We start from the raw sequence: 72,089 nt of genomic DNA, 5'->3' as shown, positions 1-72,089 counted from the left end.
GTTTACAGCAGGGGCTTATTCTAGGTATCCCACTGCTTTCTATATACCACGAACTGCAGGGATTTATGTATATCCCGCTTACAGTTCCACTTAACACTTGCAGCTCTCTGGCGCCCCCCTTACTCTCAGGTCAGATTAGGTACTGCACCCTGGGTAATTAGTCGCCAGAAAGGCTGCCTGCTATGTACTGGCTATTGGGCACGCTGCAGCGACGCGATAACTACTCCCACTCAGGCAGGAACAATAATTATCAAACCCGCAGTTGCTTCAGCATAATCCAACAGTCAGCGCACTTTCGCTGCCACCAGCTTCGATTAAACGGGTCCGAAGCTAACCCAACACAACAGTAACAGTAGCGTATTTTCCCTTCAGAAGACAGGGTAAGTTTAGAGCATGGATGAACGAACTAATATATAATAGTATATTCCATTGAAATTAATTAGGCAGTGCTTTACCAAAAATATTTTATAAAGAAGTTACAAATGAGACAATTGCAAATATGTACATGGGTAATTATAACATAAAGGGAATAAAAGAGAAAAGATAACACTCACATGTTAAAAGCATTGCAGGCAATCAGGCTAGGGCAGTTTCCATATATCCCAGTCCATGGGATGCTGCTGGCTTCAGGAGAGGACAAGAAGTCAGGAAGAAATCTAGCAGACCCACAGCTGGGGATGTGTGCAGCCAGTTATACTTTCCAGGCTGTGACATCACAGAAAGGCTGGCTTATCCAGACCCTCCTCTCTCTACATTCTGCCTAAACTTTAAACTATTTCCTCTGATTTCTATAACTTCACTACAAAACATGTCAGAGTCCTAACATACTCATAATTCATCTCGGATTAACATGAGCATTCTAATGAGATCAAATATGTCCTATCTGGGATACATATTTACAGAGAAAACCCTACTTCTTTACCAGACGGAGTTAGAAACCCGAGATTCATGGGATGTGTAGATACACCGAGTGAGACTACGAATATATATTTTCATGTTCCTAGCTTAAATCGTTTGCCTAATATCTAACAAAAACTAAACAAAGAACCTTTCCTGAATCTTGGAGCCACTTTTCCAGTTTGAACTAGAGAATGTGGGAGGGGTGAGGGACTTTCCTCTGAGCCTGGAATTTACGACCCCAGAGCAATAAAACCCCCTTCTAGCATACAGTCCGTAGCCCAGAGAGAACCAAGTAGAGTCAGCTAGTGAAGGGGGGGTTTAGCCCACCTCATGAGCTGACGAGCAACTAAACTTATATGATATTTCATACCATATCGTGACAGGTACCGTCACACAGTGACATTTTGATCGCTACGACGGCACGATTCATGACGTTCCAGCAATATAGTTACGATCTCGCAGTGTCTGACACGCTCCTGCGATCAGGGACCCCGCTGAGAATCGTACGTCGTAGCAGATCGTTTGAAACTTTCTTTCGTCGTCTAGTGTCCCGCTGTGGCGGCATGATCGCATGGTGTAACAAAGGTGTGCACGATATTGTATACGATATGAGCATAGTAACCAACGGCTTCTACATCGCACATACGTCATGAAATTATCGCTCCAGCGTTGTACATTGCAAAGTGTCACAGCAGTCTACGACGCTGGAGCGATATTGTTACGATGCTGGAGCGTCACGGATCGTGCCGTCGTAGCGATCAAAATGCCACTGTGTGATGGTACCCTTACTGTGTGATTGGTGAGAAATTGAGTTCTTTCCAAGAGAGAGCAGTGGGACTGTGGACAATTCGAGGGGTGGAGGCGGGGCTGGGGTGGAGCCTGGGCGGAGTCTCATGGGGACCCCGAAAATTTTGCCAGTGTGGGGCCCCGAAATTCCTAGTGGCAGCCCTGGTTGCAATACCACAATATGAATGCACTTTGACTGCTTCTTCCAAGGGCACTGGCGTTGCACCAGTGCACTTCCAGACTAATTCGCATATGTATCCAATTCTAGATTTCTCATGATGGGTGCATCAGATCTCCCCAAAAAGTATATCTTTTTTTGGGGGGACAAGTGCCTACACTACTATGCAACTCTGTCCATCCATCCGTTTTTTCCCTGGAAATAAGACCCATCCACCCATCATGATTCCCCGAAAATAGTACTGTACCTTTCTTGAAATTAAGCCCTAGCATGATTTTGCAGTATTTTTGGAATATGCTTGAGTCATGGCCGGCATTAGGAAGAGTCAAACTGGGCAATTGCCAGAGCCCCTACTTTCTTAGGGTTAAGACTCCTTAAGGACTTTTGGTGACTTTGTAACGAGGCTCGGGACTGTAGCCGTTGGCTGGGTACCCCTCTCTTATGCCTCAGCATGATACATGAATGTGGGGGTCCTGGCTGGGTGTGAGGACTTGTGCTATGGGTGTGCTGCGTCCTTGCAGGCCGAATGATGCCGCTTACTTTGGCTGGCCAGGACCAGATGTTTGACAGTTCAATGAGGGAGACCACCAGTCAATAATAAACCTAATTGGTAAACAAAAAGTTGCTGGGGATTATATACAGCAGATAGAGGTTACACATATTTATGACCGTTTCCTTCATAACATGAAGAATTTTCCACACACAGTTCTAATTCTTTCCTCTTTACTCGCTCATTCTCTATTTCACCATTCCTATCAGCTTCACCACATCCCAGCTTACTACTACACTCCAGTTAGCAAGAGTCCTATTTTCATCCTGCGGTTCTGTGTCTTCTTTCCCCTCTAGGAAACTATGTTGCCAGTATGGACAGTACTTAAAGGGAACCTGTCAGCAAGATTGTGCTGTGTCAATATATGCAATTATACTTCAATATATAAATTATATTCATTATGTAAAATAAGGGGCAGGTCACTGAGGGATCAGTGACCTGTCAGAAGCCATACTGGTGAATACCTAAGCAATCACCAAGCCAAAGGTCGTTAAGCAGTCTTAACCTCGGAATAGAAGTGCTGAGACCCCCAAAAGAGTGAGGGCCCTGAGAAATTGTCCATTTTTCTCTCCCTTACCCCTAGCAACAGCCCTGCATACCATCCTGTCTCCTCTTAAGTTCCTCTAGACTCCTACAGGCAATAAACCTTTCGTGACAACAAGGTCACATGACTGTGAAGTTCTAAGGAGATGGACATATTGCCCTTTTCCCTTGTGAAGAACAAGTGTAATGTTGAGTTAAAGTTTAGGATTAACCCAGAGTGGGATGGGCTAAACTGAAGGGACAGATACAGTTTACTGTCAGTATTTCAAATAGGGCCAAGTGAGAGTAGAAAGCAAACCTGAGGTCTGGTCAGTGAGTAGTGCCGCATGTCGTGGGTGTCCCTAATGCAAGAGGAGACCATGACAGAGGATAGTGACATCCTAGTGGAAAGAAGCAGGCAAGTTACTGAGAGAGTGATCGATCGGAGATGGGTCCTGAGAGAGGATGTCTAGCAGTACGGCCCAGAGTTTACAACTCTTAGCTTAGGTATTCACCAGTATGACTCATTGACCTTTTCCGACATCTGCGCACTGCAGTACTTTGCTCTGCCTTCAACAGGGCAGAGAAGTACGCCTGCGCAGGAGCGCGATGCCAGGGAACCTGTGTGTATGATGCAGGGTCACGTCATCCACAAGAAGCAAGCAGGAGGGCGGCGATCATAATAAGATGGGAGGCGCCAGACCAAGACCAGCGACACCCATTGGACCGCACCTCCCCGCAGGTGTGTATAATAAGTTATTTTTCTTCTCCTACAGGTCGGGTTGGGGGCTCAAATACAGCATTATAGATATATTTTTTTTTCCTACTGTTTAACAGACCTGCTGTACATATGAGTAAATGTGAGCTTATTTATATATGTATGAGTGTGTATCTTTACATGCTTGGAGGTGAGCGAATACGTGTGTACTTGAATATCAGGATATATAATTATAAGACATTTCTGTATGTGTGTGTGTAAACACGTTGGTTTCATGATATGCAAACAGATCTTCCCAAAGAATTAAAGAAAAAAACATAACCCCTTGAGGTCAAATTACTTTCTGTGTTCTTGTTGCTAGAAGAACTTAATGACTTATTATGCTATATTTATGAACTATGCCTGACTCATTTTTAACATTAGACACACCCATGGTCCCATCATAAAGACAGTAACTTTCCCATCATCAGCGTGGCAGTGCTTTATCCCAGCTATAACAGAAGATCCAGAATCAAAAGAAACCAGATTCATACAGATAAAAAACAAAACTTCTGGAGACAACTAATAATAATGGTCAGGTGTTATTCAGCACAATGCAGTTTAGTTCATGTTCATGCACCATGTTATATATTGTTTAGGTTACTCACTAAAAATATATAATTACTAGATGGAGGCCCGATGCTATGGCATCGGGAGGGCAGTAATGTCACGATGGGGGTAGGCATGCGGCGCTGTTGTTGCCTAATGACAACCCATGATAATCTAATGACTTTTGCATCAGGGGACTCATGTGCTTGACGCCTACACTTATATGTATTGTTTTTGTCCCAGCGATGCTGTTGCTTTTCAAGAGTCTCACTTGCCCTTTGTTGTCTTCAATGTTGTGCCTTTGCCGCTTTCCTTTCATTGTCACTGGCGTACTTTTTATCCATTGTGATGGAAATATATATATCATATAGATCTCACTTGCATAGCTACTCTGCTCTCAAATGTGCCGGCCACAGCAACAGTGTTCACAGTGATCAACCTGGCCAATGCTTTCTTCAGTGTTCCCCTTCACCCGGATGACCAGTTCCTGTTCGCCTTCACGCACCAGGGGCCACAGTACACATGGACAGTGATGCCTCAGGGAACCCAGAACAGCCATTCACAATTCACCAAATCAATGTCCACCATCCTCGCCGACTGGATCACAGAACATTCAGAAGTCACCCTTCTACAATTCTTGGACGATCTTCTCCTTTGTGCAGTAGACCTTGATACATGTACAGCCCATTCCATGTCTCTCCTACTCTGCCTGGCGAAGCAGCACTGCAAGGTCTCAAAAAAACAAAGTCCAGTGGTGTCTGAAGTGAGTTGCGTTCCTTGGACACTGTAAAGCTCACCAGACGAAACACCTAACAGATGACTGGAAGACCACAGTGGAAAAGATGGCTCCCCCAACAACTCCAAAGATGCTACAGGCCTTCCTTGGTCTAGTTTTATATTGTAGGACCTGGATCCCGGATGCCTCAGTCTTAATGTAGCCTCTGTACGATTGCTTCAGTGCAACCCTGTTCCTCCTGTCGGATGCAGCCTTCAACTCGTTCAAGAAGTTGAAAGACTCTGTAGTCTCAGCGCCAGCACTAAGCCTACCTGACTACAAGAAGCCATTCCATCTCTACCTGATGGAAAAAGAAGGTCATGCTACTTGACCGCGTATAGCCCATATGGAACATTTCCCCCCCCCACCCCCAGACCAGATTCTGCCACCCCGTCTTATGCTAAATATGCAAAAAGAGCATGACACATTAAATTCTTTGGAAATTTTTGGCCACAGCGGCCAGTTTATTAACAAACAACAATTAAAACATTATAATCATACAGAATTATCTGAAAACTTGAGGGGGAGGGTTCTTGGAGCTAAAAGATCTGGCATCATATATATATAGGCAAAAACCAACACTTTTTACCCTCAGCCGTAACCACCAGCTCGAGGGCACCATGTAACCCTTTTTCAGGGCAGACCAAAAACCCGAAAGCTCCCGAGGACAATCCCCGTCCAGAGCGCGTAACCACAAGCCAGATCCACCCCCATCCAATTGACCTTCCTCCAATAAACATCACCAACTCCAAGAACCCCGCCCCCCGCCACACTTGCCACTGTGACAATGAGAACTCTTAAATTAAAAACAACAACCTCACCCTCTAAATAATCGTATTAAATACCCTAAACAACAGCCCTAATCGATGCCCCTGAAAACAAAGGGAGGGTGGGTGGGCTTTCTCTCCTGACTTCCTCCTCGTGACTGCACTTCTTCCCGCACTTTTTCCCCCCTAGCCAGTGATACCCAGCCCCCCAGCTCCTCCCCCCCCTTTTCCCACAGCCAATCCCCTTCACTAAATTCAAAATATAATATGGGAAAAAACCCTCCCATGGCAACGCAGTCATGGGGGGCTTTCATCTAGCTCTGCCCATTCCAGCCCCCCCCTTGACCGCGTATAGCCCATATGGAACATTTTTTCCCCCCCCAACCCCCAGACCAGATTCTGCCACCCCGTCTTATGCTAAATATGCAAAAAGAGCATGACACATTAAATTCTTTGGAAATTTTTGGCCACAGCGGCCAGTTTATTAACAAACAACAATTTAAACATTATAATCATACAGAATTATCTGAAAACTTGAGGGGGAGGGTTCTTGGAGCTAAAAGATCTGGCATCATATATATATATAGGCAAAAACCAACACTTTTTACCCTCAGCCGTAATCACCAGCTCGAGGGCACCATGTAACCCTTTTTCAGGGCAGACCAAAAACCCGAAAGCTCCCGAGGACAATCCCCGTCCAGAGCACATAACCACAAGCCAGATCCACCCCCATCCAATTGACCTTCCTCCAATAAACATCACCAACTCCAAGAACCCCGCCCCCCCGCCAACCACGAACAGCCCTGACCACCTCAGGCTCGTGAGTGCCCCACCACCGACAACGCCCTTTCCACACCCTCCTGTATGGCAAGCGCCCACAAGTCAATACCGATATCGTTTAAGTGCACGCCATCCTCTCTCCAGAAGTTTCCGCCCCCGGCCTCCAACTCAAAGTGCCTCACTGCAATTCCACCATTCCTGGATACAAACTTCCCCACAGCCCTATTAAGTTTGATCCTGGCCCTATTAATGCCTGTCAAGGACCGAGCCAACCTCCACTGCTTCCTGGGCACAACGTCGGACCATACCGTCAGAACTCCCGGATAAGAGACCCACAATCTCAAAAAATCGAAGCGGATGTCCCTGATCAATTCCCTAACCGGCTTTGTACCCAAATCGTTCCCCCCCATGTGCACCAGCAAGATATCTGGAGCTCTATCCAGATGCACCGCCCGGGAAAATTCGGGCAACACCCTGTTCCATAACATACCCCGGAACCCCAACCATCGAATCACTACCGTGTCGCGGCGAAAACTCAATTGTCTTCCGTCCGGCCTAGCGTCAGCCCGCGCCGCACCCCAATACACGAACGAATGTCCGAAAATCCATGTCAATAACGGGGGCCGACCTGAAAAACAGAACAATAATTAAATGAACCAGAAGGCTACATAGTCCCCAAACTAATGCCGTATATAAGTCAAATAACGATTAGAACTCCATCGCCCGATTCGTTTAATCACATCAGTCCCTAAAGCCAAACCATCCGCAACCGTGGCAGCCCCAATTCTAAAAGAATGAGACCCGTAGGACCCAGGATCCAGTCCCAACTCGACCAAAACCTTTTTCAAAACCGCCGAAAATTGAAAACACGACAAGAAAGTCCCGTCTTGGTGGCAAAGTAACGGGCCCGACCTCACCGACCACAAACCCCAGTACTCCTCCAAACATCGCTGCGGACACATCAAACATCCATTTACCCTCCCTAATACCACCCGCTTACCCTTTCCGAACATGTCAGTCTTCGACCGCCGAATCAAAAAGGAAATACCTCCTACCCAAAAATCAACATCCTCTGCCGACAAACCTCCCGCCTTAGCTTTGTTAGGGGACACCAGCTCGCCCAATCTCAAAGCCCCAAAAAACGCCCAAGAATATGCCAACCTAAACAAGGCAGCTTCAAACTGAGAACCACAAATTCTCCCAACTGCGTCTCCTAACCTAACTAACAAACTAAAAGAAATGGGTCTACGCTTGTCAACACTGACGTTCCCGCTCCGAAAACCCCTGAGGGCCTGAACTACGAGAAAATTCTTGGTAACATCGACCGACCCCTGCAGCTTGAAGCCAAAGGACAAGCCCGCCATAAATTTGTTCACTTTCGATACAGACCAATTCCACTCAGCTGCTTTGCCCACCAAAAACAATACCGCCATTGTCCTATCGCTGTCAGATTCAGCCACTCCCCATTGGCCAGACCAGCTCTCCCAGGTTTCCCAAGCCGATTTGTAAGCAAGCCACGTCGACCTCGAGACCGAGGATTGAATCAACCGTCCTCCTCGTCCGCAACAATTTTCCACAAACGTGAAGGGCATACCACTCCTGAGGCGTCCGCATCTGGGGCCAACTCCCGGAAACGTTCCAGCTGTGAACGAGACAAAGCATCTGCTATAGAATTTTGTACACCCGGTACATGTACTGCAGAAATGTATGCATTTAACTCCAAGCAGCGCAACACCAGTTCCCTAACCAGCCTAATCACCGGGGGAGAGGAAGAGGTTAAACTATTGATAATAGCGACCACACTTAAATTATCACAATGAAACCTGACCTTCTGATTTTGAAAAACATCACCCCAAATCACAACCGACACCACAATTGGGAACAGTTCTAAGAGTGAAAGATTCTTAGTTACACGCTGCTTTCGCCATCCTTCTGGCCACAAATCCGCACTCCATCGACCTCCACAATGCGCGCCGTATCCAACCGAACCGGCCGCATCCGTGAAAATTTCACAGTCAAAATCGTCCACGGCTTCCAACTGAATCAAGGAGCGACCATTATAATTCGACAAAAAACGCTGCCAAACCACCAAATCTTCTCTATGCTCCTTGGTTAAACGAACAAAATGATGTGCCGCCCTAACACCGGCCGTTGCCAACGACAACCTACGGCAAAAAATTTGACCAATGGGCATGATCCGGCACGCAAAATTCAAACGCCCCAAAAGGGACTGCAATTCTTTCAAAGTCACCTTACGCAAACGACCAATTCTGTGTACCTCTTGTACCAGCAACAAAAGTTTGTCCTCAGGTAACCTACACTCCATCTTCTCTGAATCGATAAGGATGCCCAAAAAACTCAGAACCTTACAGGGTCCCTCAGTCTTCTCCTTTGCCAACAGTACGCCAAACAACCCAGCCATCCACTCCATAGTAGCCAACAAATTCCTGCATACGGCGGAATCAGGGGGACCAATAAACAAAAAATCATCCAAATAGTTAATGGCGGAAGGAACATCGGAAACATCCCTAATCACCCATTCCAGAAACGTGCTAAACATCTCAAACAGTGAACAAGAAATCAAACATCCCATAGGCAAACATCTGTCCAGATAAAAACCACCTTTCCAACAACAACCCAACAAAGGAATGCTATCCGGGTGCACCGGGAGCAACCGAAAAGCCGATTCAATATCTGTCTTGGCCAGTAAAGACCCTTCGCCATACCGCCGTACCCATTGCACTGCCGTATCGAACGAGGTGTACACCACTGAACATAGCTCCCCATCTATGCCATCATTAACTGACCTCCCCTTTGGGTACGACAAATGTTGGATCAACCGAAACTTGTTCGGCTCCTTCTTGGGCACCACCCCCAAAGGTGAAACGACCATGCCTTCAATGGGCAATGAACTAAATGGCCCGGCCATCCTACCCAGTTCTACCTCTTTCGCCAACTTACTGCTGACTACCTCAGCATGTAAATCCGCTGACCTCACATTCTTGGTAGTAAAGGGAACCGCATGAGATGGGGCCGGAATCAGAAAACCCTCAGAAAAACCTCGTAAAAGAATTCCCGCCTTTTCTTGATCAGGGTATCTATTTAGATAAGGGGCCATCCCTTGAAGCCTCACCGGTGTCTCCCCCTTGAGTACCACCCATTCCTGGCTTACCCTTGGCTTTTTTGAAACATTTTGACGCTCCGTGGGAGCTCCCGTTGCAATGGGAACAAACGTGCTTAAATTTGCAGGAGTTCCCGTACTTACATTGGCCATCATTGAATTGCCAACAAGTACCAGACTTCTCTTTCCCGCCCTGGGCTCCCTGGCCTCCGCTGGCATGTCCTGATTGCTGAGTGCTGGCGCCCCCGCCACCCTGAAAGGACTGCCCATATCTCACCGGAGCCATGACTTTCAACCAAAGCCCGATATCCTTTTGGTCCCATTTGATTTCGGGCCTAACTGCCTTCCTCTGACGGAACTGCTCGTCATAACGGAGCCACGCCTGACCCCCATAAGTACGATATGCCTCACCTATCGAGTCAAAGTAACAAAACAGGCCCGAACAGTTATCCGGAAATATCTCACCTATGATGCTAGCCAGTATCGCAAAAGCCTGCTGCCAATTAACGAAGGTTTGCGGAATCACCCGCCACCTTCTCTTCTCCTCCTCCTCTTTTTTACTGTCCTCCTTCTTACTCTTGTCCAAATTAAATTTTTCCAAAGGGAGTAGGGAGAAAATCTCCACATACTCATCTTTCCAAATCCTCTCCTTCACCTCCTTCTTTAAATGCGCCCCCAGCGGGCCCTCAAAGCAAATGTACACCTCCCCCTTAGCCCTGTCGTCCAACTTTACTGTATCCCCCTTATCCTTCTCAGTCTGCACCGACACCGATACGCCGGCAGACGATGCCTGTGCTGACCCCCCAGAACTAGTTGCGTCACTTGCCAACTGTGATCCTGCCCTCACACCCTGTAACCAGGCTCCCAGGGGGGACCCCCCATCCCCCTCCGCAACTCCCCCTTCCAGACTTTTCAAAAAATGTGACACCCCGGCCAAAATATCACTAATTCCCGACATCCCAGAGCCCCCTAACCCCGCCATAGCACTATTATCGGATGCCGTACCCCCGATACCCCCAACCCCCCTTAAACTACCACTTGACTGAGACAAAGTAGACGTGGACGTACAGCCTCTTGCTGTGCCGCTGTTGTCCCCAGCCTGTGAGTCCTGAGGCTGCCTGACCTGCAGCCTGCTCTGCTGGCCTCTCCGTGTGTCGGGCGCCCGTCCTCCTATAGCTCCGTGGGCGCCTACATCCTCCGCAACTGTTCCGCTCCCCCTTGCAGCCGTCGCAGCTGCCTGGCGCCTCTGCTCCGCTGCTGACCGAGCCGTGTGCACCAGCGCCACGCCGCTCTGCTCTCTCCCAGGCTGCCCTGAACCCCGGCGCGCAGGCGCAGACCGCCCTTCCGGTGCGGCCTGCAGTACAGGAGAAGCGTGCCCAGCCGCCGTGCTCCTGGTCTCCATAGTGCGGCGCCGCGCTGTGCCGGCAGGTCGGGGGCCAGGATTCCTGCCGGAGGCGGCGCCGGGCGAAGCAGCCGCACCAGAGCAGCGGGCCTCCGCAGGGTCCCGAGTGGGGCTCCGCGGCCTCCTCCTGCCGCGCGTACCAATCTCCGGCGACAGGCGCTCCGGGGGCCTGGTCCTCCTCGTCCTGCTGCCACGTGGCTCCGCGGTCCCCAGCAAGGAGGCCAGCTGCTCCTGCAGCCATCCGTCCCTGCGCGATCTCGCCATCTCCCGAAGCCGGTCCATCATGCCTTCCACTGAGTCCATCTTCTCCAGGTAAACGAATTGCAGTGAATCTCTCCTTAGGAGGGGGTCTTTCTCTGCTGACTTCCTCCTCGTGACTGCACTTATTCCAGCACTTTTTCCCCCCTAGCCAGTGATACCCAGCCCCCCAGCTCCTCCCCCCCCTTTTCCCACAGCCAATCCCCTTCACTAAATTCAAAATATAATATGGGAAAAAACCCTCCCATGGCAACGCAGTCATGGGGGGCTTTCATCTAGCTCTGCCCATTCCAGCCCCCCCCTGGAGTCCTGACACAAATTCATGAGGGAAACAGAGACCGTTAGGCTACTTCTCAGCTCACCTGGATCCAGTTGCAAGGGGAGCCTCCTCCTGCATGAGGGCAGTATTTGCAGCACACGCCCTCCTGGATAAGACTGCTGACATCATTCTCGGACATCCATTGGAGATCCTGGCTTCCCATGACATCTGTTATGACCTGGTGGTAAGGACAATAATGGACCTGGTGGTTAAGAGCACACGGAATGACCTGATAGTTACTAATAATATAGGACGAGCTCTGAGACGTGGGAACTCTGCTGACCGCAATCCCTAATCCTATCACACACGCTAGAAATAGCCGTGGATTGCTCCAAACGCTCCCTATGCAACTCGACACAGCCTAAGAAACTAGCTAGCCCTAGAGATAGAAAAATAAAGCCTACCTTGCCTCAGAGAAATTCCCCAAAGGAAAAGGCAGCCCCCCACATATAATGACTGTGAGTAAAGATGAAAATTACAAACACAGAGATGAAATAGATTTAGCAAAGTGAGGCCCGACTTACTGAACAGACAGAGGATAGGAAAGGTAACTTTGCGGTCAGCACAAAAAACTGCAAAAAGACCACGCAGAGGGCGCAAAAAGACCCTCCGCACTGACTCACGGTGCGGAGGCGCTCCCTCTGCGTCCCAGAGCTTCCAGCAAGCAAGACAAAAATCAAAATAGCAAGCTGGACAGAAAAATAGCAAACCAGAGAAAAACAAGCAGGAACTTAGCTTCTGCTGGGAAGACAGGTCACAAGAACGATCCAGGAGAGAACTAGACCAATACTGGAACATTGACAGGTGGCATGGAGCAATGATCCAAGTGGAGTCAAATAGAGCAGCCAGCTAACGAATTAACATCGCCACCTGTGGAAGGAAACTCAGAAGCCGCAGCTCCACTCACAACCACCAGAGGAAGCCCATGGACAGAACCAGCCGAAGTACCATTCATGACCACAGGAGGGAGCTTGCCAACAGAATTCACAACAGACATCCCAGCAATTCTTAATCAAACCCAGCCGAAACATCTCTCCACTGCCAGACATCTTCGCCGCCAGTGGTCTCTGCTGTTCCCCAAGAATGTCACCATCTCCACATGCACGGTTCTCAATGTGCCCACTCTACTCCCACTCCCAAGGGAGGATTCGGATATGGACCCTTCAGAACAAAATCTGCATGATACCTTTCACAAGGATCTGGATTTGCTCCGGCATGACGACCATGATTGTTTCAGCATCATACAACAGGAAACAGCAGGATTACCCAATGTGGTGGATGAGCCACTGACCAACCCAGAGTTGCTCCTCTACGTAGGTGGCTTCAGGTTTGCAGATGATGAAGGAACTTCATCACGGCAAGCGGGACAACCGTGAAGCATCATGGAGCCATCAGAACCTTGCTGGGTGCACTCCAACTACCGAAGGTGGTGGCAATATTAAAAGTCAAAGCACATGGAAAACTGAACACAGTAGAGGCATGGGGCAATAACATGGCGGACATGGCAGCCAAAGAAGCAGTCAACAGAAGACAATATGGAGAGGTGGGAGTGGTCGTAGAGCCGGACAGCTACTCTATGACGACTGAGGACAAGAAACCAGACAAAATAACGTCCTGGGATCTGATCAAGAAGTTGCAGGAGCAGGCCCCAAAGGAGGAGAAGGAGAACTGGATGCGGAAGGGAGGGTATACGCAATGGACTCCAAACCCTGTCTACCTCGAAGCATGTACCCTATGGTGGTTCAATGGGCACATGGGCCCACACACAGATTGAAGACACAGATGAATGATCTGATCGGTGTTAATTGGTTCGCTTCTGGGATTTCTACCCTAACAGCCAATTTCTTTAGCAGCTGTTTGACCTACGGCAAATGCAACCCTGGATGAGTGGAGAAAGTTTCCACACATCATCTTGCCAGACCACTGTACCCCTTCCAGAGAATCCAGATAGATCACATCCAGATGCCACCAAGTGGAGGATTTCAATACACCCTCGTAGTCTTAGATGTGTTCTCAGGATGGCCAGAAGCTTTCCCAGTGAAAAACCAGTCAGCAAAGACTACTGCAAAGAAGCTACTTTCAGAAATAGTGTGCAGATATAGGGTTCCAAAAGTGATAGAGAATGATCAGGGACCCGCATTCACAGCAAATCTGTCATGAGAGATCTGGTCAGCAGTAGGGTCAGATTTAGGCCTACACACTCCCTACCATCCCAAAAGTAGCGGGAAAATGGAAAGACTAAACGGGACACTTAAGAACAGAATGTTGAAAGTTGCCCAAGAGATAAACAAACCATGGCACGAGACAGTCCCGATCGCACTATTCAGGCACATTCCCAGAGGTCCAGAAAAGATGTCACCGTATGAAATTGTTTGTGTCTAGTCCCAGGTTAGGGGTATTCTTCCCTCAGCAGCTGACTATGCAATATAATACTTTGTCTGCTTATGTAATTGAACTCACCAAGAAACTTGCTAATATCCATTCTCGAGTTTTCTCTTCATTGCCAGATCCAGATTCACTATCCTGTACGCACTCCTCGAAGCCAGGAGACTGGGTGTTGGTGAAAAAGTTTGTAAGGAGAATACCACTCGATCCCAGATTTCATGTTTTTTTCCAATTGCTGCTGACGACACCAACATCTGTGAAACTGGAGGGAAGACCCACTTGGATCCACGCATTGCATTGCAAGAAAGCTCCCATACCAGAAGATACACCCAAGCCAGAATGATGCTGTGGATACCCTGCCTGACCTGATAGATGACCTACCTGATAAAAAATACACATGCTGTTGACTAAAAGACTATGATTACAATGCCATGAACCCTCGTTAGGGACAGATCTCCTGACCGCCCATTCGCGAAAAGTCTGTACGGAGGGGGATGTATGCACCAGGCATGCGTCAGCTCACCGGCAGCATGAAAGAGTTCCAGCGCTTTGGGACAGGAGGTTAGGATTAGGGCAAGTGATATCTAAGGGGGGATTGTGATGGAAATATACTGTATATATATATATTTCATATAGATCTCACTTGCATATATACTCACAGCTAATAAATACAATATAATCAATTGCTTAAAATGGCTGACATAAACTGATATAAGGCAGACCAGACATGTATTGGGGCTTTCCGAAAAGAAAAGCGGAACAACACCAGATGTGATAAGTGATGAATAGATGTCTCAACTTTGTCCTAGTTGCAGAAAAGGTGACAGTTACACTTTAGTTGATTAATCAGCATTCATATGTGCATTAATCACAATATTCCATATATATTTAGATAACCAATAACATTGAAGCCCAACAATATGGTAATTAACTAACCACCCCCTTATATGCAATTATAAAGCCATGTATGTACAATAAACCATCAGTATTGGTGGAATTTTATTCTGTCATCACGGTGTACAGTGTCATTCTTGATGAGCACTCAAAATACTCAGTCTAATTGGGAACAGCCACAGCACACACAGGAATAGATTTATCCAAACCAAATTTCCATAACACATGTTAGCGTTGATATTTGCTTTTCCCACGAACAAAAGTTCATTTTAAAAATTGTGTCTGAGCGTGTACCGCATACCATACCACAGCTCCTGGGCAGGGGAGGAAGCAAAAGACAATACTGACATTACAGCAGGAGATCGCAGAGGATACATTTTGTGAGGTAAAATATTTTTTTAAACAGTCAGGGAAATATTTTACCTCACAAAATGAATCCACTTTGATCCCCTGCTGTAATGTCAGAATTGTCTTTTGCTTCCTCCCCTGCCAGATGTGGTATGCTCCGTACACGGTCAGACACAATCAATTTTTAAAATGAACTTTCGTTCGTGGGAAAACCCCTTTAATGTGACCGGCTTCTTTTGACTGTAGACACGTTGTGCATCTGCCGCCGGGATCAGCCAAATGATTCACTGCACCTGCGCGTATTTCGAGCAGGCGCAGTAAATCAGACTGCCGCCATCTTTGTGCAGATTGCGGCGGTCACATTAAAACTGTGCATGCACTCCTCCAGTACAAAGATGGCGGCAGTCAGTGAATCATTTGGCTGATCCCGGGGGCGGCGTGTTCATGACGGTGTTCTGCTGGTGGTAACACGCAAGAGGCTGCGTGTGTGAGTGAGTGTGAAAGTGTGAATGTGAGAGAGTGTGTGTGTGGTGTGACAGTGTTCCGCTGGTGGTACTATTGCGCAATAGGTTGGTACCAGCAGCAGTTTCCATATTGAGACACCCATGAGTGTCCCAATATGGCAGTCGGTGAACTTCCTCTGCTTGGAATTCTAGGATACGGTGACATCTGGACAGAACAGGAAATTAAAACATTACAAGGTAATTATATAAATAGATACTATTGAAAGACATATATCACTTTTTTTGGCAGGCGTATCCAGAGATCAGAAAGCAACCACCCGGGGTTCGTACATCTATATATATAATCGTCTAAGGGTCACTTCTGTCTAATGTTAAAAATAATTTAAAAAATCATTATATACTCACCTTCTGGCCCCTTTCCCGCTCCTCGCGACGCTCCGGGCCATGTATTGTTGTCTTGCGAGATGATGATGTAGCAATGCATTCTTGGGACCGGAGCGTCGTGAGGAGCATCGCTATACGCCTGGCCTGGAACCGGTGGCTGCCGGAAGGTGAGTATATAACTATTTTTTATTTTAATTCTTTTTTTTAACAGGGATATTGTGCCCACATTGCTATATACTACATGGGCTATGTTATATACTAGGTGGCTGTGTTATATACTACGTGGGCTGTGCTATATACTACGTAGCTGTGCAATATACATGGCTGGGCAATATACTACGTGGCTGTGCTATATACTACGTGGCTGTGTTATATACTACATGGGCTGTGTTATATACTGCGTGGGCTGTGTTATACACTGCGTGGGCTGTGTTATATACTACGTGGGCTGTGCTATATACTACATGGGCTGTGCTATATACTGTGTGGCCTGTGTTATACACTGCATGGGTTGTGTTATATACTACTTGGGCTGTGTTATATACTGCGTGGGCTGTGTTATACATTGCGTGGGCTGTGTTATATACTACATGGGCTGTGCTATATACTACGTGGGCTGTTATACACTGCGTGGGCTGTGTTATTTACTATGTGGGCTGTGCTATATACTACGTGGGCTGTGTTATACACTGTGTGGGCTGTGCCATATACTACGTGGGCTGTGTTATACACTGCGTGGGCTGTGCTATATACTACGTGGGCTGTGCTATATACTGCGTGTGCTGTGCTATATACTGCATGGGCTGTGCTATATACTACATGGGCTGTGCTATTTACTACGTGGTTGTGCTATATACTATGTGGCTGTGCTATATACTACGTGGCTGTGCTATATGCTATGTCGCTGTTTTATATGCTACGTGGCTGTGCTATATGCTATGTGGGCTATGCTATATGCTACGTGGGCTGTGTTATATACTACGTGGCCTGTGCTATATACTATGTGGCCTGTGCTATATGCTATGTGGCTGTGCTATATGCTACGTGGGATGTTTTATATGCTACGTGGGGTGTGTTATAAGCTACTTGGCTGTGGCATATTTCTCTGCTGTATCTGTGCATCATGAATCGTGGTATGTGTTAACCCCTTTCTGACATCGGACGTACTATCCCGTCGAGGTGGGGTGGGCCCCTATGACCACGGACGGGATAGTACGTCCAGCGTGATCAGCGGCGCTCACGGGGGGAGCGCGGCCGGGTGTCAGCTGCCTATCGCAGCTGACATCCGGCACTATGTGCCAGGAGTGGTCACGGACCGCCCCCGGCACATTAACCCCCGGCACACCGCGATCAAAAATGATCGCGATGTGCTGGCGGTGCAGGGAAGCATCGCGCAGGGAGGGGGCTCCCTGCGGGCTTCCCTGAGCCCCCCGCAGCAACGCGATGTTATCACGTTGCTGCGAGGGTCTTACCTCCCTCCCTGCCTGCTCCAGACCCGGATCCAAGATGGCCGCGGATCCGGGTCCTGCAGGGAGGGAGGTGGCTTCACAGAGCCTGCTCAGAGCAGGCACTGCGAAGGCTGTACTGCACTAAGTGAGATCAGTGATCTGACAGAGTGCTGTGCACACTGTCAGATCACCGATCTGTGATGTCCCCCCCGGGACAAAGTAAAAAAGTTAAAAAAAAATTTCCAAATGTGTAAAAAAAAAAAAAAATATTCCTAAATAATGAAAAAAAAAAATATATATATTATTCCCATAAATACATTTCTTTATCTAAATAAATTTAAAAAAACAATAAAAGTACATATATTTAGTATCGCCGCGTCCGTAAAGGCCCGACCTATAAAACTGGCCCACTAGTTAACCCCTTCAGTAAACACCGTAAGAAAAAAAAACAAAAAACGAGGCAAAAAACAACGCTTTATTATCATACCGCCAAACAAAAAGTGGAATAACACGCGATCAAAAAGACAGATATAAATAACCATGGTACCGCTGAAAATGTCATCTTGTCCCGCAAAAAATGAGACGCCATACAGCATCATCAGCAAAAAAATAAAAAAGTTATAGTCCTGAGAATAAAGGGATGCAAAAATAATTATTTTTTCTATAAAATAGTTTTTATCGTATAAAAGCGCCAAAACATAAAAAAAGATATAAATGAGGTGTCGCTGTAATCGTACTGACCCGAAGAATAAAACTGATTTATCAATTTTACCAAACGCGGAACGGTATAAACGCCTCCCCCAAAAGAAATTCATGAATAGCTGGTTTTTGGTAATTCTGCCTCACAAAAATCGGAATAAAAAGCGATCAAAAAATGTCACGTGCTCGAAAATGTTACCAATAAAAACGTCAACTTGTCCCGCAAAAAACAAGACCTCACATGACTCTGTGGACCAAAATTTGGAAAAATTATAGCTCTCAAAATGTGGTAATGCAAAAAATATTTTTTGCAATAAAAAGCGTCTTTCAGTGTGTGACGGCTGCCAATCATAAAAATCCGCTAAAAAACCCACTATAAAAGTAAATCAAACCCCCCTTCATCACCCCCTTAGTTAGGGAAAAATTAAAAAATGTATTTATTTCCATTTTCCCATTAGGGCTAGGGTTAGGGCTAGGGTTAGGGCTAGGGTTAGGGCTAAGGCTAGGGTTAGGGTTAGTGTTAGGGCTAGGGTTAGGGTTAGGGCTAGGGCTAGGGTTAGGGCTAGGGTTAGGGCTAGGGTTAGGGCTAGGGTTAGGGCTAGGGTTAGGGTTAGGGCTAGGGTTAGGGCTAGGGTTAGGGCTAGGGCTACAGTTTGGGTTGGGGCTAAAGTTACAGTTAGGGTTTAGATTACATTTACAGTTGGGTATAGGGTTGGGATTAGGGTTAGGGGTGTGTCAGGGTTAGAGGTGTGGTTAGGGTTACCGTTGGAATTAGGGTTAGGGGTGTGTTTGGATTAGGGTTTCAGTTATAATTGGGGGGTTTCCACTGTTTAGGCACATCAGGGGCTCTCCAAACGCGACATGGCGTCCGATCTCAATTCCAGCCAATTCTGCGTTGAAAAAGTAAAACAGTGCTTCTTCCCTTCTGAGCTCTCCCAAACAGGGGTTTACCCCAACATATGGGGTATCAGCGTACTCAGGACAAATAGGACAACAACTGTTGGGGTCCAATTTCTCCTGTTACCCTTGGGAAAATACAAAACTGGGGGCTAAAAAATATTTTTTGTGGGGAAAAAAAAGATTTTTTATTTTTACGGCTCTGCGTTATAAACTGTAGTGAAACAATTGGGGGTTCAAAGTTCTCACAACACATCTAGATAAGTTCCCTGGGGGGTCTAGTTTCCAATATGGGGTCACTTGTGGGAGGTTTCTACTGTTTAGGTACATTAGGGGCTCTGCAAATGCAATGTGACACCTGCAGACCATTCCATCTAAGTCTGCATTCCAAATGGAGCTCCTTCCCTTCCGAGCCCTCCCATGCGCCCAAACAGTGGTTCCCCCCCCCCACATATGGGGTATCAGCGCACTCAGGACAAATTGGACAACAAATTTTGGGGTCCAATTTCTCCTGTTACCCTCAGGAAAATACAAAACTGGGGGCTAAAAAATAATTTTTGTGGGAAAAAATTTTTGTTTTATTTTTACTTTATTTTATTTTGGGTCTACTTTCCAAAATGGTGTCACTTGTGAGGGGTTTCTACTATTTAGGTACATTAGGGGCTCTGCAAACGCAACATGGCGTCTCATCTCAATTCCTGTCAATTTTGCATTGAAAAGTCAAACGGCTATTACACTGTAGTGCAGTGCAGGGTACATCAGTGTATGATATGTAGGATATTACAGTGTGGGGCAGTGCAGTATGTATAACTGGATATGTAGGTTATTACACTATAGGGCAGTGCAGTGTGTATCACTGGATATGTAGGATATTAAACTGTAGGGTAGTGCAGAGTGTATCACTGTATGATATGTAGGATATTACACTGTAGTGCAGTGCAGTGTGTATCACTGTATGATATGTAGGATATTACACTGTAGTGCAGTGCGTATCACTGTAAGATATGTAGGATATTACATTGTAGCACAGTGCAGTGTGTATCACTGGATATGTAGGATATTACACTGTAGTGCAGTGCAGGGTACATCACTGTATGATTTGTAGGATATTACACTGTAGGGCAGTGCAGAGTGTATCACTGTATGATATGTTGGATATTACACTGTAGTGCAGTGCAGGGTACATCATTGGATATGTAGGATAATACACTGTAGTGCAGTGCAGAGTATATCACTGGATACGTAGGATATTACACTGTAGGGCAGTGCAGAGTGTATCACTATGATATGAAGGATATTACACTGTAGGGCAGTGCAATGTGTATCACTGGATATGTCAGATATAACACTTGGTAAGTGCAGTATCACTGTAGGTCAGCTATCACACTGTAGAGCAGTTCGGTATGTATCACTGTACGATATGTCGGATTTTACCCTGTAGAGCAGGGCAGTATCACTGTATATCTCGGATATTACACACTGTAGGCAGTGCAGCATCACTGTATACGCCGGATATAACACTGCAGGGCAGTAGCGCTGTACATGGCGCAGGGCAGTGAGTATAACACTGTATACGCCGGACATAACACTGCAGGGCAGTAGCGCTGTACATGGCGCAGGGCAGTGAGTATCACACTGTATACGCTGGATATAACACTGCAGAGCAGTAGTGCTGTATATGGCGCAGGGCAGTGAGTATCACACTGTATACGCCTGATATAACACTGCAGGGCAGTAGCCCTGTATATGGCGCAGGGCAGGGAGTATCACACTGTATACGCCGGATGTAACACTGCAGGGCAGTAGCGCTGTACATGGCGCAGGGCTGTGAGTATCACACTGTATACGCCGGATGTAACACTGTAGGGCAGTAGCGCTGTACATGGCGCAGGGCAGTGAGTATCACACTGTATACGCCGGATATAACACTGCAGGGCAGTGAGTATCACACTGTATACGTTGGATATAACACTGCAGGGCAGTAGCGCTGTACATGGCGCAGGGCAGTGAGTATCACACTGTATACGCCGGATATAACACTGCAGGGCGCAGGGCAGTGAGTATCACACTGTATACGCCGGATATAACACTGCAGGGCAGTAGCGCTGTACATGGCGCAGGGCAGTGAGTATCACACTGTATACGCCGGATATAACACTGCAGGGCAGTAGCGCTGTACATGGCGCAGGGCAGTGAGTATCACACTGTATACGCCGGATATAACACTGCAGAGCAGTAGCGCTGTACATGGCGCAGGGCTGTGAGTATCACACTGTATACGCCAGATATAACACTGCAGGGCAGTAGCGCTGTACATGGCGCAGGGCAGTGAGTATCACACTGTATACGCCGGATATAACACTGCAGAGCAGTAGCGCTGTACATGGTGCAGGGCTGTGAGTATCACACTGTATACGCCGGATATAACACTGCAGAGCAGTAGCGCTGTACATGGCGCAGGGCTGTGAGTATCACACTGTATACGCCGGATATAACACTGCAGAGCAGTAGCGCTGTACATGGCGCAGGGCAGTGTGTATCACACTGTATACGTCGGATATAACACTGCAGAGCAGTAGCGCTGTATATGGCACAGGGCAGTAAGTATCACACTGTATACGCCGGATATAACACTGCAGGGCAGTAGCGCTGTATATGGCGCAGGGCAGTGAGTATCACACTGTATACGCCGGATATAACACTGCAGGGCAGTAGCGCTGTACATGGCGCAGGGCAGTGAGTATCACACTGTATACGCCGGATATAACACTGCAGAGCAGTAGCGCTGTACATGGCGCAGGGCAGTGAGTATCACACTGTATACGCCGGATATAACACTGCAGAGCAGTAGCGCTGTACATGGCGCAGGGCAGTGAGTATCACACTGTATACGCCGGATATAACACTGCAGGGCAGTAGCGCTGTACATGGCGCAGGGCAGTGAGTATCACACTGTATACGCCGGATATAACACTGCAGAGCAGTAGTGCTGTATAAGGCGCAGGGCAGTGAGTATCACACTGTATACGCCGGATATAACACTGCAGAGCAGTAGCGCTGTACATGGCGCAGGGCAGTGTGTATCACACTGTATACGTCGGATATAACACTGCAGAGCAGTAGCGCTGTACATGGCGCAGGGCTGTGAGTATCACACTGTATACGCCGGATATAACACTGCAGGGCAGTAGCGCTGTACATGGCGCAGGGCAGTGAGTATCACACTGTATACGCCGGATATAACACTGCAGAGCAGTAGCGCTGTATATGGCGCAGGGCAGTGAGCATCACACTGTATACGCAGGATATAACACTGCAGGGCAGTAGCGCTGTACATGGCGCAGGGCAGTGAGTATCACACTGTATACGCCGGATATAACACTGCAGAGCAGTAGCGCTGTATATGGCGCAGGGCAGTGAGTATCACACTGTATACGCCGGATATAACACTGCAGAGCAGTAGCGCTGTACATGGCGCAGGGCAGTGAGTATCACACTGTATACGCCGGATATAACACTGCAGGGCAGTAGCGCTGTACATGGCGCAGGGCAGTGAGTATCACACTGTATACGCCGGATATAACACTGCAGAGCAGTAGCGCTGTACATGGCGCAGGGCTGTGAGTATCACACTGTATACGCCGGATATAACACTGCAGAGCAGTAGCGCTGTACATGGCGCAGGGCTGTGAGTATCACACTGTATACGCCGGATATAACACTGCAGGGCAGTAGCGCTGTACATGGCGCAGGGCAGTGAGTATCACACTGTATACGCCGGATATAACACTGCAGAGCAGTAGCGCTGTACATGGCGCAGGGCTGTGAGTATCACACTGTATACGCCGGATATAACACTGCAGGGCAGTAGCGCTGTATATGGCGCAGGGCAGTGAGTATCACACTGTATACGCCGGATATAACACTGCAGGGCAGTAGCGCTGTATATGGCGCAGGGCAGTGAGTATCACACTGTATACGCCGGATATAACACTGCAGGGCAGTAGCGCTGTATATGGCGCAGGGCAGTGAGTATCACACTGTATACGCCGGATATAACACTGCAGAGCAGTAGCGCTGTATATGGCACAGGGCAGTAAGTATCACACTGTATACGCCGGATATAACACTGCAGGGCAGTAGCGCTGTACATGGCGCAGGGCAGTGAGTATCACACTGTATACGCCGGATATAACACTGCAGGGCAGTAGCGCTGTACATGGCGCAGGGCAGTGAGTATCACATTGTATATGCCGGATATAACACTGCAGAGCAGTAGCGCTGTATATGGCACAGGGCAGTAAGTATCACACTGTATACGCCGGATATAACACTGCAGGGCAGTAGCGCTGTACATGGCGCAGGGCTGTGAGTATCACACTGTATACGTCGGATATAACACTGCAGAGCAGTAGCGCTGTATATGGCACAGGGCAGTAAGTATCACACTGTATACGCCGGATATAACACTGCAGGGCAGTAGCGCTGTACATGGCGCAGGGCAGTGAGTATCACACTGTATATGCCGGATATAACACTGCAGAGCAGTAGCGCTGTACATGGCGCAGGGCAGTGAGTATCACACTGTATACGCCGGATATAACACTGCAGGGCAGTAGCGCTGTACATGGCGCAGGGCAGTGAGTATCACACTGTATATGCCGGATATAACACTGCAGAGCAGTAGCGCTGTACATGGCGCAGGGCAGTGAGTATCACACTGTATACGCCGGATATAACACTGCAGGGCAGTAGCGCTGTACATGGCGCAGGGCAGTGAGTATCACATTGTATATGCCGGATATAACACTGCAGAGCAGTAGCGCTGTATATGGCACAGGGCAGTAACTATCACACTGTATACGCCGGATATAACACTGCAGGGCAGTAGCGCTGTATATGGCACAGGGCAGTAAGTATCACACTGTATACGCCGGATATAACACTGCAGGGCAGTAGCGCTGTACATGGCGCAGGGCAGTGAGTATCACACTGTATACGCCGGATATAACACTGCAGGGCAGTAGCGCTGTATATGGCGCAGGGCAGTGAGTATCACACTGTATACGCCGGATATAACACTGCAGAGCAGTAGCGCTGTACATGGCGCAGGGCAGTGTGTATCACACTGTATACGCCGGATATAACACTGCAGAGCAGTAGCGCTGTACATGGCGCAGTGAGTATCACACTGTATACGCCGGATATAACATTGCAGGGCAGTAGCGCTGTACATGGCGCAGGGCAGTGAGTATCACACTGTATACGCCGGATATAACACTGCAGAGCAGTAGCGCTGTACATGGCGCAGTGAGTATCACACTGTATACGACGGATATAACACTGCAGGGCAGTAGCGCTGTACATGGCGCAGGGCAGTGAGTATCACACTGTATACGCCGGATATAACACTGCAGAGCAGTAGCGCTGTACATGGCGCAGGGCTGTGAGTATCACACTGTATACGCCGGATATAACACTGCAGAGCAGTAGCGCTGTATATGGCGCAGAGCAGTGAGTATCACACTGTATACGCCGGAAATAACACTGCAGAGCAGTAGCGCTGTACATGGCACAGGGCAGTGAGTATAACACTGTATACGCCGGATATAACACTGCAGAGCAGTAGCGCTGTACATGGCGCAGGGCAGTGAGTATCACACTGTATACGCCGGATATAACACTGCAGAGCAGTAGCGCGGTACATGGCGCAGGGCAGTGAGTATCACACTGTATACGCCGGATATAACACTGCAGAGCAGTAGCGCTGTACATGGCGCAGGGCTGTGAGTATCACACTGTATACGCCGGATATAACACTGCAGGGCAGTAGCGCTGTACATGGCGCAGGGCAGTGAGTATCACACTGTATACGCCGGATATAACACTGCAGAGCAGTAGCGCTGTACATGGCGCAGGGCTGTGAGTATCACACTGTATACGCCGGATATAACACTGCAGAGCAGTAGCGCTGTACATGGCGCAGGGCAGTGAGTATCACACTGTATACGCCGGATATAACACTGCAGAGCAGTAGCGCTGTACATGGCGCAGGGCAGTGAGTATCACACTGTATACGCCGGATATAACACTGCAGAGCAGTAGCGCTGTACATGGCGCAGGGCAGTGAGTATCACACTGTATACGCCGGATATAACACTGCAGGGCAGTAGCGCTGTACATGGCGCAGGGCAGTGAGTATCACACTGTATACGCCGGATATAACACTGCAGAGCAGTAGCGCTGTACATGGCGCAGGGCTGTGAGTATCACACTGTATACGCCGGATATAACACTGCAGGGCAGTAGCGCTGTACATGGCGCAGGGCTGTGAGTATCACACTGTATACGCCGGATATAACACTGCAGAGCAGTAGCGCTGTACATGGCGCAGGGCAGTGAGTATCACACTGTATACGCCGGATATAACACTGCAGAGCAGTAGCGCTGTACATGGCGCAGGGCTGTGAGTATCACACTGTATACGCCGGATATAACACTGCAGAGCAGTAGCGCTGTATATGGCGCAGGGCAGTGAGTATCACACTGTATACGCCGGATATAACACTGCAGGGCAGTAGCGCTGTACATGGCGCAGGGCAGTGTGTATCACACTGTATACGCCGGATATAACACTGCAGGGCAGTAGCGCTGTACATGGCGCAGGGCAGTGTGTATCACACTGTATACGCCGGATATAACACTGCAGGGCAGTAGCGCTGTACATGGCGCAGGGCAGTGTGTATCACACTGTATACGCCGGATATAACACTGCAGGGCAGTAGCGCTGTACATGGCGCAGGGCTGTGAGTATCACACTGTATACGCCGGATATAACACTGCAGAGCAGTAGCGCTGTATATGGCGCAGGGCAGTGAGTATCACACTGTATACGCCGGATATAACACTGCAGAGCAGTAGCGCTGTACATGGCGCAGGGCAGTGTGTATCACACTGTATACGCCGGATATAACACTGCAGAGCAGTAGTGCTGTATATGGCGCAGGGCAGTGAGTATCACACTGTATACGCCGGATATAACACTGCAGAGCAGTAGCGCTGTACATGGCGCAGGGCTGTGAGTATCACACTGTATACGCCGGATATAACACTGCAGAGCAGTAGCGCTGTATATGGCGCAGGGCAGTGAGTATCACACTGTATACGCCGGATATAACACTGCAGAGCAGTAGCGCTGTACATGGCGCAGGGCAGTGTGTATCACACTGTATACGCCGGATATAACACTGCAGAGCAGTAGTGCTGTATATGGCGCAGGGCAGTGAGTATCACACTGTATACGCCGGATATAACACTGCAGAGCAGTAGCGCTGTACATGGCGCAGGGCTGTGAGTATCACACTGTATACGCCGGATATAACACTGCAGAGCAGTAGCGCTGTATATGGCGCAGGGCAGTGAGTATCACACTGTATACGCCGGATATAACACTGCAGGGCAGTAGCGCTGTACATGGCGCAGGGCAGTGTGTATCACACTGTATATGTCGGATATAACACTGCAGAGCAGTAGCGCTGTATATGGCACAGGGCAGTAAGTATCACACTGTATACGCCGGATATAACACTGCAGGGCAGTAGCGCTGTATATGGCGCAGGGCAGTGAGTATCACACTGTATACGCCGGATATAACACTGCAGGGCAGTAGCGCTGTACATGGCGCAGGGCAGTGAGTATCACACTGTATACGCCGGATATAACACTGCAGAGCAGTAGCGCTGTACATGGCGCAGGGCAGTGAGTATCACACTGTATACGCCGGATATAACACTGCAGGGCAGTAGCGCTGTACATGGCGCAGGGCAGTGAGTATCACACTGTATACGCCGGATATAACACTGCAGAGCAGTAGCGCTGTACATGGCGCAGGGCAGTGAGTATCACACTGTATACGCCGGATATAACACTGCAGAGCAGTAGCGCTGTATATGGCACAGGGCAGTAAGTATCACACTGTATACGCCGGATATAACACTGCAGGGCAGTAGCGCTGTACATGGCGCAGGGCAGTGAGTATCACACTGTATACGCCGGATATAACACTGCAGGGCAGTAGCGCTGTACATGGCGCAGGGCAGTGAGTATCACACTGTATATGCCGGATATAACACTGCAGGGCAGTAGCGCTGTACATGGCACAGGGCAGTGATTATCACACTGTATACGCCGGATATAACACTGCAGGGCAGTAGCGCTGTATATGGCGCAGGGCAGTGAGTATCACACTGTATACGCCGGATATAACACTGCAGGGCAGTAGCGCTGTACATGGCACAGGGCAGTGATTATCACACTGTATACGCCGGATATAACACTGCAGGGCAGTAGCGCTGTATATGGCGCAGGGCAGTGAGTATCACACTGTATACGCCGGATATAACACTGCAGAGCAGTAGAGCTGTACATGGCGCAGGGCAGTATCACACTGTATACGCCGGACATAACACTGCAGGGCAGTAGCGCTCTACATGGCGCAGGGCAGTGAGTATCACACTGTATACGCCGGATATAACACTGCAAAGCAGTAGCGCTGTATATGGCGCAGGGCAGTGAGTATCACACTGTATACGCCGGATATAACACTGCAGGGCAGTAGCGCTGTACATGGCGCAGGGCAGTGATTATCACACTGTATACGCCGGATATAACACTGCAGGGCAGTAGCGCTATACATGGCGCAGGGCAGTGAGTATCACACTGTATACGCCGGATATAACACTGCAGGGCAGTAGCGCTGTACATGGCGCAGGGCAGTGAGTATCACACTGTATACGCCGGATATAACACTACAGAGCAGTAGCGCTGTACATGGCGCAGGGCAGTGAGTATCACACTGTATACGCCGGATATAACACTGCAGGGCAGTAGCGCTGTACATGGCGCAGGGCAGTGAGTATCACACTGTATACGCCGGATATAACACTGCAGGGCAGTAGCGCTGTACATGGCGCAGGGAAGTGAGTATCACACTGTATACGCCGGATATAACACTGCAGCGCAGTAGCGCTGTACATGGCGCAGGGCAGTGTGTATCACACTGTATACGCCGGATATAACACTGCAGCGCAGTAGCGCTGTACATGGCGCAGGGCAGTGTGTATCACACTGTATACGCCGGATATAACACTGCAGCGCAGTAGCGCTGTACATGGCGCAGGGCAGTGTGTATCACACTGTATACGCCGGATATAACACTGCAGAGCAGTAGCGCTGTACATGGCGCAGGGCAGTGAGTATCACACTGTATACGCCGGATATAACACTGCAGAGCAGTAGCGCTGTACATGGCGCAGGGCTGTGAGTATCACACTGTATACGCCGGATATAACACTGCAGGGCAGTAGCGCTGTACATGGCGCAGGGCAGTGAGTATCACACTGTATACGCCGGATATAACACTGCAGAGCAGTAGCGCTGTACATGGCGCAGGGCAGTGAGTATCACACTGTATACGCCGGATATAACACTGCAGAGCAGTAGCGCTGTATATGGCACAGGGCAGTAAGTATCACACTGTATACGCCGGATATAACACTGCAGGGCAGTAGCGCTGTACATGGCGCAGGGCAGTGAGTATCACACTGTATACGCCGGATATAACACTGCAGGGCAGTAGCGCTGTACATGGCGCAGGGCAGTGAGTATCACACTGTATATGCCGGATATAACACTGCAGGGCAGTAGCGCTGTACATGGCACAGGGCAGTGATTATCACACTGTATACGCCGGATATAACACTGCAGGGCAGTAGCGCTGTATATGGCGCAGGGCAGTGAGTATCACACTGTATACGCCGGATATAACACTGCAGGGCAGTAGCGCTGTACATGGCACAGGGCAGTGATTATCACACTGTATACGCCGGATATAACACTGCAGGGCAGTAGCGCTGTATATGGCGCAGGGCAGTGAGTATCACACTGTATACGCCGGATATAACACTGCAGAGCAGTAGCGCTGTACATGGCGCAGGGCAGTGAGTATCACACTGTATACGCCGGATATAACACTGCAGAGCAGTAGAGCTGTACATGGCGCAGGGCAGTATCACACTGTATACGCCGGACATAACACTGCAGGGCAGTAGCGCTCTACATGGCGCAGGGCAGTGAGTATCACACTGTATACGCCGGATATAACACTGCAAAGCAGTAGCGCTGTATATGGCGCAGGGCAGTGAGTATCACACTGTATACGCCGGATATAACACTGCAGGGCAGTAGCGCTCTACATGGCGCAGGGCAGTGAGTATCACACTGTATACGCCGGATATAACACTGCAGAGCAGTAGCGCTGTACATGGCGCAGGGCAGTGATTATCACACTGTATACGCCGGATATAACACTGCAGGGCAGTAGCGCTATACATGGCGCAGGGCAGTGAGTATCACACTGTATACGCCGGATATAACACTGCAGAGCAGTAGCGCTGTACATGGCGCAGGGCAGTGAGTATCACACTGTATACGCCGGATATAACACTGCAGAGCAGTAGCGCTGTACATGGCGCAGGGCAGTGAGTATCACACTGTATACGCCGGATATAACACTGCAGGGCAGTAGCGCTGTACATGGCGCAGGGCAGTGAGTATCACACTGTATACGCCGGATATAACACTGCAGAGCAGTAGCGCTGTACATGGCGCAGGGCAGTGAGTATCACACTGTATACGCCGGATATAACACTGCAGAGCAGTAGCGCTGTACATGGCGCAGGGCAGTGAGTATCACACTGTATACGCCGGATATAACACTGCAGCGCAGTAGCGCTGTACATGGCGCAGGGCAGTGAGTATCACACTGTATACGCCGGATATAACACTGCAGGGCAGTAGCGCTGTACATGGCGCAGGGAAGTGAGTATCACACTGTATACGCCGGATATAACACTGCAGCGCAGTAGCGCTGTACATGGCGCAGGGCAGTGAGTATCACACTGTATACGCCGGATATAACACTGCAGGGCAGTAGCGCTGTACATGGCGCAGGGCAGTGAGTATCACACTGTATACGCCGGATATAACACTGCAGAGCAGTAGCGCTGTACATGGCGCAGGGCAGTGAGTATCACACTGTATACGCCGGATATAACACTGCAGGGCAGTAGCGCTGTACATGGCGCAGGGCAGTGAGTATCACACTGTATACGCCGGATATAACACTGCAGCGCAGTAGCGCTGTACATGGCGCAGGGCAGTGAGTATCACACTGTATACGCCGGATATAACACTGCAGGGCAGTAGCGCTGTACATGGCGCAGGGAAGTGAGTATCACACTGTATACGCCGGATATAACACTGCAGCGCAGTAGCGCTGTACATGGCGCAGGGCAGTGAGTCCTTGGAGCTGTCTTACAGCAGCACAGATGTTAGACTCGATCACACGACGAGTCCCGCCGCACAAACCGCTGTAGCGCGGATGAGAGGAGGAGTCTCTGCCGCCCCCTGGCCGCACACCCACACACTGCAGCCCCGCCCCGCACAGCGCATTGGCCCCTATGAAGCTCGGAGCAGTCCCGCTGTCCAGCCCCATAATAAAGTGGCGTCCACACCCTGCAGCAGGTAGCTTCTCCTGCCGTGTCCTGCCCCGCGCTCCGTCCTGTGTGCAGGGTACGGGATCGCTCCGCTCTTCTCCAGAGCCCGGGCTGCTCATCCGCTGCGCTTCTGGACTTAGCTGACGGTATGGCCACCACGGTGCTGACCATGAGTGCCCGGCTGGGACGTCTGGACGAACCTGTCTTCACCCAGCTAAAACCTGTGCTTGGGAATGGGGGGCAGCTGCATAACAGAGGAGACCACTCTGCTGGGGGAGCGGCATTTGCTGAAGAGATGAAGAGCCCCAGACTATTACCTGATGACATGGTGCAGGTAGGTAACGAAGCCTGCCCACCTTCTGCCCTGTACCGTGCACTGCCTGGTTCCCAGCCTGTGCAGCCTGCCAACCTGTCCTGTGTATATGGAGTGCATGGGCTTCATGTACTGCCTGTGCCACCTGTCCTGTCCTGCGTATATGGAGTTCATGGGCTTCATGTACTGCCTGTGCCACCTGACCTGTCCTGTGTATATGGAGTGCATGTGCTTCATGTACTGCCTGTGCCACCTGTCCTGTGTATATGGAGTGCATGTGCTTCATGTACTGCCTGTGCCACCTGTCCTGTCCTGCGTATATGGAGTGCATGGGCTTCATGTACTGCCTGTGCCACCTGACCTGTCCTGTGTATATGGAGTGCATGTGCTTCATGTACTGCCTGTGCCACCTGTCCTGTGTATATGGAGTGCATGTGCTTCATGTACTGCCTGTGCCACCTGTCCTGTCCTGTGTATATGGAGTGCATGGGCTTCATGTACTGCCTGTGCCACCTGACCTGTCCTGTGTATATGGAGTGCATGTGCTTCATGTACTGCCTGTGCCACCTGTCCTGTGTATATGGAGTGCATGGGCTTCATGTACTGCCTGTGCCACCTGTCCTGTCCTGTGTATATGGAGTGCATGGGCTTCATGTACTGCCTGTGCCACCTGACCTGTCCTGTGTATATGGAGTGCATGGGCTTCATGTACTGCCTGTGCCACCTGACCTGTCCTGTGTATATGGAGTGCATGTGCTTCATGTACTGCCAGTGCCACCTGACCTGTCCTGCGTATATGGAGTGCATGGGCTTCATGTATTGCCTGTGCCACCTGACCTGTCCTGTGTATATGGAGTGCATGTGCTTCATGTACTGCCTGTGCCACCTGTCCTGTGTATATGGAGTGCATGTGCTTCATGTACTGCCTGTGCCACCTGACCTGTCCTGCGTATATGTAGTGCATGGGCTTCATGTACTGCCTGTGCCACCTGACCTGTCCTGCGTATATGGAGTGCATGGGCTTCATGTACTGCCTGTGCCTCCTGACCTGTCCTGCGTATATGGAGTGCATGGGCTTCATGTAGTGCCTGTGCCACCTGTCCTGCGTATATGGAGTGCATGTGCTTCATGTACTGCCTGTGCCACCTGTCCTGTGTATATGGAGTGCATGTGCTTCATGCCATGCCTGTGCCTACCTGTATTCTCTATATGCAATGCTTGTGCTGCCTGCCTATCTGTCCTGTGTATATGCTTTACCTTTTCTTCATGTGCAGCCTGCCTACTTGTGCCATCTACTTGTGTATAGCAATCCTTGTACTGATTGTGCTACCTGTTTTGTGTATGTGCAATGCCTGTGTCTCCTGCCTACCTGACCCTTTTGTATATGCAGTACCTGTGCTACCTGTCCTGTCCATACACAGTACCTGTACTTTGTGTCTGAGCTCCATGTACTGCCTGTGCTTGCCTGTCCTGTTTTTACGCAATCTGTGTACTCCATGTTCTGCCTGAGGTGCCTGTCTGTAAAGGTAATACCTGCACTCCATGTACTGCCTGCTCTGCATGTATCTGACTTATGTACTCCTTGCATGTTAGTGCTGCCGGTGCCTCTTGTTTTGCCTGCACTACCTGTGCGGTCTCTGGCAGCATCGCTGTGACCCACCATTAGCAGTGTGGCACTTATTAATTCTATGTGGATATTTAGCATTTTCATGTCTTTTATCCTGTATGACCGTACAAGCTGTGCCTAAGGGTTATAGTAACCGTTCCTACCCAGCAGTGAGGAGCACAGGGCTATGCAGCGGGGTGACTGGCACCATGTGGGCGCGTTGATAAACATCGATTAGCACCCAATCTGTTCCTTAGTTGAATCTTTCTCATACTATATAATATGCCTTTTCTATGATGCATCACATGCTTGGAGATATTTAGTGGACTTCTGTGGTGCAGAGTCGCCCACAGGGAACGTCACCATCTGAACCATGGGGGCACTTGCTGTATGGATACTAGGGGCAGAACAACTGTCTGCCTCTCGCCCCCACACACTACACCTCATAAATCCGACATACACTGGGGACTGATCCACATGCTCACAGCAGCTGGGCGAGCTAAAATCGGCCAGGGCTAACCACAGACTGGGCGGTGGGCTCTTCTTGGGCTCTATTTAGTAGGTTATGACATGGCCTTATTTTATCAGACTAGTGAATGTTAAGTCGTCATAGATTTTTGGCTTGGGACACGTTCTCACTGTCTATAAACTACAGGTCAGGTGTATTACACTCTTCTACCTTGTAGCCTAGTCTGTAATATGACTCTAAAAGGAGACCGACCTGTTGGTACAGTGAAACCTTTATAGCGACCACCCAACATTGCATTGTTGCGTTCTTGGAGGGGATGGTCTTCTCAAAGATGGTTAGTACGGTGGAAATGAACTATGATCTGGATAAGGGGTGGGATTCTCGACAAAGGTGGTCTCTTGGCAAAGATGTATTAAAATCTGTAATGATCTAGGAGTGTGTTTCTGTTAATGTTACCTGTGGGCATTGGCTCAATATAAGGCTGTGAAACCCCAGTCTGCAGGACCATTGCACATTAGGTGGGCCTGTGGGAAGTGACTTGGCCGACTGTTTGCACAAGCTAATTTCCAGTGAATTATTGCACTTGTTTTCCGTTTGTCAGCTGATTCATATTGGGGGAATGCTAAGGGGATTAGGAATGACTAGAGATTTTACAGTGCAAGGGGGAATGTAGCATTTGTCCATTGAAGAGTACATGATAAATGTTTTGCTGATGACTGTACTGGTAATATCAGCCTGCAGCCGCCCCCGGCCTACAATGCAGCACTTGTAATTGTAAGATCTGCTTGATATGGATCTGGCTGAGGATTACACATGAGTGCCGCATCTGCAGAAATTGCTTGTTCAGATTACAAGATTATTAATTTCCAATGGAAATCTCAGCAGGACATTAAGTGTTGGCGTGAATATGAGCACGCATCATGTCTTCTGTTCTCCTGTGTAATATATGCATATGGGAATTAAATTGCGATACTTTAATGTCTTTATTTCTCTTTAACAGACTAGATGTGAAATGGAGAAGTACCTTGTGCCCAATCAAACTGCAGCACACATCATGCAAGATCAAAAGAAATACCGAAGAGAGAGTGCGTCGGGCATTGACCAGTTTTTCAGTAATGACGGTGATGGACTGCCTTACAGTATCAACATGAACGTCTTCCTTCCAGACATCACTCACCTGCGAACAAACCTATACAAGTCTCAAAGGCCTACAGTCACCCAGATCAAGACCGAGCCTGTTACAGTGTTCAACCAGCAGACAGACGTTACGGCCTCACAGCCTCTTCCAGAGTTTACCAGCATCTTCAGTTCTCACCAGAATACAGATCTGAATAACATTTACATCAAACAGGAGCTGCCTTCTCCAGAAATCCAGATTCCGGTCAACCCCCAGCATGGTCAGTTATATCAGCTTCTAAGTTCATCAGATATGGACTTGAACTCCACAAGCCAGACCGGGGTAATGGACCCTATTAGCAATGCTTCATTGTCTCCAGAATTATCAGGATTCAATACGCTCCCCTCCCCCGTGTCACAGACCACAATGAAGCAATTTCAGGGCATTCACCAGTGTTCATATAATATGCATGGCCAGTTCATGTCACAGCAGGAGGCCACGTACTTTCCCCCATCACCACCCAGCTCAGAACCTGGTAGCCCTGACCGACAAGCAGAACTCCTTCATAGTTTAAACCCACCACCTTCATATGCGGCCACAATTGCTTCCAAGATGGTCATTCACAATACCAGCATACCTGCAACAGTATCGATGGTGTCTGCACCAGTCCAGTCAGTCCGGTACAACCGCAGAAACAACCCAGACTTGGAGAAGAGAAGAATTCACTATTGCGATTATCCTGGTAAGACCGAGCATACAGATTAGGCTTAGGTCACACTATCGGTATTTGGTCAGTTTTTTACCTTAGTATTTGTAAGCCAAAACCAGGTGAGGAAACGTATAATAGAAACACGTCACCACATCTGTATTTCTCACCCAGTCCTGGTCTTGGCCTACAAATACTGATGTGACCGTAGCCTTAGCACTTCACTGGGGAGTGCTGCCACTTCTTGCCACTGACCACTTCAATGTAACAGATTTCATTTGCAGGAATTATTTATTTTATTGAAATAAATGTGAATTTAGATCTATATCTGAACCTAGAATCTTGGTGTTTTTACAACACAGAAAATACCAGGAAAGTGTCATTGGGAAACTGCCTGCTTGGCAGATGGCTTTTCTCTAAAGATGATTTCACACATCCTAAAAAATCAGGGTTTTTTTTTCAGTATGCTGGATCAGTGTGTGTCTAGTTTCTCCAATCCTGTTTTTGCATATGGAGCGGAAATTAAACAAGCTCCTTCCCATTAACGGTTAATATTCGGGCAGCACATAGGTGACATCCGTGTGCGTTTAGTGTTTTTGTTTTTCAGACAATCAGTCTGTTAAAAAAAACACATGTGAAAAAGCACATTCCTTGTAATGGGCTTGTGATCTAGTCATAAAAATAACTGCACCCATTTCACAAACTAATTTGTGGATCCAGCCTGGAGAAGTGGAATTTTTGGGTGGTAGTGCGGGGGTTGCCTGTCATTGTGGAGACCTTTTAGTACACATCTGAGGCATTACTCCAGGTATTACAGCTTGTTAGATCTGTGTGATCTACACTTCAATGTTCAATCTACAAAATGTACAAGACAAAAGTTTACAGTTCCTGAGCTCTTGAGATGCCCTCCATGTGAACCTCTGCTTGTATAGAAGTGTATATTGATTGTGGATGGTGAGATATAACCTCGAATCTTTATTGCTATGGTTGTGTTAGTGACCTGTTCCACTACCCATACTTGTACAATCCTGATTATTGAGGTTATGTAGTACAAGCATATAATGCATAATTGGCTTTCGTGATGACATGAACCGCCTTGTCTGTAATGTATGAGTTCACTAATGGCCTAGCCTGTAAAGAAATGGCTTTCAATGAAAGGCCAAGATTCTAGACACCCACAAAGCGTTGTACGTCAAGCAGTGTAGACTTTAGGGCCTATAATATTTCGTTGTGTGCCATTGTATTTTGCTTCTGTGATGCACCATTCTATTCTCCCCTATAAGTTCCTAAGGACGAACATCTCTATAACACAACACTGTACTAGTATAATGAAAAGGAAGCTGGACCTTCACTTCCATTATCTCTAGTGATTCTGGAGGTGTCTTGTGATCCTTTTCTGCTATGACCTAAAAGGATCACTGGGATGACCTAAGCGACCATATGTGGCGGGCATCTCAATCTGTACTAGGCAGGCAGTAGTTAAACCCACTTATTTAGCCCTGTATAAACAATTTTTAAGAGGCTGTAATAGTATATTTTACATATTATGCGCTGAGTTGGTCTTAAAGGCATTATCCAGGATTCTAACTTTCTAGAGATGCCACCACTCTTGTGTATGAGCCACCACTGTTTATTACAGCTGAGCTGACTTCGCTTGTTTTCAAATGTGGTGCAATACTGGACACAGGCCATGCCCAAAAGTGGCGCTTTTTCTGGGGGAAAAAAAAATCTAATTCTGAACAACCTTCTTCAAGCCTGGTGCCTCCTAGTGATCCAACTGTGAGCTGCAGCTGTCAGGATACTGTATAATGTTCCTCGCCCACATGAGTGCCCTTGGGTAACTCTACAGCAGAAATCCGTTTCCGAGCTTCCGCTTCCTTGAAGAATACAAATATGTCCATTTCACTGGTTTATAAATGGGATCTCTATTTTCCGTCTTCCATGATACATTTAGGACACACGTACTGACATGTGGGAAGAAATGGTGAATATACTGTAATTGTTGATGTATAGGAAATTGGGATGGGACACAACGCTTTCACCATGAATATACGTACGATAATGGCTCCTGTGATAGAGGTCACTGAGGGAATGAATGTAGTCATGTTTTCATGTAGCAGTTCAGTGTTTCTCTTTGGCAATGGCTAAGTAACGATAAACTTTGCTGCACTTTCTGGAATCTCCCCAGGTATTTTTAGAATGTAAGAATGCAGATGAATATGTGTGGCTAGGAATATCTCTGATAAAATAAGTCAGCCAATACGAATAAATATACATGACGGCTGACAAGGTACATCTGTTGTGCTAATGAAGTTTTCCTTTTTTTTTTTTTTTTTTTTCTTTATTTGCGGCACTAAAGGAATGTTCCCTAATATATGATACATTTCTATATAATAACTGGAGCTCACATTCTGCATTGTCTACCAGTAAACTGTAAAGGGAAATCTACTTGGAAGTCTGGTTTCTGTATAACTTTTTTTCTTTCTTTTAATACAGAACTATAAGCATTGTGAGAGAATTTTGTATTAAATCTTCTCCTCTTTGTTTTGTTTTTCTATTGCAGGGTGCACAAAAGTGTATACAAAGTCTTCCCATTTAAAAGCTCACCTGAGAACACATACTGGTATGTGCAGACATTGTTCAATTTAATGGTTGAGTAAATATTATTCATAGAAACCTTCCTTTTTTTTTGAAGTTTGTGTGTTTAGTATGGTTTTTCACTATGTCACTCGATCATGGCAAAATTGTCAGGTGCTTTGTTCAGTTCGTCTTTTCAATACATAAAATAATCTTTTTCTACAGGATTCAATTCATTGGCAAATTTTTGATTTACCACTAAAGGGGCTTTTGCATAAGCAAAAATGTTTTATCCTCCCAGGAGAGAGAGGAGAAAAAAAAAAAATATATATATATATATATATATACAAAATGTTGTACTTTATTATGTCACTCCCGTTTACAATACACAGATCAGTGATGCACATGTGTGGTGACAACTTATTCCATATCCTTGTTCTCATCGGTGGATGGAGGAGGGGTCTTCAGCTGGCCATATACATAATATCGCTCTCAGCCTGTCGATGCTCTCGGTGATGATTAAGTTGACAGTGATCTCAGTCGACTCTCCCATACACAGTAAAGCTGGTTCAGCTGAGTGCTCCTTTGTTCACTATAAGGCTATGTTCACACTTTGCAGATTCCACTGCGGATTTTTCCGCAGCAGAATTCCAAAATCCGCAGTGAAAACCCATCGCGGTTTTTACTGCGGATTTATCGCGGTTTTTACTGCGTTTTCTTCTGCGGATTTTCATCTGCAGTTTTCTATTGGAGCAGGTGAAAATCCGCAGAAAAGAAGTGACATGCTGCGGAATGTAATCCGCAGCGTTTCCACGCGGATTTTTCTGCAGCATGTGCACAGCGTTTTTTGTTTCCCATAGGTTTACATTGTAATGAAAACTCATGGGAAACTGCTGCGGATCCGCAGCGGTCAAATCCGCTGCGGATCCGCAGCAAAATCCGCAAAGTGTGAATATAGCCTTAGGAAGCTGCCAGTTAGCACGTCAGCCAGCAGCTTGTCTCCAGGAGATCCATGCAATTGGCAGTCTGAAATTGGGCATGCAGCGTAAATGATAGAAAAGCGTGCACTATTAGTAGTGGTGCAAAAGGTAGGTTCCCACACCCTGTAGTAAATAAAGTAATAAACCTTGCACTCAACTTAATGCTCAGGTGAGATATTTTAATGTAGTACTCAAAACGTTTCGGTTTAAAACAAAACAGGACCTTCATCAGTTACGTACTATTAGTGAAATTTGCGGAAACAAAAAGACATTTGTGTCTCTGGGCACACAGTAGGCAGCGCCTGTAAGGACCATAAGCACGGAACCAGATCAACTGGTGAATTTAGTCGCGGTATGTGCCAGTATCAGACGCGATATTCCTCCCCCCACCGCCACCCCCCCCCCCCCCCCCCGAGACGAGCGGGGGATACCGCGTCTGATACTGGCACATACCGCGACTAAATTCACCTTAGTCTAATATGTATGGGGGGGGGTCTTTTAGACGCCTGATCACTTGGAATTCTGCCACTATCCCCTATCCTTTGAGTTGCTTGTCACCCACGCAATTACAATATGTGCTAGTTTGGTGATCAGCATTGCAGATTTTTTTTTTTACAGTTCGCACTATCCTAAGAATTAAGTTGATTTTGGAAAGGAGTACAAAATTCTCTCTATTCCTAGACAGTGAAACTTCTGATATTTAAAAAGAAAAAAATTAAAAATGTAAAGCCTGATCACCAAACTGGTGTAAGTTGTAACAGAATAAATGGTAGCATGATATATATACACTTTCAAATTAAAGTTAAGCAAAAATTTTCAGAGGACCATGCCCTGCTAAGCTCCATCTTCCTGTTGACATCCCCCTATGCCTCTTCCAATTAGTGAACTTGGCGTGATGCACATCAAGTGCCAGGGTTGCTGGCACAAAGAGTCAGGTTTACAGAACTCGAGGTCTGGTGGCCAAAGACTACTGATCTGGTCACTCAACCAGGGTCCTGTAAATCTTTTTGCTCGACTCTACTTGTATGTATTTATTACAGCTGTTATACACGCTCACACCATTTCGTAGAATAATTGTGTACACGGTCTTATCTTGGCCCACGTTCGGGAGGCCTGTCTGCCGTTGTTAGGTGGTAGAACTCTTTCTCATTCACTTGACTACAGCTATTATACAAAATAATTCGGTTAGATAAAACTAATTTCCAAATTGCTATGGACACTGGCTTTTGTTTTTAGCCGTTTCTTTTTCATTGATATTTGTTTTTTGTGAGTAAAGGAGGTATCTGAATGCTGGAGGTTTCTATGGAAATCCTAGCTTTGATAATTGAAGCAGTTATCTCTAACAGCCACTGTAAAAAAAATAAAAGTAGAACAAAGGTCTGTTTGGCAGACTGTTACCATGCTAAACAAAACTGTTCTAAGCAATATGTGTTTTCATAATCCCAGCTTAAACATATTGCTATACAGTGTCCCACACAGATATTGAGTCATTGCTTTATCTTCTAACCTTGGCGCAGCAGAGATCATGGCTAATTTATGGGATTAGCCAAGACCCATTCTTCTGTCTTTCCACATTTCTGGCAAGAACTTATTTGCTTGATGGAATCTTTTTCAAGCCTCTCACTACAAGAAATGTCAGCAGTACTATTGTGTGCGTTAGTTTTTTTTTTTTTTAGATATTTCTGTATTTGTAACAAATTTCTTCATTGTATGTCTACCTCGGGTTGACTCAAGCATCTCAACGTGACCTTTCTTTTAGTGTCAAGCGAAGCTGTGAAGAAAAAGCAATTGATATACTATGCTAACATTGAATTATTTATGGAACTTGTACACTTCCTAACGTCTCTTCTAATTAACTTTAACAAGTTTAGGTTTCATTAATCAAGCGATGTTTGTATGGAGGACACAATGGTTAAAAGCACTAATTCTTCACTGTTTGTTTTTCTGTACCTTACAAATGCGGCCAGCCCATTTCAGGCCAGGAGCACTCTACATTTGACAAGGTCTTTACTTTTTTTTTCTTTAACCAGAAACCCTTTTTTTTATCTTTTTTTTAATCTTTAAAACACTATTATTAAACTTAAGTTGCCTTCAAAGCAAATCTTAAATTAATAAGATAGTACCATGCAATGCAATTTAACAAAGCTTTGTTTAATATGCCTTAAATGGCCTTGGGGTATTCAGGGTCCTGTTTATCTGGCCAAACTTGTTCCATAGTAATCGCTGACTATTCAAACTGCATTTTCCTCCTAATCTTCGTTTCATGACAATGGCTTTAAATCACCTGTGAATGATAACCTCCCTTTTACAATCTGTCATCTTAAATAAAATAAAAAGCCCAGAGCAAAGTTTGTCTGGTGGAAGGAGTCAAAACACTTTCAGAATTTCTTTTGTATCAAAAAGCCCCTCCGTCTTTTCTTATTATTTATTCAAGCTTGCTGGTCCTTTCAATCACTCTGAATACCTCCTAATAGATTTTGTTTCAGAACAAACACAGACAAGCTCTAATACTCTCGTTTGCTGGGAGATTCCATCTTCTGTGGAGTCTTTGGTCTTAGCTGAAGACTAAGCTGGGCAGTTTCTTGGCAGATCCTAGCTTCTCAGGAACATTTTGTGCATTGCAAAATAAGTTTGCAACATAGCCGCTTAAAACGACATAATTATAGAAGCTCTTCACGCTGGCCATTTCCATAAAGAAAAAAACGCAACAATTAGGACTAGTCTCAAGATGCACGAAAATTTGCAGCATCAGTTTGGACTTCAATTTAATTTCTGGTGTAGATTATAGTAAATCTGTTGGTCCTCAAGAGGTCCCTATCGGCTAAACTTCACCTATGTTCCTCGTCCCCTTTAAAAAATGAGACGAGCAGAAAGTAGCAAATTTTTGCTCAAATTTTTGCTTTGTTCACAGAACTCATAAATATAGTATAAAAAATGGCACCCCCTTCTACACTAAATGATTTGGTGTCTGTAACTTTATTTTTTTTTATTAGAGAAGGCTTGAGGAAACCTTTAATTGTTTAGAGATTCTTTGGAAATGTGGGTTTTGTTTTTTTTTTTTTGTTTTTTTATATAAATGCTTGAAGAGAAGGAGGGGGGACCAATCACAAGTCTGAACATAAAAATGTTTTTAAAATAGAAATGAAGAGTCTTTTAAAGCAATTTTTCTGAGTGGACTCACTCCAAAAGCCTGTATTTAATTCAGTTCATCCAGGTAATTGCAATTAAAGTGCAAATCAACCTTCAGCAGCAGTAATTAGTTCTGTATATTAAGAGTTGCTATTTTGGTGGTTTCTAGAGCATTTGTACTTCATTGAAGTCCTCCTATTTAGGGTGTGTACAGAACACCAAGTGCTGCTAAATATTACTTTTCATCCTGTCTAGTAAGCAGTGTAGTCATGTTTTAGCAATGCTAAGACTTGGGGGCAATAAGCCATTTACTTGGCCATTTGCTTGATTTTTGAAAGTCAACCACATTCTACAATCAGTTCCTCTCTGCTCATCCTTCCTGCGTGGAGGTATTTGGATATGTAATTAATGGTATTACTCCCTCAGTAATGTCAATGGCCCCATTGTGGGGGGGGTTGCACCTAAATCCCATTTCATAGGAGACGCCCCGATGGAGTCTCTTTCCTGTGGCAAAACACGGCCTTCACCCTTATTGCAAATTCACGTCTTTTTTTTTTTTAATGTGACAGTGCTGGGGATTAGCAATATCCAAGTTTCCCAGGTGATGCCCTCTCATGTTGCAAATATAATTAGGAGCAGTTTATGTTTTATTGATTCAGGGTTGGCATTAGAATTATTTATGCCATGTAATGTAGAGGGAGGAAAAATATAGCAATGGAGACCTTCACATAGGACTTTTATTAGTTATTCAGGATTTTCTCTAGACTTCACTAAAATGAGTTTGGACTTGGCTTTCAAACTTTCTACGCATTGTGGGTTTCTTCTAGCAGGTTTAAAACTGATGTCATGCCACCACCTGACAGGCGAAAGAATTGGGGCACTTCACTTTCATTTTTGCTTTTCTTTGCACAATCCAATCATAAGGATAGAGTAGGGTTACTAAACAAAGTCCTGCTTGACGTTCTGGATGCCAGTTCCTTCCCATATGAAGGGGTAAAATTTGAGTTGTCATACCCAACCATGGTTTACAATGACCATGCATCTAGGTAAATGATAAGCCGCAAAGCTTAAAAATAAAACCTATAGTTGAGCTCACCACCGACAGGATACATGATTATTAGTATTATGATAGATCCTAAACCGCATGACATAATGTTAGTGTGTAGTTACCAAAGAATTACAATTACAACTTTGTTCAAACTAGTGTCATGGCTGGCTCTTGTAACGAAGCTGTGAAGGCCATGCAGGATTAATTGTCATAAGATGGAGGCAAACTCCGACTGACTCCACCTTGATGGTGTTCTTGGGTTTTGACAGCCAGACTTGGTTCTGTGGACCTGCAGTCGCTTATAGTGCTGGGGTTCTGGCTCTTATGGTTTATGTATTTTTTGCATTTGCGCTTTAAGAATATTTTGTGACATAATCTCTATAAGCTGGAGAAATCCCATGTATATTGGGTAAGGTAATTGCGCCTGCCTCTGCAGCGCAGGAATACATAAAGTATAGGCCTGTTTTCTGGCAGTTATGCTTGATATTCCTGGCTTAGAAAGAAACGACTGGAGTGTGCTATTTGGCTGGAAGTTGGTACCAGTTTCCTCCATGATGTTTTACTTGAACAGTGCTGACATTTTAACAAATGCCATAGAAGCTCTCTGAAGTGGAGGAGTAGCTGCGTTTTGCTGCACAGTAAAATAGCTGTTTTGATTCAGTCGTCATGTTCCAGTAACTGAACTTAAACACATTAGTCTTTGAAGAATAGTATTTTTGATTTAACACTCGAGACGTTTCGGGGGAGGGGGAGCCTTAGAATCTATTGGAATGGAGTCAAATCTCCGCTGAACATTGTGTGAATTGAGGATTAGCTCTTTGTAATCGAATAACACCTCATCCTTGTATTTTGTTTTTTTTCTTAAGATTAGTTCTTTTTTAGACTTGCTTGCATTTACAGGTTGAATAATGCAGATGAGTCATCCAGGTATCGTCATCATGTTCAATTGTATAAGTCTGATTATTGTTAAATGGTAAATTAGGGCACCGGCGTGACTTACCGAGTGCTCATCATCCCTACTGATCCTGATCATCCACATTTATAGAGTTCAGAAGTTAACTCGTACAACTTGGATGGGTTTTATGGGATGTTTCATCGGATAACTGACCAATGTTGTACTGCTGATCAGCGTTTTTTTTTTTTTTTGTTTTTGTTTTTTTCTTTGCCACTCTCCCCCCTCCCCCCCCTTCCTCATGTTTTGACATGGGGGGGGGGGGGGGGGGGGGGGAAATCGCAGCAAGAGGCTCAGCAAGTCGGGTCATGCGCATCTATAAAAGTCTATGGGTGCGTGTAAAAAAATCGGACTGCACGCGGATGTCAACCGACTGCAGTCCAACACAGACAATAGAGAAATAAAGTTCTCCATCGTCTCTGCACCTTCTCTTGAGTGAGTGAAATAAGACATACTTGACCTTTCTGATAGGACCTTAGTTGGGCTTCAATTTGACCCTTAAGGAGTAAACCTTTTTGATGAGGGTTTTTATGTACTTTAGATGCAAGTTGGGTTCTGGGTCCTTAGAACTTCACGATTGCTCAGAAAAACCCTTTGGAGTATGTCCTGCTCAAGAGATCGGAAGACGGCTCTTACCTGAGCATGTGCGAAGAATGGTGTATGGATACACTAGTAAGGACATCCATACTCCTCTCTGTGCGCACTCCTGTCTCACGAGCATGACATGCTCGGGGGAAGGGCAGGTTAGCCATCTGTGGGAGTCTTCTGGCCTCAAACCCAACAATCTTTCAGCTAAAAGGATTTAAAAAAAAAAAAAAGTCAGGGTTATGGTGCATTTCCACTGAAAGATTAATGTGAGCTTTCCAAGTATAGCTTGTTTCTCAATATTTCAGTGTAAACAGGCTACTGTTGAACACTCATTCGTTGGGTGAAACTATCTTTTGTGCTGTACAAAAGATCATCGCTCTCCGCAGTGCTTCGTCCTGTGTGAAAACAATCCGACTGTCGAGCAATGCCTGCCTATGCGCATTGAGTGGTTGCTAAGTGAGCCTAGTTTAATGTGATCTGCCCATGTAAACGAGCTATTAAACTACTGCAGATTGGTAAATCTTTACTGATCAGCAGTTGATTAGTCCCGCCAATTTGTCAATGTGAACAGACCTACAATGAGTTATATTGAACTCTATTCAACAAGGTCACTTTTTTTTTTTTTTTCAAATGTTTTGTTTCTAATGTACTCGGTGGCATTACAATGTATATACCTATTCAGTGTATTACCCTAGTATATTGCAGAATAAACAGGACAGATAGATGTAATTATATAGTCTTTTTTTTCCTCTCCTTTTCTGCTGTCAGAATTTAATAATTTTTTAGATCATGTAGAAAACAAAAACTTTCCAAAGCAGTAACGAGTCTCAAACAACCCATGGGTAGGAGAAATGTTCTTACAATCAGTTGTCTTACATGGATATTGCAAACACATCAAAAGCTAAAAATATGGTTTTACGGGCTGCAATCACTATGTCCGGAAACGAAATCGTAACGCAATAATATCAACCGTTCAGATAATGACATTGTAGTCAGAGCACAATATTTATCAACCAGCAGGACTGAATTGTTTAGAAGGCAGATGCTTACTTTACATGGCAAATTATTGCTTTTGAAAGTGTCCCGAGAAGATGAAGATAAAATGGTCTACAAAACATGCACGTCAGAAGGCCTGATAATTCTGGTCAGATTAGGGGGGCTCATCTTAAATTTTTCTACATCCAGATAGTATCAGAAAAGACCAGTCGGGTCACCATCATGTGAATAGGATTTCAGTGTACGTACGTACATACATACATACATACATACATACATACATACATACATACATACATACATACATACATACATACAATTTTTTTTTTTCACAATGCACTTTGGATTTCACTGAATCTTTATTCTGTATCAAAAACCCACAGCTAATACTTTAAATATAGATTTCCGTAGTGTTTTTTTTTTTTTTTTGTACAAGCCACAAACCAGAATTGGCCTGCCAATTCGCCACTGAATAAAGCTGTTAGCTGTATGGCAACCAACTTATTATCTGCACAGCAACGTAGAAATAGTTGGGTAATGACTGCGCAGGATTTAATACACTTAGAGGCAGTCAGAATAGCAGCTGAGCACATTGTCTTGAGTGATGGCATTATGGTTGTGGTCATCTCATCTATAATTAACGTGCTCATCTGCACACACAAATAGGTCTGAGAACTGCTAGTAGGACATTCCCAGCGGAGAGGGACTTTTGGATGTTGTCATTTTGTATGACAGCTACTTGAGTCTGTACTGTGTCATGCCATGGAGTATGCCCAGAACACCCACCTGTAAGCAGATTATTCTCATCTCTTGTACCCCAGGGATGATATTAATCAGTGCTTTCTCTGCCATTTTTGATGACATTCTGATTTTCTTGAGATAAGCACAATGCAAACTGTGGTAAATTTGTATGAGGTTCATGTTGTGTGTGTTTTGTTTGTTTGTTTGGTTGTTTTTTTTTTTTTTTGTTTATTGCATTCTCTCCTGTAATTCTGAAAATGCTCTATTAGTTTTTCTTATATATTTAAAATTCGTATTTCTAAAGTTATTCCATAATTGTGTTTTGCAGGAGAGAAGCCATACAAATGTACATGGGAAGGCTGCGACTGGAGATTCGCTCGCTCCGACGAACTGACGCGTCACTACAGGAAACACACAGGGGCGAAACCTTTTCAGTGTGCAGTTTGCAACCGCAGTTTCTCCCGTTCTGACCACTTGGCTCTTCATATGAAAAGACATCAGAATTAATCTGGCTGTTCTTTACTATGCAAAGTTCTGTTCTTTTTTTGTTTGTTTTTCCCCTACTGCCTCATATCCGAAATATATTTCAAACAGCAGTAACTTCCTAATAACAAAGTGGTTACTACAAATCCGATTTCATCTCTGTTCTAATATGGACTGGTCTATGGGGGAGATGGAGAAGGAGAGTGTAAGAAAACCTAACTTTGTGTTTTCTAATGGGCTACAGCATGTTTGTGTCCCCTGTCCACCCCCCTCGAATGTTTGATACAACATTTCTACTATTCCGCTCCCCCGATATATAGCAGTTGTCAGGTTTCATCTCAATACATGATATTTACATCTCAACACCATGCTGTTAAGATTGTTCAGCAATGTTTTGACCAAAGCACTGTCTTTACTGTTACAGTGTTTAGTAAATGATATGAGGTCACAGATGACTGCACGCAAAGGACAAGCCATAATATAGAAAAATAAAAAAACCTGATACTTGAGTATGCAACAGCAGGTTTTTTTTTTTTTTGTCTTGTCGTTTTTTTTTTTTTTTTTTTTTTTTTTTCCTCCACCCAATCTACAGGTCTATGTAGCATATCAATATAGGCCTCCATTGACCATTTAAATTTTTTTTTTTATACAAAAAGCTATTGCCCAAATATTTCATAGCCTTAAAAAAAAAAAAAAATCTGCACTGATATCTTGAAACTAATTTTATTTATACATATGTATGTTCAAAAAAGGTTTAATTTTTATTTGAGTCTGTACATAGTTTAATAAGCTAACACTAAACATTGCAGGTCTCGTGGAAACGTGGATGTTGCTCCAGTCTGTAAAGTCCCCCAATACGTAGATATTTTATCAGTTAAATACATTAATGATTTAATAGCCATCCGGCTTCTAAAGGAGAACGCACACGTTCAGTGTTTGGTCAATATTTGACATCAGTATTTTTTTTTTTTTTTAATATAAAAAAAAACCAGGAGTGGGTGATAAATACAGAAGCGGTGCATATGTTTCTATTATACTTTCCTCTGACTGTTCCACTCCTGGTTGGCTTAAGGTACCGTCACACTAGACGATATCGCTAGCGATCCGTGACGTTGCAGCATCCTCGCTAGCGATATCGTCCAGTGTGACAGGCAGCAGCGATCAGGCCCCTGCTGTGCTGTCGCTGGTCGGGGAAGAAAGTCCAGAACTTTATTTCGTCGCTGGACTCCCCGTAGACATCGCTGAATCGGTGTGTGTGACACCGATTCAGCGATGTCTTCACTGGTAACCAGGGTAAACATCGGGTAACTAAGCGCAGGGCCGCGCTTAGTAACCCGATGTTTACCCTGGTTACCATCGTAAAAAAACAAACAGTACATACTTACATTCAGCTGTCTGTCCCTTGCCGTCTGTTTCCTGCACTGACTGCTGGCCGCAAAGTGAAAGTGAAAGCACAGCACAGCGGTGAGTCACACAGCGGTGACTCACCGCTGTGGCTGTGCTCTGCTTTCACTTTACGGCCAGCAGTCAGTGCAGCAAACAGACGGCAAGGGACAGACAGCTGAATGTAAGTATGTACTGTTTGTTTTTTTACGATGGTAACCAGGGTAAACATCGGGTTACTAAGCGCGGCCCTGCGCTTAGTTACCCGATGTTTACCCTGGTTACCGGGGACCTCGGGATCGTTGGTCGCTGGAGAGCGGTCTGTGTGACAGCTCTCCAGCGACCAAACAGCGACGCTGCAGCGATCCGGATCGTTGTCGGTATCGCTGCAGCGTCGCTAAGTGTGACGGTACCTTTACACATACTGATGTAAAATACTGATAGTGTGAACGCTCCCTCAGGGGGTTTCCTTATCTACATATGTATTTTAAAAAGCCACAACACTAAAGCAGAAATATTCAGCATTCATTATGTAGGTCGTAAATGTGTATTTCAGCGTTTGTTAATGGACACGGTAATTTATAAAAGTTACTATGCAGTTTACTTACCTATATTTTGCAGTATCGTAAGTAATAGATGTAATACTAAAATAGATTGGATGAAGGTTTTTGTGCCGCAGAAATTCTTGTGCAGACAAAGAACTGTTCAAGAAGAAAAATAACCAGGAACGGAAAAGGGTTTTACTCTTAAAAAAAAAAAAAAATTGCTGTATTTTCTTTTCTATTTATTTTTATTATTTTTTTTTTTTGGTTCATATTGGTGTTTTTTTTTTTTTTTCTTTTTTTATTTGTATTTTAGCTACTTTGATTAAATTAACATTATTGTAGGCCTTTAATTGTACTTTTAAAACCTGTAAATACATTACAAATGTAAATAATTTTGTACAACACTTTGATTGTTTATACAAAAGATGTGCACATTGTTGTTGCTTTATTGCCCTGTATTTTTATATCTGCAGTTAAAACAAAGGGACAAAATGTCTGTTTCCATAAAAAATGAAAACTGTTCCTTTTTTATATGCATTGTCAATAATAAACTGAAGTGCCTAAAATATATTTCATTATGTACTTATTCATACTAAAATCATGATTTCCCATGAGGTTTTTGTGCGAGGGGGGTGTTTTTTTTTTTTTTTTGTTTTTTTTTTTTCAAATGTAGCATAAACTGACGTGTGTGTGTGTATGTGTAAAATCTGCAACTTGTCAGCTCAGTGTACCCACAACAGAAGTTGTGTGGAGATTTTCCTAATAGTGCTGAGTTAGATTCTGAAAATCCACAGGTAACAACAACTCGTAATCCTCACATTTTAAGAATAAAGTTTTCTCCAAGCTCAAAATCGGGAAGTATTAAACAAACCGGCTTGTACTGCATTCCCATAAACCGTCATACATACAGCTCTGGCAAAAGTTAAGAGACCACAGCAAATTGTTCAGTTTGTCTGATTTTTTTTCTCTATTATAGGTATATTTTTGAGTAAAATGTAAATTGTTCCTTTATTCTATAAACTTCTGACAACATGTCTCCGAATTTCCAAGCAATAAATTTCTTTGACCATTTTGTCAGAAAAAAAAATGCAAAATAAAAAAACAAAAAAAAAACCCAGTGCTTTCTAACCTCAAATAATGCAAAGAAAAGTTCATAATCATTTAGAAACAACAATACTAATGTTTTAACTCCGGAGGAGTTCCGAAATCAATATTTTGTGGAATAACGATGATTTTTAATCACCGCTTTCATGCGTCTTGGCATTTTTTCCACCAGTCTTTCACACGGCTCCTGGCGCAAAAAATGTAAGCAGTTCTTCTTTGTTTGATGGCTTGTGACTATCCATCATCCTCTTGATTTCATTCCAGAGGTTTTCAATGGGGTTCAGGTCTGGAGATTGGGCTGCCCATGACAGGGATTTGATGTGGTGGTCTCTTAATTTTTGCCAGGGCTGTATACAGCGTAAATAATTGTGGCGGCTCACAACCAAAGCCAGCTAAACCATTAGCGGGTGTTGGCTATATTTAATGGCCCCTCTGATTCTGCTGTCAATAGCAACAGTAGCATCTATCTTTGCTCCATCGGTATTGGGGAAATCCAATGTTCTCCATGGTTATCCCAGGCTGAATAACAGCAGCGGGGTCACCCAGCTACAGTGTTCTATAAGGTTCTACAATGCATGGGACCTGAGACAAGGTATTAGACCTGTGTCTGACCGGTCAAATACTCTGCAATGCTTCTGCATTGCAGGATATTCGACTAAGGGCGCAGACAGCTGAATAACTCGTGCAAGGATCACATCACACTGCACGCATTGGCCCGGTACCTCTCCTGACCTGGTCATGGCAGCATGATGTCCTGAGCAGAGCTTCACAGCTACACAGAAATACAGCAGACAGTACGAGGATTGTGCTGCGATCCTCACACTAGTTATACGATCGTCTGTCTCTGCCCTCAGAATCAGCATGGGGAAAGCGGTACCAATATTTGCTATTTTCATCATACTGAGACATACACAATATTGAGTAAAAACTGATTTAAAAATGTCACAATATTATTAAAATGTCATCTTCTCCTGCATAAAAAGAAACATCTTAAGTATCTCGGTCTACATTTATAAAAAAAAAAAAAAAAAAAGTTACAGCTATCAGAACATGATAATGGGAAAAACAGATTTAATTTTTTTTTTTATTTTGGTGCGTAAAAAAAATAAATAAAAACCCCTTATATAATTATGTACAGCTGCGATCATACTGACCTGATCACTTTTACCTCAAGGTGAATAACATGAAAAAGAAATATTGAAAACCATTTATGAATTGCTGATTTTTGTTCACTCTGCCACCCCCCCCCCCCAAAAAAAAAAAAAAAACAGAAGCAATTCAAAAAGGTTATGAATAGAAACGTCAACTCATCCTGCAGAAAACAACCCCCCCCCCCCCCCCCCATGCAGCTCGTTCAGCGGAGAAAAATTCCAAAAATTATATAGCTCAGAATATGGTGGAGCCATAACAAATCATATTTTTTTTTTTTTTTTGTGTGTTTGTAAATTTGTGTTCTTGGTGTGTAAATTATGATAAGACCTTCAAACTCTGGCATCACTGTAATTGTACTGACCTGAGGAAGTCATCTTCTCATGTTTACATACACTATCTCTGACCATCTGTAGTGCTAATGTGCAGAGATTAAAAAAATAGATGCCCAGTAGATGTGGAATGGCCAGACCACGCACAGTCAGACACAGCCATTACACAGTACAGCACATTTATAAGATTATCTCAGCACAAGAACATTTTATTTCACCCCTTCACCCCCGGAGCTTTTTCCGCTTTTTCATTTTCGTTTTTTGCTCCCCTCCTTCCCAGAGCCATAACTTTTTTATTTTTCTGTCAATATGGCCATGTGAGGGCTTATTTTTTGCGGGACGAGATGTACTTTTGAAAGATACCATTGGTTTTACCATGCCGTGTAACAGAAAACAGGAAAAAAATTCCAAGTGTGATGAAATTGCAAAAAAGTGCAATCTCACACTTGTTTTTTGTTTGGCTTTTTTGCTAGGTTCACCAAATGCTAAAACTAACCTGCCATTATGATTCTCCAGATCATTACAAGTTCATAGACACCTAACATGACTAGGTTATTTTTTATCTAAGTGGTGAAAAAAAATTCCAAAGTTTGCTTAAAAAAAAAAAATTGCACGATTTTCCGATACCCGTAGCGTCTCCAATTTTCGTGATCTGGGGTCAGGTGAGGGCTTATTTTTTGCGTGCCGAGCTGGCGTTTTTAATGATACCGTTTTGGTGTAGATACTTTCTTTTGATCGCCCGTTATTGCATTTTAATGCAATGTCGCGGCGACCAAAAAAACTTAATTTTGGCTTTTTGATTTTTTTTTCTCGCTATGCCATTTAGCGGTCAGGTTAATCCTTTGTTTTTATTGATCGGGCAATTCTGAATGCGGCGATACCAAATATGTGTATGTTTGATTTTTTTTTTTTTATTGTTTTATTTTGATTGGGCGAAAGGGGGGTGATTTGAACTTTTATATATTTTTTTATTTTTTTTATATTTTTAATCACTTTTTTTTTTTTTTTAATTTTGCAATGCTTCAATAGCCTCCATGGGAGGCTAGAAGCATGCACAACTCGATCGCCTCTGCTACATAGAAGTGATGCACAGATCACCTCTACTGTATGTAGCAGAAATGCAGGGTTGCTTTGAACGCCGACCACAGGGTGTATTCTCACCCATCCCTTGTAGACCGTGAGCCTTCGCGGGCAGGATCCTCTCTCCTCCTGTACCAGTTATGACTTGTATTGTTCAAGATTATTGTACTTGTTTTTATTATGTATACCCCTCCTCACATGTAAAGCGCCATGGAATAAATGGCGCTATAACAATAAATAATAAAAATAATAACAATTACATAAGGTGGAAAACCCTTATAAATACAGAGCACCGTATTAATTCTGGAGCCATAATGTGGTAATTCTGTCGCTTTTGTTCTCCCATTTGTGATGTGTCCTCTATGTCCACAAAGTCATATTAACTTCTAATCCTTACTAAGTAGATGCAATATCTAAATCGCCCATCTGTTAACTTGTCCGTCATCCAGTCGTATTGGTCTCATTCTCTCAGTGGACAAATCTTACACCATACTTTTACATAGGTAGTGTGTGTTTTCACAGAGTAAGGCCTCATTTAGACATCTATTTTTTTCGTATATGGAAAAAAGCAGTCAGATTTCCATCAGTGTGATCAGATTTGTTTTTACCATCCATGTTCCATTAGGTATTTCTCATATGCAAAAAAATAAAACCTTTCCAAGTTTCTCATACCACAGCACACAGATAAAACAGTCATAAATGGACTCTCAGTTTGCTTTTCACGGACCCTTTGGCAAATTCTGGATCCATGACTCTGATAAAAAATGGACAGACCTACATAAAAAGCATGGACATTTGAACAACCCCGTAGACTATAATTGGTACAGTATGTGTTCTGTCTATGAAACATAAAGATAGAATACATGTGAAAAATTGATGTCTGACTGAGGTTTCATGACCATGCTGTGTTATCTTTGTTATATCTGCCATTGGAATATTCATCCATTGGATATCAAATACCCTACTTGCATTGCTAGTGATTTGTTAGCATATCAGAATCTGTCCCTAAGGCTGGAGTCACACATAATGTATAAAAAATCGGTCCGTTTTTCATGGACAGTGATCCGTGTGCAGTGCGGGGATGCAATTTTTTTTATTTTTTTTTCTCCAAAAAATATCCGTGTGACATCCGTATGCTAGATTTTCTCTCTGGCTTGCAAAATGGACATATAATGGATTCATGGGCACAAATATTTGTGAAAACATATATATAGTATATATATATATATATATATATATATATATTTTATTTTATTTTTTTTTCATACAGAGCTAGGTAGCAGAAAAGCTGGTAATTCAATTGTCAGCTTTTGCTAAATCCTTACCGAACCCAACAGGATATGAGACATGGTTTACAGGCAGTAATCCATTTCATATCCGTTAGATTTTTATACATCCCTCACTAATAATGTTAGAAGTGTTTGTGTGTAAAATTTTGGAGCTGTATGTGTTAAATTAAAGGGTTAATTCATGGAAAAAATTGGCGTGCGCTCCCGCCCAATTTTCTCCACCAGAAAGGGAAAGCCAGTGACTGAGGGCAGATATTAATAGCCTAGAGAGGGACCATGGTTATTGCCCCCTTGGCTAAAAACATCTGCCCCCAGCCACCCCAGAAAAGGCACATCTGTAAGATGCGCCTATTCTGGCACTTAGCCTCTTTTCCCACTGTCCTGTGGCATTGGCATATGGGATAATAAGGGGTTAATGTCACCTTGCTGTTGTAAGGTGACATTAAGCCTTGTTAATAATGGAGAGGTGTCAATAAGACATCTATCCTTTATTAATTCAATTAGTAGGAAAGGGTTAAAAATACACACACATTAAGAATAAAGTCTTTTAAAGAAGGAATCACACAGGTTTTACCATCTTTATTGTACGCTCAATCCAAGCGAAGCCCTCGTTCTTCTGTAAAAAAAAGCAAAATAAAAAAAGCAACAATTTCCCATACCTGTCCGCCGTACAGTCAAGTCCCATGCAGTAATTCATCTCAAGGGGTTAAATACATTTACAACAGGAAGAGCTGCTAATGCGGCCGCTCCTGGCTGTAAAAGACTGGAGAATGAATGAAATGCAGGGAGCGGAGCTACGGTGCTGTCACCGAACTTCCACCCCCTGGCGGCATGAACTCAAGAACTGCAGCGTGGGAAAATATTCAGAAACTTTCTCACGCTACAGTTCACACACTTCCCTGGTCCCAGGACTGACTATTTAACATGGAGCTCTTTGCTGCCTTGATCTGACCAACTGACTGCCCTATATGGTGACTGACACTGAATCTCAGCTTTTACATCTTTAAAAATCCAAGAAAAAAATGGACACTTGAGCAAAATAGAATATTTTATTAAAGAACTATATTAAATTATATTAAAATGCATAAATGATGCAAGATAAGAACAACATAAGATGATGCAATGACATAAACAAGAAGGCGACACTAGTGCCACACACAGGCGTGATAATAAATCAGTGGAGCAAATAAGATAAATTTATATATATGCCACAGGAATACACATATGTATATCAAGAAAATACATCATGATATAGGGTGATGCATAATGCATATGAGAGATATATATCCAGATATAGTATAATTAACTGGGCAAGTAGTGACAAGAATCAATAAGGTAATAACACGCAATATTGCTCATAGATATACTGTGGGTACAGAGAGATACAGGATGAAAAATGCCTAGTATTGCAGCCAAAGTGGTAATAAAAAAGTACCAATAAAGTGCAGAGTGCAAGCCAAATATGGCAAGGTAAACAGTACCACTATTAATGCTAATGCAGATACACCAAAAGTCAAATAGGGGAGAAGTCCAAATATCGATATATAAGTTAGAACCTACTAGTAGGCTGCATAAGGCTGGCAGAGGGCATGTACCTAGAATACCGACCTGTGGCTGTGTGTGACACTGAATCTCAGCTTTTACATCTTTAACTCTGACTATTTTTCAATCATTATTGCCATCTAGCATTCCCCCCTTTTTTCCCCTCACCTTAGACTATCATATCTTTTGATGTCATTATTAGGTTTACTGTGACCTCATTCCTTACATGATATCACAGGTCATTACATTACTTGTGGGGTCTATTGCCTTATGTAGCACCATTATAGGGCTTACACCTTGTTGAGTCTTTTTGTATATTACGGTCTACCAATTTTGGGGACACCCAACTTTGGATACGTAGATTCTCACACTGTATGTATTTATTGAGCTGTATATTCCCACTCAATTTGTTTGTGATTCACAGCATTGGGGACAATCTTCTCATTTGATACATATACTGGGGCTTGAGTCCTTGTTATTTATACAATATATTTCTTTGTATTGTATTGTATCTTATATATATATAGTCATATGGACTTTACTGGTACCAGGGTTGCTGTATTGACATTTTTTGACTTTGAAATGTTTTTATTCACTGTGTGCTTTTTGTGGTCAATAAATATATTTTGTATATATTTTTCCTTTACTGAGGTGTGCGCATTTTATGCATAGGTCTTTTTCTTCATACGCCTATACTACAACCCCTGGCATAAATTATGGAATCACCGGCCTTGGAGAATGTTCATTCAGTTGTTTAATTTTGTAGAAAAAAAAGCAGATCACAGGCATGGCACAAAACTAAAGTCATTTCAAATGGCAACTTTCTGGCCTTAAGAAACACTAAAAGAAATCAAGAACAAAAAATGTGGTAGTCAGTAATGGTTACTTTTTTTTAACCAAGAATAGGGTAAAAAGTATGGAGTCACTCAATTATGAGGAAAAAATTATGGAATCATGAAAAGCAAGCAAAAAAATACTCCAACACATCACCAGTATTTTGTTGCACCACCTCTGGCTTTTATAACAGCTTGCAGTCTCTGAGGCATGGAGTCAAACAGTACTCTTCATCAATCTGGCTCCAACTTTCTCTGATTGCTGTTTCCAGATCAGCTTTGCAGGTTGGAGCCTCGTCATGGACCATTTTCTTCAACTTCCACCAAAGATTTTCAATTGGATTGAGATCCGGACTATTTGCAGGCCATGACATTGACCTTTTCAAGGAATGTTTTCACAGCTGTTGCTCTATGGCAGGATGCATTATCACCTTGAAAAATGATTTCATCGTCCCCAAACATCCTTCCAATTGATGGGATAAGAAAATTGTCCAAAATATCAACATAAACTTGTGTATTTATTGAAGATGTAATGACAGCCATCTCCCCAGTACCTTTACCTGACATGCAGCTCCATATTATCAATGACTGTGGAAATTTGCATGTTCTCCCAGGCAGTCATCTTTATAAATCTCATTGGAATGGCATCAAACAAAAGTTCCTTGCCCAATGCAGATTTGTGATTTATCACCGAATATGACTTTCATCCAGTCATCCACAGTCCACAATTGCTTTTCCTTAACCCATTGTAACCTTGTTTTTTCTGTTTAGGTGTTAATGATGGCTTTTGTTTAGCTTTTCGGTATGTAAATCATATTTCCTTTAGGCGGTTTCTTACAGTTCCGTCACAGACTTTGACTCCAGTTTCCATCCATTCGTTCATCATTTGTTTTGTGGCGCATTTCCTGTTTTAGAGACATATTGCTTCAAGTTTCCAGTCTTGACGCTTTGATGTCTTCCTTGGTCTACCAGTATGTTTGCCTTTAACAACCTTCCCATGTTTGTATTTGGTCCAAATTTTAGACACAGCTGACTGTGAACAACCAACATCTTTTGCAACATTGCGTGATGATTTACCCTCTTTAAAGAATTTGATAATCCTCTCCTTTGTTTCAATTGAAATCTCTCATGTTGGAGCCATGACTCATGTCAGTCCACTTGGTGCAACAGCTCTCCAAAGTGTGATCACTCCTTTTTAGAAGCAGATCTAATATGATGCAGGTGTTATTTTTGGGTATGAAAATTTACAGGGTGATTCGATAATTTTTTCCTCAGAATTGAGTCATTCCATAATTTTTCCCCTATGCTTGGTTAAAAAAAGTAACCATTACTGACTACCACATTTTTTGTTCTTGATTTCTTTTAGTGTTTCTTAACCCCTTAGGCCAGTTCCACACTAGCGTTCCCCTGATGTGCAGCGGGCTGCGGACTTCCTCCGTGAAGCCCCGCCCCCGGCCGCACCTCCCCGCATGCGACCTGCGTACCTATATTTAACATTAGGTACGCAGGTTGTGCGGCTGTATGCGAATGGTGCTGCATGCATCGTTTTGACGATGCGGCGGCCAGCGGAGACGCAGCCGTGTAGCATTTTTTTTCCGCATCGTCAAAACAATGCATGCGGCACCATCTGCATACAGCCGCACGACCTGCGTACCTAATGTTAAATATAGGTACGCAGGTCGCATGCAGGCCACATACAGATGTAGGCGGAGATAAGAGCGAAGGTGCGGCCGGGGGCGGGGCTTCGCGGAGGAAGTCTGCAGCCTGCCGCACATCAGGGGAACGCTAGTGTGAAACTAGCCTTAATGACAGCCAATACGCCTTTTAACTGACCTGAGACATAAGAGAATAGCCTCCCCATACAGGTGACAATCCAGCTGCTGTCGGCTGTACACTATAGCTGACAACTTGCTGCATTAACCACGATCAGTGTTTGCACCGTCCATATCTGTTTAACCCCTTAGATGCTGCCATCAATAGTGACTACATCATTATAAATGGTTAACAGAGTGTGGGGGCTTCCTCTTTATCCCAATTGGTGCCCTCAGATCATGATTGTGTGGTCCTGATGTTTGCGATGGCAATTCACGACCAAATAGCGGCCTTTTAGGCTATGTTCACACTTTGCAGATTCCACTGCGGATTTTTCCGCAGCAGAATTACAAAATCCGCAGTGAAAACCCGTCGCGGTTTTTACTGCGGATTTATCGCGGTTTTAACTGCGGTTTCTTCTGCGGATTTTCATCTGCAGTTTTCTATTGGAGCAGGTGAAAATCCGCAGAAAAGAAGTGACATGCTGCGGAATGTAATCCGCAGCGTTTCCGCACGGTTTTTTCCGCAGCATGTGCACTGCGTTTTTTGTTTCCCATAGGTTTACATTGTTCTGTAAACTCATGGGAAACTGCTGCGGATCCGCAGCGGTCAAATCCGCTGCGGATCCGCAGCAAAATCCGCAAAGTGTGAACATAGCCTTAGAGTCGGCCAGCTGTTGTAATCTGTTCAGAAGTTAGAGGCATTTAGGTGGTAAAAATACACATTTTCATTTCTGTCATGCCACTTTGCATTATTTCCTGAAAATTACCTGAAGGGTTAATAAACTACCTGACAGCAGTTTTCAATATGTCAGGGGGTGCTGTTTTTAAAATGGTATCACGTTTGGGGGTTTCCCAATATATGAGACCCCTAAAGGCACTTCCAACCTGGATTGTCCCCTAAAAAAATAAATGTTGTAAATTTCCTTGAAAAAATGAAAAAATTGCTGCTACATTTTTAAACCTCCTAAAATGCTAACAAAATACAATAATGTTTTACAAATGGTGCTGATGTAAAGCAGACAGGTCTGAAATGTTATTTATTAAAGTGAACCTGTCCCCTGAATTTGGCGGGTCCTTTTTTGGGTCATATGGGCGGTGTTTTCGGGTCTTTTATTAACCCCTTTTTTTCCCGCTGGGCGCACGCTGGTCGCGAAGTTGACTTGCCGTTGATTCGCTTTCCTCCCTAGTTAATGCGTGCGCAAAGCAATCTTGCCTCGCGCACGCGCAGTATGCTTTGCCCAACTGCGGGCAAAGCCAAAAACCATTAGTGCGCATGCGCCGGCGCACTATGTCCCGGAAGTATTTTGCTGTGTTCCAGGACATAGTGCAACTGCGCATGCGCACTAATGGTTTTCGGCTTTGCCCGCAGTTGGGCAAAGCATACCACGCGTGCGCAAGGCAAGATTGCTTTGCGCACGCGTTAACTAGGGAGGAAAGCGAATCAACGGCAAGTCAATTTCGCGACCAGAGTGCTGCCAGCGGGAAAAAAAGGGGTTAATAAAAGAATAAAAGACCCCAAAACACCGCCCATATGACCCAAAAAAGGACCCACCAAATTCAGGTGACAGGTTCCCTTTAATGGTTTGCTGTGGTATGACCATCTGAATTAAAGGGATAATCATTAAAATTTTGAAAATTGCCAATTTTTTAACATTTTTCTCAAATTTTTGATATTTTTTATAAATAAACACAGAACATATTGACCTAAAATTACCGTATATACTCGAGTATAAGCCGACCCCCCTAATTTTGCCACAAAAAACTGGGAAAACTTATTGACTCGAGTATAAGCCTAGGGTGGAAATGCAGCATTTACCGGTGAATTTCAATAATAAAAATAGATAATTATTTCCCCATAGCTGTGCCATATAGTGCTCTGCACTGTTCATTATTGCCCCATATAGTGCTCTGCACCGTTCATTATTTCCCCATAGCTGTGCCATATAGTGCTCTGCGCCGTTCATTATTGCCCTATAGCTGTGCCCCATATAGTGCTCTGCACCGTTCATTATTGCCCTGTAGCTGTGCCCCATATAGTGCCCTGCACCGTTCATTATTGCCCTATAGCTGTGCCCCATATAGTGCTCTGCACCGTTCATATTTCCCCATAGATGCTCTGCCATTGTCGCTGCTGCTGCTGCTGCTGCAGTAAAAAAAACAAAAAAAAAAACACATACTCACCTCTCTTGCTTGCAGCTCCCCAGCGTCCGGTCCCGGCGTCTCTCTGCTCTGACTGATCAGGCAGAGGGCGGCACGCACACTATATGCGTCATCGCGCCCTCTGACCTGAACAGTCAGAGCGCAGATAGACGCCGGGAAGATGGAGCGACGCCGGGAAGATGGAGCGACGCCCGGCGGCTGGAACGTGGACAGGTGAATATGCGATACTTACCTGGTCCTGGCGTCCGGCTCCTTCTCCCGGACAGCTGTCTTCGGTGCCGCAGCCTCTTCCTCTATCAGCGGTGAACACACTGACATGTGCGCAGACCCATAGATTTGAATAGGTCTATGTGCGTAAGCGTCTCCAATATGTGTGAAAACTTTTCTTCCAGGGAATGTAGATTTTGCTCGAAATCAGGTGATTGGCATCCTGGGTACAATGCACAATAATGCCCAAATGATCACACACTTATCAGCGGATAGGTGATAAGTTGCAAACTTGGTACAACCTCTAAAGGTATGTGCGCACTACTTCCGCATCATGGACACCCGGCCTATGATGTTTCTTTCCATAGGTCTTGCAATGCTGCCATTTGTATGGAGTAATGTGTAAATCAGTGACTTAAAAACATCACTGCCGAATCATGATTACAATTCTTTGTAGTATGTATGCAAAAATATACTCTCTCTTTAAATATATATATATATATATAGATATATATATATATACGTATATATATGTGCATCGATTATAGTCAGATCATAATGCGTTCCAGGGATACGATATGAATTAGTTATTTGTGTGTGACTCATTTGTGCGTGCTTTAGCACTCAGTAATTGCCATATGACAGAGCAATAATCTATTTAAGGACGCCACATGAATTCTGCATGTCATAATTCTTGAGTCACAGACCTCTGTCTTTAGCGTCATGTTATATTTGATCTGCCAATCAATTAATCATTAAATAGTGAAATACTGATTGTCTCTGTTAAGCCCAGGCATTTTTAAAGCTCCTACTGTTACATAATGTAGATTTAGAACATGTAAGTGAAGAATAACCTTACAGGAAGCAATATCTGAATACTAGAGAATGACATATACAGCAATTCCCATATAGATCTATGATTGGCACCACTTCAGGCTCTTATGCCACAGCTCCTACCCATATGTTGTATTTAGCATTTGCAATGCCCCAAAAAAATCAGTGGAAAAAAGATGGTACACATGAGTAGTAGTAGTGTGAGCAGCCATGCACTAAGTTGTCCGACACAGATGTTGCTAAATCTAGGAAAGGAGCCAGTAACAAATAGTTATACAAGATACCAAGTTTGGGAGAGAAAATTAGTCAAGACAAAACAGATCCAAAGCTGAACAAATATTGAAAAATGACAGCAGCTCCCCTTCGATGCAAATGGTGTTCTGTATTTATCAGTAATATATCAAGTTCCCTATTATTTAGTTTAAAACCCATCCACATTATCAGCATTTCGGCGAACCTAACTAGGTTAGTTTTGTTAGAGAAAATTCTGTGACCGTACTCAATTTTATGTGCCAATACACCTCCGTTCAGCCTTTACAAGGTTTGGAACCTGTTCCTATCATATCGTACCAGTACATAAATTTCAAACAATTTTGATTTTTCCACTTCCATTAATATCCGTGGAGGACAAAAAATCAGCATCCAATGCAATATGGCACATGGAGGGCATACAAAAATAATACATGGCATTACACGGAGACATAGCAACCCGAAATTACTTTGAGAGGGAAAAATAAAAGTAACAAAACTAAAATAATGTGGTTGCATAAGTATGAACACCCTCTTAATTGAGATTGTGGTTGTGTTCAGAATTAGACAATTACATTTAATCTCGTGTTAAATAGTACTCAGTACCTGGCTGCCATCATTTATAGAAATTGTGATTAACCCTATTTAAAGTTGCATTTTTACAGCAAAACTGTTGATAAATAGCTTACAACACAGCAAAGGGATCTCATTGTTGAATGTTATCAGTCAGAAGAAAGGTAAAAAAAAATTCTAAGGCATTAGCTATACCATAAAATACTGTGAAGACGGTCATCAAGAAAGAACTTAAATTTGGCGCAATAGTGATGTGACCTAGAAATGGACATTCCTCAAAAATTGATGAAAAGCCAAAAAGAAAATTGGTCTAGATGACTGGTAGGGTAGCAAGATGGAAGCCTTTTCTTACAAAGAAAAATCTTCATGCCTGGCTATCTTTTGCCAAAACCTACAACAGATGGAGGCAGAATAATGCTTTGGAGCTGTTTTTCGGTAGCTGGAAAGGGGGCTTTAGTCAAAGTGGAAGGAATTATGAACTGTTACATATATTTGTCAATTCTGCAACAAAACCTTCAGGCCTCTGCTAGAAAGCTGAAGACAAAGAGGAATTTCACCTTAAAGCATACCTTCAAATTAACAAAAGAATGGCTTCACCAGAATTAGATTGAAGTTTTTGAAATGCCCAGCCAGAGGCCAGACCTCAATCCAATAGAAAGTCTGTGGGTTGACCTGAAGAGGGCGCTGTACACAGGAGATGCCCTCGCAATCTGACAGATTTGGAGATCTACTGCAAGTAAGAATGGGCAAAGACTGCAAATTCTAGATAAGCTATGCTGACAGACTCCTTCCCAAAAAGCCTGAATGATGTCATAAATTCAAGGGGTACATAAAAAGTATTAGTTTAAGGATGTGCATACTTATGTAACCATATTATTTTAGTTCTTTATCTTTGTTTTTCCACCCCAGTAGATTTCAATTTGCTCTACAATTGAATTGTACAGAGTATGGGTGATAGAAGTGGAAGAACATCTGAACATCTGAAATGTTTCTTCTTGGTACGACTTTTTTACATGACAAAAACTTTCTATTTTAATAGGGCTCTGTGGACGCTTTATATCTAGTATATATATACGGTATATATATATATATATATATATATATATATACGGTACAGACCAAAAGTTTGGACACACCTTCTTATTTAAAGATTTTTCTGTATTTTCATGACTATGAAAATTGTACATTCACACTAAAGGCATCAAAACTATGAATTAACACATGTGGAATTATATACTTAACAAAAAAAGTGTGAAACAACTGAAATTATGTCTTATATTCTAGGTTCTTCAAAGAAGCCACCTTTTGCTTTGATGACTGCTTTGCACACTCTTGGCATTCTTTTGATGAGCTTCAAGAGGTAGTCACCGGGAATGGTCTTCCAACAATCTTGAAGGAGTTCCCAGAGATGCTTAGCACTTGTTAGCCCTTTTGCCTTCACTCTGCAGTCCAGCTCACCCCAAACCATCTTGATTTGGTTCAGGTCTGGTGACTGTGGAGGCCAGGTCATCTGGTGTAGCACCCCATCACTCTCCTTCTTGGTCAAATAGCCCTTACACAGCCTGGAGGTGTGTTTGGGCTCATTGTCCTGTTGAAAAATAAATGATGGTCCAACTAAACGCAAACCGGATGGAATAGCATGCCACTGCAAGATGCTGTGGTAGCCATGCTGGTTCAGTATGCCTTCAATTTTGAATAAATCCCCAACAGTGTCACCAGCAAAGCACCCCCACACCATCACACCTCCTCCTCCATGCTTCCCGGTGGGAACCAGGCATGTAGAGTCCATCCGTTCACCTTTTCTGCGCTGCACAAAGACATGGTGGTTGGAACCAAAGATCTCAAATTTGGACTCATCAGACCAAAGCACAGATTTCCACTGGTCTAATATCCATTCCTTCTGTTCTTTGGCCGAAACAAGTCTCTTCTGCTTGTTGCCTGTCCTTAGCAGTGGTTTCCTAGCAGCTATTTTACCATGAAGGCCTGCTGCACAAAGTCTCCTCTTAACAGTTGTTGTAGAGATGTGTCTGCTGCTAGAACTCTGTGTGGCATTGACCTGGTCTCTAATCTGAGCTGCTATTACCCTGCGATTTCTGAGGCTGGTGAATCGGATACACTTATCCTCAGAAGCAGAGGTGACTCTTGGTCTTCCTTTGCTGGGGCGGTCCTCATGTGAGCCAGTTTCTTTGTAGCGCTTGATGGTTTTTGCCACTGCACTTGGGGACTCTTTCAAAGTTTTCCCAATTTTTCGGTCTGACTGACCTTCATTTCTTAAAGTAATGATGGCCACTCGTTTTTCTTTACTTTGCTGCTTTTTTCTTGCCATAATACAAATTCTAACAGTCTATTCAGTAGGACTATCAGCTGTGTATCCACCAGGCTTCTGCACAACACAACTGATGGTCCCAACCCCATTTATAAGGCAAGAAATCCCACTTATTAAACCTGACAGGGCACACCTGTGAAGTGAAAACCATTCCCGGTGACTACCTCTTGAAGCTCAACAAGAGAATGCCAAGAGTGTGCAAAGCAGTCATCAAAGCAAAAGGTGGCTACTTTGAAGAACCTAGAATATAAGACATATTTTCAGTTGTTTCACACCTTTTTGTTAAGTATATAATTCCACATGTGTTAATTCGTAGTTTAGATGCCTTCATTGTGAATGTACAATTTTCATAGTCATGAAAACACAGAAAATTCTTTAAATGAGAAGGTGTGTCCAAACTTTTGGTCTGTACTGTACATACTACATACATACATACTACATACATACATAATACATACTACATACATAGAAAATACAATACATTCATACATTTCATACAATACGTTCATACAATACATACAGACATACTGTACATGTAACATAGAGTACATACTCACCATTACTTGTCACTTTGTTCCCTGTACTATATATATATATACATATATATATACATATATATATATATATATATATATATATATATATATATATATATATATGTATGCCTAGTAATTGCAGAGTACAGTGCAGGGTATGCTATAGAATGTGACACAATGTATTGACATGTGCCCGCAAACACTTTTTTTCATTGTCAAGCTCTTCACACTTTGACCTCTGGATTCTGTTATTTGCCTTACTGCCTATTACAAATAGTATTTATTTTTACAATTAGCTCTGTGTGCAAACTTCATTTTATCTCGAGGTGATTGATAGTCACATTAACAAGCTGCTCAACAGGTTGCTAGGCATGAAGAAATGCTTAAATCATGATTAGTTGTTAGTTATCAGCAAGAGAGAGAACCAGCACTGATAAGCTTGATTCAACAAGGGACCAATGTTAGTAAATGGACGTGCGCTTTGTGAGTGCCTCATGTTTGTCTAAAATCTCTCTGTGGCTTGTGTGCTTTCTTCCCCTTAGACATACTGAAAAAAATTATTTCTCCAATGGAAATCTATTTATATATTGTGCTGCACAACAACTGCTGGAGCTGTTTTTCCTGCTAGAGTTAATAGCTACTATGCTAGGCTTTCCCAAACTGCAGTGTTTTTCCTACACAATTGCTTGTCCCGTATAAGGCCTCATTCACATGTGTGTTTCTCACTGACGTCAGCTTCCCTTTCCACCATTGAGTCTGTGCGCCTGATCACGCAGCAGGCGCGATGATGTCACTACTTCGCGCTAGGAGTGTCTCAGTACATAGCAAAGACAGGAGCAGCAGGGGAATGAGGCTAGGCTAGGTTTTGTTTATTTATTCATTTTTACATCATTCTGTGGGGGAAGATTTAACATAATACTTTGTAATGGATCTGTGTGGGGACATAATACTGTCTAAGGGGACTCTGGGGACATAATACTGTGTAATGGGGCTGTGTGGGGACATAATACTGTCTAAGGGGACTCTGGGGACATAATACTGTGTAAGGGGACTCTGGGGACATAATACTGTGTAAGGGGGCTGTGTGAGGACATAATACTGTCTAAGGGGACTCTGGGGACATAATACTGTGTAAGGTTACTCTGGGAACTTAATACGGTGTAAGGGGGCTGTGTGGGGACATAATACTCTGTAAGGAGACTCTGGGAACATAATACTGTGTAAGGGGTCTGTGTGGGGACATAATACTGTCTAAGGGGACTCTGGGGACATAATACTGTGTAAGGGGGTTGTGTGGGGACATAATACTGTGTAATGGGGCTATGTGGGGACATAATACTGTCTAAGGGGACTCTGGGGACATAATACTATGTAAGGGGGCTGTGTGGGGACATAATACTCTTTAAGGAGACTCTGGGGACATAATACTGTGTAAGGGGGCTGTGTGGGGACATAATACTGTTTAATGGGGCTGTGTGGGGACATAATACTGTGTAAGGGGGCTGTGTGGGGACATAATACTGTGTAAGGAGACTCTGGGAACATAATACTGTGTAAGGGGTCTGTGTGGGGACATAATACTCTCTAAGGGGACTCTGGGGACATAATACTGTGTAAGGGAGCTGTGTGGGGACATAATACTGTGTAATGGGACTGTGTGGGGACATAACACTGTTTAAGGGGACTCTGGGGACATTATACTGTGTAAGGGAGCTGTGTGGGGACATAATACTGTGTAATGGGGCTGTGTGGGGACATAATACTGTGTAAGGGGGCTGTGTGGGGACATAATACGGTGTATTGGGGCTGTGTGGGGACATAACACTGTTTAAGGGGACTCTGGGGACATAATACTGTGTAAGGGAGCTGTGTGGGGACATAATACTGTGTAATGGGGCTGTGTGGGGACATAATACTGTGTAAGGGGGCTGTGTGGGGACATAATACGGTGTATTGGGGCTGTGTGGGGACATAATACTGTTTAAGGAGTCTCTGGGGACATAATACTGTGTAAGGGGGAAGTGTGGGGACATAATACTGTGTAATGGGTCTGTCTGGGGACATAATACTGTTTAAGGGATCTCTGGGAACATAATACTGTGTAAGGGGGCTGTGTGGGGACATAAACTGTGTAAGGGGGTTGTTTGGGAACACAATGCTTTGTAAAGGAGCTGTGTGAAGACATAATACTGCATAAGCAGGTTGTATGGGGCATAATTCTGTGCAATGGGGCTTTGTGGGAATATAACACTGCAGTGAGGCTTTGGGGATAGGACATCATAATGTGTAGAGGGGCTGTGTGGGGAGATCATACTGATGAGGGGATATCATCCTGTTTGATGGGCTATGAGGGGAGATAATACAAAATGTATGGGAATCTATTGATCAAAATACAAGGGCTGAATCATAGAAGCAGCAGAAGTTAATATTTTATATAAACTTTATAAAAATAAGAAATTGATATGGTTAGAATACAGGTAAAAATACATGTTACTATAGGTCCTATCGTAACATGTATTAGCGCTAGCGGTTAGTCAACTTACTTAATTCTGCTCAATATTATGTGAAAGAAATTAATATAAAACACTAAAAATATCCCGAATTAAATTCGATCAGTTGGTTCAACCCTCCAAAACAATCACAGTAGTTCATGTGGCACCTTGGAAAAATTGCTGCAAATGCCCACTTCTGGTCTAGATGTTATTTTAAAGTCTGTGAAAATACTGAAAGTCTTTATATACTGAATTTTGGTATTTTGGAGGTTTGTGGTGTGTCTTTTTTTTCTCAAATTGCAGCATGTACTGGGTGTAGAATTTGTATTTATTCTATAAGCTTCTCTATACTGATATGTTTACACATAACATTTTCATGTTTTTTCTTATCTCAATGGGTAAATATAGCAGCAAATATGCTAAAAGAATTGACATGGTTTTTTTTCTTTCAATGCACCACAGGTGAAAAAAAAAAACTGGAAAAATGCACTGTCTGAATGAGATTTTAGAAATCTTATTCATTTTGCTTTTCTTGTGAAATGCTGTTTTTTTCTGCAGCAAATATCCAGATATAGAAAACACACCAAGGCCCAAGGATTCAGAGAGAGCAGAAAAGACATTTACACAAAGTGGCACTAAATATTAAACACCCCCTAAAATCCTTGCAAAAATAACCTTACACCTATTTATACAGGCCAGCAACCACATGGCAACAAAGCAAAATGCTCATTTGATGGGTGCATTCACTTTTAAGAAGGCTTAAAAATTATAGTTATTGGCAGCACATAGGACCCGATTTATCAAAGTTTTTCACCAGATTTCAGGAGTAACACTTTGAAAAGTCACAACACATTTGTGAAACTCAAAGTTGCAAAAAACTTTTTGACACTTTTGGTATTTTCATGACAGTCCTCGGAAGATCTGCCAAACTGAGAGGCGGATTGGGGAAATTGGCGCTACAAAGTCTGTCTGATGAATTCCACACCAGAAATGCCCAAATGTGGTGTATACCACTGGAAAGATGCGCTGAATTTATTAAGTGGCTTGTGCTTCTTAATGAATTAGACGCCTCTTGCTCCTGCAAGTCTCTCCATTTGGACTAGTGTGTACAATGTTAGGCTGGTTTCACACTAGCTTTCAGCAGGGATGCGGATGGCAGCCTTCTTCCTCCATTAAGCCCTGACCACTGCCGCACCTCTTCCTTCAGCTCTGCCTACATCTGCATGCATCCTGCGTACCCTATCTTTAACATGGTGTACGCAGGGACGTACGTTTGATGCGGATGCCTCCGCATGCATCATTTTAATGCTGCGTAGAACTGCGTTGAATGCAACATGTTGCATTTTGTTGCAGTCGGCTCAGCATCAAAACGCATACATCCGCATGGCCTGCATACCCAATGTTAAAGATAGGGTACGCAGGACGCATGCAGACGTAGGTGGAGCTGAAGGAAGAGGTGCGGCAGTGGGAGGGGCTTAACAGAGGAAGAAGGCTGCCATCCGCAGCCCTGCCGAACGCTAGTGTGAAGCTAGGCTTAGTCTTAATAAATTGTGCACAAAGGTTAGGGGTTTAGCCCAGGGGATTGTGAAACATCTGAGAGGGCCTATAACCAGGTAACAATGTTTGCAACTATGGTGGCACACCCTAATTGTATATAGAGGGGAACCTCAGCAGATGACCATATAGTGGCATTTACCTGTCCTGCAGAATATAAAAGAGATTACAGTACAGTTATATATTGTGACTTACAGGTGGCGCTCTTTCTGACAGTCGTACAGTTTAGAACAGATACACATTTAACTTCTCACATTTCCAGCACCGTTTCAATCTATTACCAAACTGTACAAACTCCTCATTCTACTGTCACCCCAATACTCAGTCTGCTGCTGTATGTGTCCCTATTACTGCACTTGCTGAGTGGCACAAAAACAGCGCTCCTCTAAGTGCTCCACGTTATAATCCCCATTGCTGTGCCTCTTAGGCTGGTTTCAGACTTGCATACGGGAGGGCTGTGGATGGCAGCGTACTTCCTTCCTTCTTCCACCCTGAAACCACGTCTATGCTCCACCTACGCTTCCTTGCATCCTGCGGTGCCCTGCATACCTATCTTTAACATTGGGTATGCAGGGACATACTCTGTATGTGGATGCCTCCGCATGCGCCATTTTGGCGCTGCGTTGACCGCAAGAAAATACAACATGTTGCATTTGGCGCAGCTCGGTTCAGCGCCAAAACGGCACATGCAGAGGCATCCGCATACAGCGTACGTCCCTGCGAACCCAATGTTAAAGCTAAGTACAAAGGGCACTGCAGGATGCAAGGAGGCATAGGTGGAGCGTAGGCTTGGTTTCAGGGAGAAAGAAGGGAGGAAGTACGCTGTCATCCGCAGCACTCTTGCACGCAAGTCGAAATCCAGCGTTAAAGAGTAAAATGCCTCCTCTGTGCCCTATTATAAAAACCAATCACCAAAACTATGGAGCAGAACCCAAGAAAGCACTAGCAAGGGTATAGAATTGAATAAACTTTATTTGCAACAGATAAAATACAACATACATAGCGTGCGCATATATTAGGACAAAGAGTAAAAAGCAAGTATGCATAAAATCATTGATATATTGAAACCTAAGTAGGAATGAGAGGCACCCAAAGAATGTATATAAGGATATAAATATGTGTATATATGTATATACAGTGGGGCAAAAAAGTATTTAGTCAGTCAGCAATAGTGCAAGTTCCACCACTTAAAAAGATGATAGGCGTCTGTAATTTACATCATAGGTAGACCTCAACTATGGGAGACAAACTGAGAAAAAAAATCCAGAAAATCACATTGTCTGTTTTTTTAATAATTTTATTTGCATATTATGGTGGAAAATAAGTATTTGGTCAGAAACAAAATTTCATCTCAATACTTTGTAATATATCCTTTGTTGGCAATGACAGAGGTCAAACATTTTCTGTAAGTCTTCACAAGGTTGCCACACACTGTTGTTGATAGGTTGGCCCATTCCTCCATGCAGATCTCCTCTAGAGCAGTGATGTTTTTGGCTTTTTGCTTGGCAACACGGACTTTCAACTCCCTCCAAAGGTTTTCTATAGGGTTGAGATCTGGAGACTGGCTAGGCCACTCCAGAACCTTGAAATGCTTCTTACGAAGCCACTCCTTCGTTGCCCTGGCGGTGTGCTTTGGATCATTGTCATGTTGAAAGACCCAGCCACGTTTCATCTTCAATGCCCTTGCTGATGGAAGGAGGTTTGCACTCAAAATCTCACGATACATGGCCCCATTCATTCTTTCATGTACCCGGATCAGTCGTCCTGGCCCCTTTGCAGAGAAACAGCCTCAAAGCATGATGTTTCCACCACCATGCTTTACAGTAGGTATGGTGTTTGATGGATGCAACTCAGTATTCTTTTTCCTCCAAACACGACAAGTTGTGTTTCTACCAAACAGTTCCAGTTTGGTTTCATCAGACCATAGGACATTCTCCCAAAACTCCTCTGGATCATCCAAATGCTCTCTAGCAAACTTCAGACGGGCCCGGACATGTACTGGCTTAAGCAGTGGGACACGTCTGGCACTGCAGGATCTGAGTCCATGGTGGCGTAGTGTGTTACTTATGGTAGGCCTTGTTACATTGGTCCCAGCTCTCTGCAGTTCATTCACTAGGTCCCCCCGTGTGGTTCTGGGATTTTTGCTCACCGTTCTTGTGATCATTCTGACCCCACAGGGTGGGATTTTGCGTGGAGCCCCAGATCGAAGGAGATTATCAGTGGTCTTGTATGTCTTCCATTTTCTAATTATTGCTCCCACTGTTGATTTCTTCACTCCAAGCTGGTTGGCTATTGCAGATTCAGTCTTCCCAGCCTGGTGCAGGGCTACAATTTTGTTTCTGGTGTCCTTTGACAGCTCTTTGGTCTTCACCATAGTGGAGTTTGGAGTCAGACTGTTTGAGGGTGTGCACAGGTGTCTTTTTATACTGATAACAAGTTTAAACAGGTGCCATTACTACAGGTAATGAGTGGAGGAAAGAGGAGACTCTTAAAGAAGAAGTTACAGGTCTGTGAGAGCCAGAAATCTTGACTGTTTGTTTCTGACCAAATACTTATTTTCCACCATAATATGCAAATAAAATGATAAAAAAACAGACAATGTGATTTTCTGGATTTTTTTTTCTCAGTTTGTCTCCCATAGTTGAGGTCTACCTATGATGTAAATTACAGACGCCTCTCATCTTTTTAAGTGGTGGAACTTGCACTATTGCTGACTGACTAAATACTTTTTTGCCCCACTGTATATATATATATATATACATATATATATATATATATATACTAGCTATTGAACCCGTTCTACGCCCGGGTGGCTAGCAACTATATTGGTATATGGTCTCCATCCTGGTATGTGCTGCTCCATCCTGCGTCCCCATCCTGTCATGAGCTGCTCCATCCTGCGTCCCCATCCTGACATGTGCTGCACCCATCCTGCACCCCCATTCTGACATGTGCTGCTCCCATCCTGCACCCCCATTCTGACATGTGCTGCTCCATCCTGTGTCCCCATCCTGTCATGTGCTGCACCCATCCTGCACCCCCCATCCTGCCATGTGTTGCACCCATCTTGTGCCCCCATTCTGTCATGTGTTGCACCCATCCTGCGCCCCCATTCTGTCATGTGCTGCTTCCATCCTGCGCCCCCATTGTGACATGTGCTGCTCCCATCCTGCGCCCCCATTCTGACATGTTCTGCACCCATCCTGCGCCTCCATTCTGACATGTTCTGCACCCATCTTGCGCCCCCATTCTGTCATGTGTTGCACCCATCCTACGCCCCCATTCTGTCATGTGCTGCTCCCATCCTGCGCCCCCATTGTGACATGTGCTGCACCCATCCTGCGCCTCCATTCGGACATGTTCTGCACCCATCCTGCGCTTCCATTCTGTCATTTGCTGCTCCCATCCTGTCATGTGCTGCTCCCATCCTGTGCCCCCGTTCTGTCATGTGCTGCTCCCATCCTGTGCCCCCGTTCTTTCATGTGCTGCTCCCATCCTGCGCCCCTGTTCTGTCATGTGCTGCTCCCATCCTGCGCCCTTCTGTCATGTGCTGCTGCCATCCTGTGCCCCGTTCTGTCATGTGCTGCTCCCATCCTGCGCCCCCGTTCTGTCATGTGCTGTTCCCATCCTGTGCCCCGTTCTGT

The 72,089-nt window shown here is 44.5% G+C and overlaps 1 protein-coding gene across 1 annotated transcript; it reads left to right on the top strand.

Moving 5' to 3' along the window:
* Positions 1 to 30,725: 30,725 nt before the first annotated feature.
* On the top strand, positions 30,726 to 47,017 carry KLF5 (KLF transcription factor 5). Its single transcript, XM_069758134.1, has 4 exons — positions 30,726 to 31,072; positions 34,127 to 34,985; positions 37,513 to 37,572; positions 46,289 to 47,017. The coding sequence occupies exons 1-4, from the start codon at positions 30,887 to 30,889 to the stop codon at positions 46,465 to 46,467; spliced, it is 1,284 nt and encodes a 427-aa protein (XP_069614235.1). The 5' UTR covers positions 30,726 to 30,886; the 3' UTR covers positions 46,468 to 47,017.
* The last annotated feature ends 25,072 nt before the right edge of the window (positions 47,018 to 72,089 follow it).

This window comes from Ranitomeya imitator, chromosome 3 (assembly GCF_032444005.1).
Source record: "Ranitomeya imitator isolate aRanImi1 chromosome 3, aRanImi1.pri, whole genome shotgun sequence".
Taxonomy (NCBI): Eukaryota; Metazoa; Chordata; class Amphibia; order Anura; family Dendrobatidae; genus Ranitomeya; species Ranitomeya imitator.
This window is presented reverse-complemented; position numbering and strand designations above follow the sequence as displayed.

Bases quoted from the DNA above. Each gene is read 5' to 3' on its own strand.
- KLF5 (XM_069758134.1), top strand. From the start codon at position 30,887: ATGGCCACCACGGTGCTGACCATGAGTGCCCGGCTGGGACGTCTGGAC. The intron at 34,986-37,512 runs GTAAGACCGAGC...TTTCTATTGCAG, and splicing joins TCACTATTGCGATTATCCTG to GGTGCACAAAAGTGTATACA. The intron at 37,573-46,288 runs GTATGTGCAGAC...TGTGTTTTGCAG, and splicing joins TCACCTGAGAACACATACTG to GAGAGAAGCCATACAAATGT.